Genomic DNA, 70380 nt, shown 5'->3' on the forward strand with positions numbered 1-70380 from the left:
TGTTCACAGAATAGAGGATTTAACGAAGATATGAATTACTGTTTGAGCTCAATATGGCGCTCTAATGAAGTTCTGATGAACAGAAAAACAAAATATGCATTAAAATATTCAATACAAGTATGGAGAATGCATGTGGAAATACTAAATGTGCGCAGCAGGGCTTTCCCTGTTAATCATGTTAAATGTAATTAATATAGCACTGTCAAAATATTAATTCATTATTTTTGTAATTGCAATTAATCAATAAATATGGATTATGCTTTGCAGTCGGCTCAAAGTGAAGAAATAGAAGAGAAAACAGAACTCAGACAGTTCTGAATCTCATGTCTAAAGAGTGCAGGTTTTTTTTTTTTGTTGTTGTTTTCACTTCATTTTACCCTCACAGGGGCGTTGTTTTTTCAGCCCTGTGCAGTTCAGGTGAATTATGAGGATTAGATTCTTCATTTGAAGCTTGAAAATATTGCAAATATCCCACTGCAGCTGTCTGTGTTTTGAATGTAAGCCAAGTACAAATTTCTCACCGGCGCTAAATCACTTGGTTGCTGTTATTTCAACTTAGGATTATTATGAGTGTTTATCTGATGGTGCTCTGGTTTCACGACCACACACCTTTTGTTCAAGCTGTACATTTTGAAAGTAGACAAGTGGGTCTATAAGGCACTTTTTTCAATCTGAAAATTGTACTTGACATTGTATTCAGTTGCTCTACGTGGCGTTTTTTGAAAGAAAACACTAAAGGTCAAAAATTAAATTCTGTCCTTGTGTTCATTTGACTGCTCATAAGGGCTAAAAACTGCCTTGAAATGCAAAATAGAATTTTAAACATGATATTCAAAACCCAATGAATCACCATTAACTATGAAAATGCTGACTGATCGTGATTTTGAAAAATAATCTTTTGACAGCCCTGGTACACAGAAATTATCTGATGCAGTATGATCCAATATGGTATGAGCGCACGTCAATTTTCAATAAAACACTTATCAAGGAAAAAAAAAAAGGGTGTCTCGACCACTTCAATTCAGAAACACTAAAATAACACTTTCATATTCATTTTGGTGTCTGTATAGAACTAATGGTACAGTGGTGTAGTGGTTAGCACTTATCGCACCTCATTAGGTTTCTGCAAAATGAAAAAAAAATAAATAAAAAAAAAACAGTGAGCAGAAGCCACCCACAACAGAGACATCTAATTCAAACTTCTTGATGCTGCACAGACTTTTGAGTCACATTAATCCTGGTGATTTGGAAACAGACCATCCCAGGTCAACTATCTCAAAAACATCAGCACAGGGAAAACCTCATTAAATCTGTCTGTTTATTCACCAGCTGCTCACGTCGTTCCCTTTTTGTTCATTCTCAGCAGTGCGAGCACAAGAGAACCGGAATCCAGTCCAGGAGGTTATTGTAAAACCCCTGACAGTTTTATTACCCAAATCTTTGTTTTCCTTACCATCCACTCTCAGGGTTATCTAATAATAGACAAAACTCAATTGGGACGTTGCCAATGTGATCTCTGCAGGACTAAGTATGGTATTATGGTGAAAAGATTATGTCACTGCCGAGAATAGAAGACAAAATGTTTGTGAAGCCATGAATCACACGATTGTTTTCCCCGAGAAGCACGCTCCTGAAAGATAGCCGGTTATTGTAATGCGGCAGTCGGTGTTGTGATGCAGCGAAGAAATTATAAAAATAAATCTCTGCACATCGAGGGACGGTCTGCGGGAATTTTCTCTCCCTCAGCGACTGATGGAGTGGAGAGAAAAGCCAGATTGGAAAACAGGCTGCTGCGCAGTGGATGCCAATACAGAGGCTGCATTTTCACATGCTCGCACATCACCCGTGTTGGAAAATTATTTACAGGGTGTGATTTGAACAATGCCACTCGAAGACTTTTAATCATCCCCCGACCCCACTCACTCAAAGCGAACTGATCCTCTGGTACTTTCACATACATTCAACCATAAACCCTCTCAAAGCCATCTTTGACCTTTTAAATGTAACATGAGGATGCTCAGCCTCCCTCCTCCCTCCTCCTTATTTGACTGTATAGTAGTAGTGTGTGGGCGTTTGACTTGGCTTGACCAGCCGTGTCTCTCCAGGGTGCCAGCGGGCCGAGGAGCCGGCTCAAAATAAACATGTGCCCCTTTTCCACCGAGGAATTATGAGGACCTTTGGCTCTTTTGGCAGACATCTGCCGAGCGGTCCAGACGAAGCTTCCAGCAACAGTTTATCAGCAACTGAGGTCGTGCTCTAATTAGTTTTATTTGGACATTTCGGTTCCCCAGAGGCTTCATGCGGCCAGAATCCACAATGATCGCCCCGATTCAGCCCTTTGATAATCCGGAAGCTAAAAATATCTTCGGCTGTGTGTATTTCGAAGTTCAAAGAGAGGGATCCAAACTTAAGTCCTTCAGCAAAATAGAGCAGAAGTCAGGAATAAACTTTACTTTTGGCTGGTTTTAAGTGCAGAAATCCAATTTCTTCAGTCAAGCTCGTCACTGTGAGAAAATGGGGATCCGGTGTGAAGTTTAAACTGATTTTGTCTTTTAGTGCAAGAAACTACTTTCTTTCTTCACTGGGAATCAATGGCAAAAAAGAGGAAATCAGCCACACGAGGCACACCAATCAGAACTGTACAAAAGCTCCCCAGGAGGCACACAGTCAGAAAAAAACTGCCTGCGGAAAAGGAAACAATCTATGAAAATTGCATGTATGAGCTGCTGGTTGCAGGATATATTTGTCCATCATGTATCTCTGGCTGCTCGGGCAGTGCGAACCTTTCAGTTTGTGACTATAGATCTGACTTGAACAAAATAACCGTACTTTTATCTTGTTAATGCGGATTAACCTGGAGGTGTTCTTTCATCAAACATGTTTATAGTGACTCATCATTATTCTTTGCTCTTTTAAACACGCCGTGGTTCTGGAGCCGGTTGATACTTACGAAACAACACCTCTGCATTTGGCAGCAACTGATAACGACGATGAGGTTATCAATCACTGCCATCAGGGGGGTTCCTGTCATTAGACTGACCCACACACTGCAGAAAGCTCAGATATTGTGTCACGGCGGCACCGCGATGAGACAACGCAAACACCTTTATCTGTCCATCTTTGATGCTCACCTCTTCTTAAGTCGCCGTCGTGAGGGATTCACTCTGACGGACTGGCGACCTGATTGGGGTGTATTCCACCTTCGACCAGCGTCGGCTTGGATCAGCCGTCGCGGCCCTGAACAGGGCGAAGCAGGGGAGACGGATGGATTGAGACTGACGGCACAGTGAAAAGCAGGATACATGCCGCAGACAGAAACATCCACAGAGAGGTCCATCCCTTTCACTAAGGCCGATGTCAAAAGGTGACGAGCCAAAAGGTTATCCCCTCACCACTGGGCAGCTGTTACAGGTGACACATTAAAAAGTTTTGCTCTCTGTGCAAAGGATTGAACTGCGCACATACAAACACACGCCACAGTGAAGTCAAGTTGGCCGACACACTGAAGCATTTTTCAGCAAACAAGATATTCCCGGAGGAGGAACGTTGGATTTTCACCCATCAGGTGTGAGGAAACAGAACTGCAAAGTTGGAAAGCGTCTGTTTGGGAAAACGTTGAGGCAGACCGCCGTGACTGGTATGAGCGCCGCGAGTGGCTGAAAGTCGCGTGTAGGAGGTTGAGTTTACTCAACAGTCTGACGCGAACCAGCTGGACAGATGAGGACGGCCGACGCTCCAGCCATGAGCGAGACTACTTAAAAAAGAAAACAAAGCCTAGAATGAGCAAATGGAGGAAATGACTCTTATGTACAGGAGTGCACGAATATAAATAGGACCACCACACACACACTCACACACACACACACACTCTTCAGAGTCCTGGAGTTCATCATCCTGCTCGGATTCAACTCAATGTGTCCATCTGCTGGCCGCTGGCGTCTCTGCCATGACGTCAGCCCGTCTCTCGAGAGAAAAAACTCAGTCAAGTGAGTTATAATAAAAGGTTTTATTCAAAAACATCCCAAGAATCCGTTATCATATCTTACAAACATCTGGTTTACAGAACCAAGAAGGGGACAAAAAGAGGTGGGACGTTTACAGAGACGTACAAGAAAACAAACTCCCGTGTCTTCAGAGACGCACGCACACATACACACACACACACACGCACAAAAAAAAAAAAGGACAACTTGATTGGCAAACTAAAATATAATTAATCCAACTTCATCCTTATCAAAGCCTTCCTACAATAGGACCACACATCATTTCGATTTGAAATATGGCAATGTGCGGCGATCCTGCTGTGCTTTGAAAACTGAGAAACTGTTCTCCGTGAAAGTGAAACGATTGGACGATGCCACAGGAAGGAAGGCCAGCTCAGTGCTGTAATCTGAACCCCCGATGTTAAGACTCTGGAAAGTTATTAGCTTAATAATTATGAGAAAACATTCATATTGCTTCCTTCCTTTGAAAAATTTGGAACTGGTACAATTATATGATTAGTGCAGGTTCATTACAGTTTGAGCTCAGTCTTTCCCTCTGCGTGGACTCCTTTAATACTTATTCTTTAAAGTTCAGTCACAGTAACATATAAAAAAATAAAGACAAGAAAAAAAACAATTCAACATATACTTGATTAGGATCGATATGGACGCATTTTCACATTCATGGAAATCAACGTTTGCACACTTATGGCCAAATATATCGCAGCCCTGTCTGTGCTTTGTGGTTCAGCTTGTTCCTCACAAACAAGTCCAACATCTGCAACGCTGGAGAAGATTGTTTTGGCGTTCCACTCAAGACAATGCAGGAGACGCTTCCGTCTTTGAAATAAAGGTTAGAAGCGGTAAGATAAAGAGGTTTAACGCACATGTGCGGCTTCTGTTCATCTCCTCCTCACATGATTGTTACGTTGATCGTTTCTCATTACGAGAGGGAAATGAAGCGGACTGATTTTCAAATCTGGATGTGGAGGAGAAATGCAAATCGAATCAGACAGGAGAAAAACGTGGAGGGAGGTTTAGCCACACTCCGGTGATGAGGCTTTGAACACGGCTGGTGTTGGCTGAAAACTGGTACGAATGAAATGACATACAAAACACAATTAACAGTCTTTTTCTTTTTTTCTTCCTGTGTGAAGGGCGCTAACCAGCTATGCTCACAGAGTGACGTCGCAGAGCGCCGAGAAACAAACGGGACATTTCACTCACCCGCGCTGCATTTTGGGAAGACCAATCTCCTGGTAAGGCTGGCGAAGTCGTTTTGATACATTCATGGGAACGAGACTGTGAGCGCGCCACAGCACGAGCCGGTACCGCGGCGGAACCACCAGACGTACAGTATAGTACTGGAACCGCTTTACAATCAAGCTAAGAAAGGCACTGGAATAATGTTGTACCACATTAGATTCTGATGCTCTCATTTATCCATCTTGAAAAAGATAAAAATCTAAAAATCTTTTGTTGGACATCATTAGCTTTTGAAAAATAAAATTTGACATATTTAGAAAATGTTTATTTCTTTTCTTTTTTTTTTTTTTCTTTTTGCACCTTTGACTCATATAGCAAGGACAGCTTACAAAAAGTAAGTTGCTATTTAAAAAAAAAAAAAAAAAAAAAAAGGAAAATGCTTATGGCCTTTTGGTTCTGAAATGAGTCTGATTGACCGTATGTGCACTAAAAAAAAATGTAAGAACATTTACTGTGGTTTTTGTGCTGCAAAAGCAAATGCTTTTGGGTCCTTCTGACCAAAAACCTTTTGAGTTTTGAAATTCTTCATAGTTTTACTGCAGAAGCAGAAACTTATGTGGCTTAAGAAGAGGAAATAAAACAAATAAATTAGTGCTTCGTTTAGACAAAAACTACCAGAACAGAAAAAAACGAAAGAAGGAAGAGTAGAAGAGGGGAAAAAAGAAGAACTGGGTGAGTCACAGTGCTACCCATTTGGACAGGGATGTGTCTGCTGCTAGAGGTGAGAGGACAGCGCTACATTGAACAGTGCCATCTTCCAGCACTTGTGAGAGTCAGTCCTGCCCCGCCGTGCCTCGATGGGACAGGTCAGGGGTCACTGGATGTCCAGTCTGCTGTACTTGACGCTGCGGCTCCACTGCAGCGATCTCCACGAGAACGGCACCTGATAGTTCCGGGGCACGGTGCCGTTCACGTTCTCCTCCAGGTACTGGAACAGTCTGTACCACCACACCCGCGAGAAAGGGTTACTCTGGGACGTCGCCTTCAGAGACTGAAACAACAAGACACGCGACACGTTTTAGGAAACCGATGAGTAAGCACGGCCACAAAAACGAACGCATGTGACGTCCGTTATCAACCAGCTTTTAAAGCTTGTAAAAAGTAAAACAAATGGTTTACTGGAGACGTCGGAGTGGTGTGACTCACCTGCTGGTTCGCCAAGGTGTGGTACCACCAGAAGAGACGTGTGGTGATAAAATAAGCCACGACCACGTCCACAGTGTAGTGGTCATGGGCCAGGAGGATGCAGAAAAGTCCCACTGCGCTCAAGGTCCAGCAAATCCAGTGGTACCACCAGAACCGCCTGGGAGAATCTGTGCAAAAAAGATCAGAGCGGACGTTTCCTCTGGTGAGAAGAGCTCAAACTCTCTTCCAAACAGATGCCTTCATAGAAAATCTCTTTATCATTTGTTATTATTTGGACAGGAAGAGAAACCAGAAGGAGTGAAAACACAGCGACCTTGAAGCACTTCCTTCTTGCCACCACAAGATGTCGCTACAGTACCAAACAGGCTTGTCACCACAAATGAAGCCTTGAATGTGAAGTGATGAAGCATGAAGGAACTTTTCAAGGCACGGTGGTCATAACAAATGTAACGGTCACCACGTCTGATCAAAGTGTTAAAAGCACTAGAATTTCCCTCCCACACTCTGCCTTAGCGATGAACCAAGCGGGGGGGGCAAATCACACACGTTAGATAACGGATACGCCTGCTGAGGAAGAGAAGACGTGGTTGCATAACCGAGCAGTGTCTCAACACATTGAATCTAGCATGTTAGCAGACGTGTGACAAGTGCAACACTTCCGCTATTACCTTTTGTTTTTTTCCCCATTTTCAAACGAGTCTGAAAAGTGTTTCAAAAGCCAGGCCGCCTGATATCGCTCTGACACTGAGGCTTGAACAGTGAGGACAAGACTGTGTATTTTACACTTTTAACGCAATATATCAAGCAACTACCACTGCTCCCTTGATCTTTAAATACTCCTTTCTCATGGGTGAAATAAACAGAGGCCTTCAAAATTACGGATATATCTCATTTTGATTTGTGATTTACGATTAAAAACTTACTTTAAACTGTACTTTTACGGAGTTACATGAAATAAATGTTAAAGGTATCCTTAAACTAACACCGTTACTCTATTGCATTTGTTTTGCATTCGAAGATTTGGAAAATAAAGAAATCTCTGACTTTTCATATTCAGTGTTTCTATGGTTTTCTGTATACAAAATCATTACTTCTTTTTATACCGATATCAGCAAATATTGGCCATAACTGCAACATTAATACCAGATACTGGTCAACATCGGTGCATCTCTAATCTACCATTTTATGTATGATGGTGGCGTGCTAATACCAAAGAAATACAAAAATAAAAAAAGGAACTTACACTCTTTGATGAAGAGGTATGTTAGTGTCAACATGACTGTGTGGCCACTGTAAAGGTAATCTCCACACATGGTGTGGGAACCTGTGATGGAGAGGCCTCCGCCAGCAATCATTTTCATGATTCTCCTCGTTTGTGCCTCCCAGTTTCCGTGAAGCTGAAAGGAGCACGGCAGAGCGTTACACATCATCACATTTAGAGGACAAACACAAGAGTAAAACCGATACGTCACAGGCGACTGCTAAAGAAAATATTAAAAAGTGGGACATAAAAAGGGAGAGATGAAAGACAGCAGTGGAGCATAAAGTGATCCTGTCAGGTGATGCTTTATGGCAAAGGGTGAACGCAGCTCTTTTTTTTTTTTTTTTTTTTTTTTCTTAAATCAAATCTGGATTCATGTGCATCTCACCTCAAAATTACTTTTCCATTCCATTTGAGATAAAAGCGCGGCTCTTTGTTTCTGATTATTAGAGCAACCTTTTATTCTAACTTTAAGAGAAAAAAAAAGCTGCGGGGTGAGCTCACATAACTAAAAGGCAACAGTCAGTTGCTTTTAATCCAATGCTGTGGAGCAACTGTGGTGTGGAAAGTTGCCGTCCTGCACGTTTTCACTACGCGTGCAAGGTTTTCTCAGAGTACCCCGTTCAGACCGCGAGGCTGACTCGAGTGACTGTAGGCGTGTGTCGTCGTCTGATGTGGTGTAACCTGCTTGTGTTTATTGTCAGCCACATAGAGCAGTAAAGAGGATGCTTGAATGAATGCTTGCATGCAGGTTTCACTGCGTTGCATAACAGCGCTTGCCATTAGTGTGCGAGTATAGGTGAATGATTAAACATGACTTGCAAAGCAAGTTGTGGCCACTGAAATGGTTAAAAAAAAAGTGCCATGAAAATAAAATTAATTTGCCAATAAATATTTTTAGTAGCTACAAGCATCACATTGCTTTAGGGCAAACTATACAGCCTTCTATTAGTAAAATCCATATGTCATATCCTGAAATCTAAATGTTTTTTTTAATTTGGAGGACTAGCCAGAGAGTTCTTTTTTAACTGCATGACAACAATGTCACACTTAACGTCATCTCTAAAAGCGCCTTTCCGGGATGTCATTTTTCTGTTAACCGTTACAATTTGTCGCTACAAGAAAACAAAACAAAGAAGAAGTGGTCCAACAGCCTTGTGCAGCTACTGAGAGAGAGCCAACGAGGGGGAGTGTGGCGATATGACGTTGAACATGTCACATCTGTCACCGACACACAGAGTGTGTATCCATAGAAGCCACTTCAACCCTCCCATTAGCCCCAACGTTAAGTTTCAGTATTATGAACTAAACCTTTGTAGCTTATCTGGTAAGATGTTCTCCCTCCCTCCATTTCTGACACCATAAAAAGCTTTTTATGACTGGTTGCGCTTCGGGCAGCTTTATGAGTATGAGCTTTATGACTTTTCACTCATATTAGTGTTTAGTGTTCCAGTAGCACGCACGGACACACACGTGTGTGAATGGAAAGCCAAATGTAAAAAAAAAAAAAAAAAAGAAAAAGGCTTTTGTTTTTATACCCTCCACAAACATGTAAATATGTCTAAATATTTGAACAATGCTTTTTGCTCAATAAAAATCCTGCACTTCGAGGTTTCAGACCGAAGGATGTGAAACTGCTTCTCTGGCAGAGCGTGAGCAACATTACACAACGGACAAAAAAGATTGAAGCAACCACTCTGAAGCTCCTCTCTCTCACATGAAAAAAAATGGGGTAGGAATATTGTAGTCAGATTACATGTTTGAATAAGTCCATTGACTAACTCTGAATCTGAAATACATGCTTCTTTTTTAAAACTGCCTACAACAGCAACAAAAATAGCGGTGTGTGTGTGTGTGTGTGTGTGTGTGTGTGTGTGTGTGTGTGTGTGTGTGCGTGTGTGTGTGTTGTACCTTTGGAGAGCATTTAAAGTGCATCCCGGGAACAGGAAGAGTAGTGATGTACATTGTAATACACCGGTACAGATAGAGTGTGCCCACAATGAAAAAGAACCGCCTGCCCACAATTGACCTGCAGCGGGGAGAAAAAAAATACAATGAATAAATAACAGAGTAATGCAGGGTCATTTGGAGAGGGAGGAGTAATACACTGAACTGTACCTGTATTTGAGCAGCATCCACTGGATGAGCCAGAGTCCCACGAGCAGCATGCCGTTGATCTCGCATATGGAGAAGGCCCACTCCACCCTGTCGAACAGGTCGAAGAACTTATCGGGCAGCGGCGGAGTGTGCTCCTTTGACGGTACTCGTTCGTGAACCACCGAAATGACGACGGTGGTGATGACGAAGCACACCACCGCGTAGACGAACGCGATGCCCGTCTTCCCCCACTCGGCGGGGAAAGAGGAGCGCGGGGCTTCCATCGTAGGCATGGGGATGTGGACCATCTCCATCCCAAAGTCCTTCATCCCCAGCGTGCCGTTCCTCTGGGGCTTGCTGGTTCCGTTGGGCTGGCCCACGACGTGCCCGTTGGCGTGGCCGTTTTTGTGGGCCTCGATGTGGGTCTCTATTCGGAGCGTCTCCAGTCGCTCCAACAGCTGCTGCCCGCCATCGGAGGACACCAGCGACAGGGGAGGCTTTTGGAAATCGACCTTGCTGAGCCTAAGGAGAGAGGGGCCATCCGTCTGTCTGAGGGCGTCTACGTACTCCGGCATTCCCTCTTTGCTCAGCCAGGTAGAGACATCCTCTGCCGACCATGCCGCCACCTTCTTCATCTTGTCCAGAGGGCAGTGTGGAGGGCGAGAGCGTGTCCTCAACCAGAGGGCAGGGTTCAAAGGAACTTTGGCTGTCTACGGGTCAGAGGTAGGAACTCTCCGGTTTTGGCACATAGTGAGTATTGCACAGAGAGGGAGCCCAGCCTCCCCTTGAGGAAATGATGAGAACGAAGGCAGCGAGTTGAATGGGCGCAGGGTCGATTTACTGTGGCTTCCTTCACTTCATTGGCTTATTCCGCTCTGCATCCCTGTGAGAGAAAACATGAAATGCTGTGATTCAGAAGGCAGGGGTGACAAACATTTCCACGTCCTCCTCTTGTACTGACAGCAAATTAAAGAAATTATTCATATCAGTGATGGAGGCTTCAGAGTCAAATGCCACAGTTTCACAGGGTGGAGTCTCCAATCGGACATCTGGTCAGACCAGAAAGCCTGTATGAAATGCATGACTGAATAATAGAGTAGAGCAAGAACAGGTTGCATGACAAACTCAAAACTACTAAAAATCACAGATGGAAGTGCAGCTTCAAATGCAAAACGTTGAATGAATAATTCAAGTCATCGTAAAGCTTTTATATTAATAACAGCAACAGTACGAGGACCCAATCGATCAGAAGCTCTCTCTTCTTTGATCCTCGCTGCAGGGGAGACCTTTCAGACGTCAGAGTAACATCCTAAGTGGATGAGCTCTTTTAAATGTGATGTACTTCACAGAGAAACTGTCTAAGTAGACAAGTACGACACTTCTTAACCTCACACATGAAAGGCTTTCTGGTTCTATTAAATGACAGATCACACACATTTGAGGTGAAACAGAGAGAGTAACAGGTTGGAAGGGACAAGAAAACAGTTTGGGACTACAGGAAAAATAAAAATTCCAGGTAAAAGTAATAGAAATCAGAAATTCAACCACCCAAGTAATGGCAAGACTTCATCTCTTTACCCAGAAAAATGTATGAGAATATCTTCAAACTGCAACTAAGACAGTCTTGCAAAATAAAACTAACCTCATCCCAAGATTACATCAAGAAATCTGGGTCCACGCTTCTTAGGTTTAGTATTCAGGTTTTGTATTTTGACAGGTGAGATGACTTCTGACCGAAGGGTCAGTGTTTCAGGAACATCTTTTATTGATTCAGTGAACCATGCTTCGTCTGTGGAGCTGGAATTGTGTGATCTGTGTTTCTTATCCATATTTAATGGGCTGCATCTGGATTTGCTTGCTGTCTGATGTCCACTCATTTGTTTATTGTTCTCCATCTCTGTTGTTTCCCCCAACATCTACCGGTGTAAGCAGAGGGCCACCACCTTTCCTGGTTTAATCCATGGGAACTTTATTCCTGGTAAAAGGGAGTATTTCCTGTTCAATAATGAATAATGTGAGAATTTATTAACTTGACTTCATCTGAATGTCCCATCAGATGTTGTAACTGGCACTTTATAGATAAAAAACTGAACAGAAAAGCAACCTGGAGTCCATATATTAAAACTTTGAGTTGCTCAAAGCTAGCTTTTCATTTTTCCCATTAAATTTGTCAGTAGAAAAAAAAACAGCTGTCGTTTGGAAATTTATGCCTCATGCAGAACAGATTTCCTCTTATTTTTCAATAACTTGTAAATCTTTTTTCTTTTTTTTTGCAAGCCTTTTTCAGCAAAGAGCTCTTTGGATTTTGGCAGAGTGACACTTCAACAACAGAAAGAGCAACAGGGCCTAAATATCAGAGGTCTAAATAAGACAGGATCCAAAGGATATCACTTTCTAAATAAGTCTGAATCAACTGAACTTGATGTATAAAAGGCTGGGATGCACTTACTTTCCAAGTAATCAGTCTGTGTTTCCACTATGTAAATAGGGAATTATATTTGTATGTCATTTGTTTGAAAGTGGCATCTTTAATAATAGGCAAGAAGGGATCAAAGAGAGCTAAAGTTTCCATGCTGTGAACTCCTGTACATGATGGAACTCTTGCACCAGTTTGTTAGATCTTTTTTTCCCCCCCCTTTTTAATGACTTCAGGCAACATGCAAGCATTAACACTGAGATGAACCCGCACATCTGTTCCATATCACTGGTTTGTTTATAGAGCGCGGTGTCAGTGGTGGACGCAGCGTGGCCCTGGTTGTGTTTGGGGGAGTGCGATGTACAGCTGGAGAGGACGAAACAGGGTCGACGGGAGGGGAAACGGACTGCAAGGAGGAACTCATAAATCAGAGTGAAGGTCAGAGCTTGAGCACTACATCAGCCCCACCCCTGTCAAGAGGGCAGTCATCCAGCGAGTCATGCCCCGGCAGAGCCGGCCAGCTCAGGCCAGCAGAGACTGAAAACACCGGCCGACTGGCTGGTTGGCAGGACAACAAAATGCACATCAGTACCTCATCTCACCTCAGCGCTTGGCAGCACAGAGGCCTGTTCATCAGGACAAAAAAAAAACAAGGCCACATAAACAGCCTGAAAGCTGGACCGGCAGAATTAGTTTATTTCATTTCTTTCACTGACGTGAATAGTTTGACCCAATCGCATAAATCCAGTGTGACTTCACAACACTGAAGAAGAAGTGTACAAACAGCTGCATGAAAAGCATGCATACAGTGGATGGTGAGATTCCTCACTGCACTCGCTATGTGACAGCCAGTTCGTCCACACTGCCAGGAGGGGGCAAAGGAGAATATTTAGTGGAGATAAAAGCCAAACACAGTGGGAAACAGCGCTCACATCAATCTGCTAACAGTTTACAACAGAGAGAGATCAGAGATTAGCTGCAACTGAGTCAGCTGTGCGCCTGGGACCTTTGGTCTATGAATCAGCTTAGAGCTTGCACAGAAATAATCTCACTCTGCGCAACAATGAGGGCCAACAAAACTAATAAACCAACTTGTATTTGCATAAATACACCAGATATTTAGATGTGAAAGAGTGATTTGTTCAAGAGGTTTGTATAAGACACTCTGAAGTGAATTAAGATAAGCATAATATTATAGGGGACAACTGAAAATAAGGTTAAAAAATTACCTGAAGCATAACAATCACAAACGTTTTATGGCTGTCTGTAACAATATCCAGCCAGAACACAAATCCAGCAATAACACAAATATATGGGTGGAAAATAAAAATAAAAGCTTTGTATGTTGCGACTGATGGCCAGGCAGAAGGTTTTGATAACTCTTTCTAACAGAAGCATAACAGAAATTAGACTTCAACAGGGTGCAATGACAATGTTGTTTTTTGGCAAAAAACTACAGAAACAGGAGAGTCTTGAAGTTCTTCCACATTCTGATGTGAATTTTGAAGCAGGATTAAAGAGACTGCTGAAGTTCCCTCCTAAACAAACAATGACAATCGTTGAAGCGGTTCATTTGCCATTTCCCTTCGGTAAATATGATACCACCAGGAGGAGACAGGACTAATGGGTGCAGCTCTGTCGAACCACAAAGAGCCTTTTTAGTTCCCAGACTGAAGGTGTGACTTTAAAGAGGAGGCGTTCCATTGTTAAACATTTACCTAATAGGAACTAAATGATTCTCGAACCATTATCATCATGTACCGAGCAGCAGATGTTCGGTCTAAAAAGGATATGACCTTTATTTACCTGCTCACAAATGACGCAAGGTCCAGAGACAGGCATGCACAATCACTCTGGACGCATGAAAGTTTTCAGTATTACATAAGCCTAACCGGCTGAACCCTGGATCATAATGCTGCCTATAAACCAGTACAGAGTCCAACGCAGATGGAAGTATCGAAAGTACAGGTGGCGACTATCAATGAAGGAGCAGTGCGCTGATGCACAGATCACTCAGCAGAACTTCATTTAACAAGGTTTTCTTTGTGCCAGTGCTACACTCTCTTCTTTATTTATTCATGCCTTTTTAACTGCCATCAAAGACACAAGACTGCAAATACCTGTCCATCATATTCATACAGTTCAACGTGTGCTCCTGACATATTCAAATCACACTGTCTTCGTTGAAATTAATATTTACCTATAGTTTAGTCAGCTGAGCAGTCGGCATCACATATGTGGTTAAAACCTTTGTAGAAAACTTCATTCCAAACATTTATCTGTCTGTACAATTACAATGCATCAAATTAATAAACATGATCTAAATATAACTAATATATGTAATGTATATCACCTTGCTATATGGCATAGGAAATGGAGAAAAGCACGACAAGAAAATATTATATCATATTCATCACTTCCCCTAATGGCATCTTACTCCGTTCTCTGACAGATGTGTTGATGAATCAGCAACCTTAATGTTTAAAAATAAATCTGAAAATTAAAGTATTTAAATAACGTATGACTACACAAGAAACAACAGACCATGTACTCCCTGGAAACGGATAAATGAAGTTAGACTGGATTAAAGCCAAGATTAAAGTACTAAAATGAATAGTTCATGAAAAGACAGTGCAGATATGTCAAACTAACAAAACCGTTAACACACCTGTCATAATCCATATCTGGGAGTAAAAAGATGCAAAATGACTCGTTCACCATAGAATTGAACATTTTTTCCAAGAAACGGTGAGTCAGTTCAGATCAGATGTAATGATGAGCAAACGACTGAAACCTCTCAAAGGGACTGCGCAACAATTGTCATCCAGACATGTATTAATTAAACATTTACTAGTGTAAATAGCAGCCTGGATGCACTCCTGATACCGCTGTACTCAGCTGTTTGTTTTCCTTTGAGCTACAGCCTCTAAACTTTTTAAAGTGCCTGACCTGAATTTGAGCTTCAAGTGGCATCTGTGTTGTGCAGTTTATCGCTCGCTGCCGCATGCTCCTAAATTCCCTCCGCTCGTTCCGTCAGCTCAGCCACTCTGGCATCGGAGGGGAGGAAAATTGTTTCCCTGACCTGTTGCCGCTTGCTTGTCTTTCAGTTTCCACGTCTCCCTTTGTTCTCCTCCAAGTCTGCACAATCAGGAGCCAACACCTATTGATCATACGTTATCTCACTGTTTCACTGCACATTTATTTCCTTCCATTTGTTTTCCTCACTTGGCCCTCAGGTTTCTTTTGATGCATTTTTTTGGCTCTTGAAAATAAACAGTTGGCTTCTATGAGAACTGAAATCTTTCTATGAAATAAATGGATTTTTTGCTTGTTTGTCTTCAGTCGAGATTTGAGATTTAGATACAGATGTTCACATGCGACGCACGCAGACAGATACGGGACCTAGACAAAGCCGAGAGGGTCTTGTTGATCTTTTCAAATCCAGTGTGACTCTTGCACAACAACAGTACAACTCACAAAACACCCGGGTACAGAAGACGTCAAATGAGGGGCTTCGGCTCAACAACATGCCTCTGCTTGAATTTATTGCTAAACCAAATCCTAAACTGTTCCAGTCTACCGAGGAGTGATTTCATGACCAGAGCAGGGTAACGCCATCAAAATACTGAGTTCAAGTACTTTGAAACTTAAAAACTTGGTCTATTCAAGTACAGAGGTTTTATTATGGTTTTTTTTTTTTTTTTTAATAGTTGTGACACAGTAAACCGGACATATTGTGGAATAACTTTATATAGGTGCAATATTCAACATCATCATTTTTAATCAAAGACTAAACCTAAAGACTAACCAATAGAGTGAAAGATAATCTGCTGTTTAAATATCCTGACCTTATAAACAAATCCTCTCAACCCAAATGATAATGGTTACAATGGAAGTCACAATTCAGTAAAAAATTTAAAAAAGATTTTAAGATTATGTTTTCAAAAGTGATACTGCAAAAACAAAAAAAAAGATGATCATAAAATGAAAATATCTCGTTTCATGAAAAAAAACAAACAAATCTACTGACTTTGTCAACCACTGTTTGCCTTTTTCAGGCATATCAGATCCGATAAGAGTTATCATGAAAAAAAAACAAGTCATTACTTCAAATTAGAACAGCATGAGAGGAAATAAAGTGGAGTTGCAAAAATACGCCAATTGATCAATCATCACAGTCTTCAAAACTTTGAGAACTGATTAACCTACACTATCAGTTTTCCAGTTAAATTGGTCAACAGTTCTCCAGTTCATATTGCTTAAGCCTAGCGTTGCAACTTTTTTTTCTTTTAATAAACCCCTCAGTATTTAAAATACATACATTACCTAAAACATTAAATGAAAACCTGGAGAAAATCTTTTTGGAAGAGTCAAGGACAAAACTATGTCCTCGTAATCATAAACCGGTTGGTAAAATTATTAGTTGTAGTCTAAAGATAGATGCATTATTTGCCCATCCTACAGTTTAATGGAGTCAATGAATCTCTAAGTTTAGAGCCTGTGCTGACTCATGGGTTGGTCATGAACCCTTCAACCACCCTTTACACCTATCCTGCACAGCACTTCACCAACTGTTCTCATATCTGACAGCTAATACTGTGGTGAACCTTCAAGTCTGCATCTCAAAAATGGTCGGAACATTGCACAACACACAATGAATGTCAGGCTCATGGAAATCCAACAAAAACATCTTCCCACAATTAACACTTCTTAAAAAGCAGCATTGTTTGCCTTCCTCTTGGCCTGTGTAGTGAGGGTGTTGTCCTTCTCTTTGTTCACAATTTCTGAAAGAGTTGTCTCAGTTTACAAGGTTTTTTTTATCTCATAATAAAAACGGACAATAGTTGAACAATATACTCCCACCTGTATCCTTTTACAAGTGGCATACAAACCCCCCCCCCCCCCCCCCCCCCCCCCCTTAGGCAGACAAAGAAAGGCCAATATTTGTATAGCTCGGCAAGCATGCTTGAGCTGAAATGAAAGATATTACGGTTACAAATTAACTCTGAATGTTCCTGTGGACTATGAGGTAGTACGGCCATGTAGTGCATTCCACATGCAGGTGTGCACAGAGCTGTAGACTGTGACTTAAAAGGTTTCCATGGATGTTCGCAGATGACATTCTTGTTTACAAGAAATACAGTCATCCGTACGGGCTCTTATGCAATGCCTGGGGGACTGCAGGGAGGTCTCAGGGTTACGGTTAATGAGGGGAAATCAGAAGCAATGATGATAACAGGATGCTGGTCTGTGTGCTTTAACAGGCAGGTGAAATTCAGGTGGTTAAAAAAGTGGCTTTAGATATACTTAAGAGTCATACTGAAAGATGAATCAAATCAGTTATAGAAAGCAAATTATGATGAACTTTTTCCTCAAATCAAAAATGACTTGGAAAGACGAGAAATGCTTCCTTTGTCCTTAGGTGGGAGGGTAGAAGTTATCAGGATGAATGATCTGCCAAGATTGTTTTTTCTTTATAATTCATTACCTATCAGTGTCCCTGGATCTGCTTTTACATTTCTGAATAAGCTTTTTTCTTAATTCATATGGCAGAACAAAAGGCCTAGAGTGAGACTCAAAGTCCCCTCTGCATGCAAGGGTAAGGATGGATTAGCCTTGCCTCATTTCAGAAGTTACTGCTGGGCAGCACAGCTTGGAAAATTGGTTTTATGGATGAGATTAGATATGGACACAAAATGGGTACATATAGAGCAAGGTTCAGTAAAAAAAAAAAAAAAAGTATCACTCTCAACCCTTCCCTTTGTAAACTCAAAAGTATGGAGTAAAGTTATGATGCAAAACAAATGAGTTAATTATTTATATATTAAATATTTGGGAGAAGAAAAGACCAATATTGAATCTAACTATCTCTATCAAGGGCACAACAGTAACGAATGCCTGTGACTTCCTGCCAGCAAAAATGGATAGTGGCTTCATTAGATGGGCAGAGAAGGGCCTCATCACAATAGATACATTATTTGAAAGAACAACTCTCAGGACTTTCTTAAAACCTCAGGCAAAATATGGCATTGATTCCAAAGATGTATTTACATATTGTCAAATTTAAAATAAAAAAAATGGGGCAAAATTAAAGAAGCTCCAACTAATGTTGAACAATACTGGATTGAGACAGACGAGAATAAAAGCAGCACTAAAAACACAAAATCTTGTATATATGATAGAGTCTGTATGGACACATCAGTGGACATGCTTGATGTGAAAGGTGAAGGGGGAATTGGAAACTAATACCATAACTGCTGATGAGCAGTGGGAGAATTCCTGCTGTGGCAAAAATCAGTGTTTTTGTAAGTTGTATAACAATTTTGGTATTTTTACATGCGTGAGACTGTGTGAGACTTTGGTCAAGGAACCTGTTCTCATAAATCCCCCCCCCCAAAAAAAAAAAAGACTTCCACAGGAATGACTCAATTGATTAGATTTATGACAAATGTGTCTGTAAAAGTGACGCACAAGTTCAGCAAATATTCTGTAAAGTTGACCAGCTCCCTTCACCTTGGCTGTTTGATGAGTAACTCACATGGAATGTGCAGCACTGAGAATACTTTGTAATAAAGAGGGAGGCTTTGACACTGACCAAAAACTATCGAGTAGACCTGGAACAAGCTGCATGTCTCATGCTTTAGTTTCCCTTAACAGCAGTGATACCATTAAAGCTGCGACAAATGATTGTTTTCATTATCAAGTCATTCATGCAGCAGTTGTTTACTGCACAAAATGTCAGAAAATGGTGAGCAAAGTAAAGACCTTTGAATTTTCAAATACACATGCAGTCTAAAGTACATCTTATTGTGCTTATCAACCATTCACAAAGAAGAAATCCTGTTTAAAATCACCATAGACTCAAAAAAAAACCCTAGCTAGTATCTGTCAATGACAGTGGGGAAAAAAACTCAAAATTGCTAAATTTTAAATCGAAGTGATTTAAATATCATTATGTTAATTTACAAATCAATTGATCATTGTACTTCAGATACACCTCCTCTTATGTTCTCTTTTGAACTTTTAATTTTGTTTTGCAGTTCATAAGTACATTAAGTTCAAAAACCAAAGAACTTGACAAATGAGGGTTTAAAAAAAAAATCAAAGAAATGAAGACCATGAAAATAATAATAATAAAAAAAAAAAAACTAAACATAAACAGACGAAAACAACCAAATAAATACCAAAAACAAAAGCATTGAATCAACAAACGGGGGACATTAGTTAAGTTTTCTTAAGTTTGAATATTAATTGAGTCTTCTTTCTTTGTTGCAGTTTTCTCCCTGTAAATGAATCAAAAGTCTTATTTCAAAATTTTCTTGTATTTTCAGTTTGTATGTGAATTTCTCCAGGTATCCCCTCTTCTTCCGAATAAAAATGAGGTAGCATGTAGGCTGGTGACAGGAAAGAAGAAAAAGAAGAAAAAAATTTCACATAATCCATCCACTAGACCAATGAGCGACCACATGTAACTCAACCATTTGGACATTGACCTGCACCCAACAACAGTTGCTGCTGCCAGCAGAGCTACAGACAGTCGGGCCAATTTGGCATCTATTACCGAGAGACGCCGTGATTCCTGGGTCTGAGGAAACAATGAGGCTCATCACAAGAATGAACGAGCAACAGATGCTTGAACTACAATGAAGTGAACTGGCTTCATGAAGGTTTTTGAGTCTGAAGAAAAAAGCTTTTTTCTTTAAACTGGTTTGATAAATTTGACTGCTTTCCCAACTAGTTGGGAAAGTGAAATAATTCATATTTTAACTTTTGAGGTACGGTGAAATGGGCCTCTAAAAATACCTCCAGTGAAAACACTGGAGCTCTCTGTAGTCATAGCAATATTTACGTTGACAACATTTCCTTGGAGACGGCTGCTTGGGTGAGTTTTACCAAGCAACACTGGCTGATGAGTAACACACGCCGATGACAAATCATAGTAATCATAGTATTTCAGTGACAGAGAAGTGCTTTGGGCTCCTAAAGCTGCACTGTTGTATTAGGTCTTAGAAGTACTAAAAGTGGCAGTATGGAAAACTTGTTCCAGAAACATAAGTCAACAGGAGCCGTGTGAGGATATTTGAGGCTCAGGTCATAGAAAACAGGGACCAACATTAGCTGTCTTCTTAACTCAGACTATCCATCACATTACAATGTGATTTTCTTCACAAAATGTTAAAGAATATCACTTCATGAGACCTTGATCACACTGAGGAAGCTCATATCACCTCGGGATAAAGTCAAGGCAGCTGGACTTTTATTTTCACCGTTTAAGTGACACGTTTCCATGAGCAATATAGTGGCTGTGTCTGCAGTAATTGACTGTAAATGACTCACTTTTGGATCATTTTTAGGGTGTGTATTGCAGTGACTCAGGCAATGGGAATTGATGCAGCGGTGGAGTCTTTAGCACCGCAGCTGCTTCAGACCAAACAAACTGGCTTTGAATTTCATGTTGTTATAACGGATCTTCACTTTGCATTTTCAAACCACACCTACAATAGAGGTTCTGCTCTTCTATTGTCAGGATGTTATGTTTGATAAGCTGCTTGCAGAGTGTTTATTCATCAACTTCCTTTGGAAACACACCCGTCACAGCCAACATCACATGCATTTTCGTTCAAAGTCCTTCTGTTTTTTTGTAGGCTACAACTTCAGATGGAGAAAACATTCTAACATATTGAAAAGTAAATGATCACCCTGCTGTCGTTTTATCGGCTGGATCCCAAAAGGTATGACTGAACTGAGATCAGGAATCCAAAATGTCAAATAAACATTTCTATGGTCAAACTTTTCCTTGACAAATGTCTGGAAAAAAAAAAATCATCCATGTGCACTCGTAATGTCACATCCAAATTTCAAATGGAACAACAAATGTCTGAAACTTGCAATTATTCACACCACAAGGAATTAAACAGAAGCTGCTGTCAGACTCAGGATTTTCCCCTTCCAAAATAATGTTCCTGCTGTCATTGCATTGTTATGAACGCCGGAGTGAAGTCCATCATGACACGTGGCACCACAACAAAGTGTACGACAGTGAATCCCGTTATCATCACAGAGTAATATCATGTCCCAAGTCCAATTCGGCCAAGGGTGACGATGAGACAGGCCATAAAAACGCGGATCGCTCTTGCACGGGCCTCCGGGGGGCTGAATGACACATCAGACACTGGTAGGTAGGTGCCATCTGCTAATGAGAAAACCACCTGTGGCTTTATGAGTCACTGATGAGCGTGTCAGGCCCGTACAGTCCCGGAGGACCGGCACACAAATTGCCTCACCTTTCAGTTCAGCTGATGCGTTGTAGACACATCAGAAATGATAGCTGGGAAAGCACACAGGGGACCCGCTGTCAACAGGGAGCAATTAGTGAGCAGCACAGCGTTTAGCCCATCTCCTCAAACAACAACAACGTGAACAACAAGGGGTTGTGGATCTAGGAAGAGTAGCTTAACACTGCAATGACATTTCAGCAGTAAATAAATAACCTTCTGACGGTGTTTTCATAAAGCTAATAACATTGGTTACACTGGAAAATATAGTTAGCAACTTTCAAATGAATTACTTCAAGTAAAGAGACCAATGAATCGATGTTGTGGTTTGCTGAGCTCACAAAACGCATGTTTGTCTTTGGTGTAAACTTGAAGTGAGTCAAACGAGTCATCTCCAATTCAAAGCACCACAAGGAAGCTCGATGTTTCTCTGCTGGTGTGGAGGCTGCTATGTTGTTCTTTTTAGCAACATTAGTTCTCACAGTACACAGAGCCTTGGCTGTTCCTGTCTGGATTTCTTTGACCTGCATGAGGATCCAATTAGTGCATCTTGTTGATTACCCCAAAAAATTCCAAGGCGCCAGTAAAAAAAAAGAACACTCATTTGCCAACAAGCAATAGAAAGAACAAATAATTGCTTCATAATTAGCTGGTGGTGGTTCATCCTCATTAACGTCCTCGGCAATTATTTTTTTTAGCTTCACAGACTGCGCAACCTTGCAAATGTGACTTCCAGACTCTTGCAAAGTTTCCAGTCGTTTTTGTCTCCATTGCATTATCTAAATGGCGTACACTCGTTCATTCTTAATCCCCGGAGCACAAACCAAGCTTGGAGCAGGCTTTGCAACTGGAGCCAGGCCAACAATCGGGAAGGCTGAGAAAGTTTTCATTGTTGTTATTATCAAGTACAGACATGCCATAAAGCCTATTTCATATAGGCGGGAAATAATATACGAATATGATTTCTGCCAAGTGTCTCTCCAAACAAAAATTTCAAAGTCATTAGATTGGGGGAAAAAAGATGGAAAAAAGTTCTTTAATCAACTACAAAGGCAGCTTGACAAATGAGTAAATCAGAAGCTTTCAAGGTAGAAAGTAAGAATTAAAATCAACAGTTCTGAACTACTGGCTTCTCTTCAGCTGTGACATCAACAGAAATGGGACAAAGTTAGAATAAACTGGAGTGGATTTAGAAAGAAAACACTGTATCATTAAAACTATTGAAATTTCAATTAGCTGTGTAACAAATAAAATCAAACATATTGAAGACATTATCTTATATGGGCATTAGTGTTTCTCTCACTAGTACACTTAACATGACCTGTTTTAATTCCATCACAAAATTTCATTCTGGTTCACTACAGGCTAAAGACACACCCTCTGACCTTAAAAGAGTTGGTCTTCACTTTGAAAATGGGACAAATTAGGCAGAAATTGGGTCTGCAGCAATTTGTCTGCATGGGTGTTGAGTTTACAGCCAATATATCGTCATGCTTGTTTTAGGTTTAGTCGCGTGAGCCTCCTCCATCAAGGCACTTGAAGTGGAATGCAGGGAAAAGTCAGACAGTTACTCAAAAACAAGCCAGAACAGGGAGACACCAAGCTCAGGTGGGAGCAGACAACAGTATAAAACAGACAAGAAACTGGTTTTCGCAGGGGTAGCTTATACTACTCAAAATTCGTCACGCAAACTGTCTGATTTCAACTGTCTCCATGACACAAATGTCATGCACCTACATGACTTGGTCTAACATTTGGTCCATTTAGATTGAAATCAGTAGGAGTTTTCATGAAACTGGATCTCATGTTTGAACTTAAACTCATATGGAATACACAAAATAGGCTACATCAAAGCAGTACTAGCCCAGATCATCACAAGCTGTTGTAGGCCACAGGAAACTGGGGCGTCATGTGAGTTGCGGTAAAACTTCATGTGTTTCTAATTATGGCGAAAAACTGCACTGAAGTCACTGCTTATTGTTCCTCTAGAGGAAACAATGCAAGGATCAACAGGGATTGATACAAGATCAAAGCTGCTGTGGAGTATTAGAAAGACAGATATTATTGCACTGCTGTTTGCACTGGACTGAATTAGGAAAGCATGATATTGGACTTATTTCCCCCCAAACTCCCTTTGGCCCACGCTGATATATTCACACATGTTTTACAGCTAATAAGAGTGCTCTGCAAGACTTGTTTTTTTTCTCATTCCCTTCTACTGTCTGCTTTTATAAGGTACTTTTAAAACCTTTACCAGCCCTCCACCAAATAAAACACTAGTCAACTTAGGTTGTGGAAACAGTCAATATTCACCACTAATTCAAACTTGAACCATTATTTTATGGCCCACCAGTTAGTGAAAAATTTCATTTTCATCTCATGTAGAACAATACTATATAAGAAGTCCAAACTCTGTACATCTTTATATTGTACAGGAAAACATGCATGCATCTTAAAGAACTAAATCTTTATTATTATTATTATTATCTAAACAAGAGCCAACTAGAGGTTTGTGGGGGTTTTTTTGGCTGAAGGAATTTTATTGCAGTTTCCCAGAGTTCAGCAGTAGAGAAGTGATTAGTCGATGGTTAAGGTTTATAGATGCAACCATCAAATCAATTTGCCCTGAGGTTTTCACACTGGACAGAGACAATCAGCAAACCCAGAGTGGCTTTACAGGGGAAGACGAGACAAAGAATCCGAAGCATCTTGGACGTGTTTCCTCAATACTTGGAATTTGTCCTTCCTTATCCTCTTTTACATCAAGATCAAAAATGGCCAGAGTCAAAGGAAAATGGGTTAAACTACTAAAAAGGATTTGAATATATGATGAATATTGTTTTACGTATGAAATTGAATTGATTAGTCATAATTCATGAAAATGTCCCCATGCAGTAATTTGCAGTCAGAGGAAGTTGCTGAGCTCAGGTATGGCTGGTGAATGCGCTGGTTGTCAGCTGAGACAGTTTTCCATGGCCGAATCGTAGCTGTGCCTACAGAACAGCTCATTGTTTCCACTAAAGGACACAACAGGCTGCTGTGCCTTGCTTGCTTGTCAAATGCACCCGTTTGCCCGCTGAGAGTCTGACATGCTTTACTTTGGCAATAAGGCTTTCACTGCAGCGGGCCTGGATACAGTGACAACAATGAACCCCATTTAACATTTTGCCCTCTTGACACTGGCTGCAGTCATACTGTTTATGGTTATAAAGAGCTGCTTTCACACAGATATCTCACTGTTTGTTTCCATCAATGTCTTCTTTGGCTGAACAGTTTTCTTTGTGGTCGAAGTAGAAGATGACAGATTACACATATTGGCACAAGTGCAACAATTCTATCAAATAATATCAAAGATTGTTTCAAGAATTATTAATTTCAAATCATATGCTTAAATGTGTAGTTCTGTTATTGATTTGACTCAATTTAAATTTTGATCTGTTGAAAGACACAAAACAGGGCCATGTAGGCTGCATCTGAGGCTTCGGGAAACTTTTAAAATGTTTTTTTGTTTACAATTCCTGACCATTTAAAGGCCAAACTACAGTTCAATTATTGGGGAAAAATTGGGAAGAACGGGGCACTATGATTCCGTTTTTACATGTGATGTTTCAACTGCAAAATATTATTTCCCAATCCTCTGGAAGGAGGACTGAGAAATGCCAAATCACGAGTCATTCAAATGCTTATATATTAGGAAATAACTGCTTCAGTCTGTCTCATACTAAGATCATTCATCTGATTCACACTGCTAGCTCACTTGTGGTGGCAGCAACATTTCTTCCCATTAAAAGGTTATTAGTGCCGTTTGCCAATGAAGTAATCTCTGAGTCTGACAGATTGCGGTCCTCCTCTCAAGCACCTATTACAACTACAATCCAAACAAAATACGGGATAGTTTTATACTATAGCAGTTAGTACTGTCAGCTCACAGAAGGAAAATCCATGTTACATTTCTGGGCCTGGGCCTGCGAGATGTTTGCCTGTTCCCAATGAGCAATGATGAGTTTTCTCAAGGTAATCTGCCTTTCACTCATAATCTGAATGCCCAACTTGAATAAAGTTGGATCGATGAATCCGTGAATTATCATAGCTTGAAATTGTATCCCAAAGTAATTTTATAAAGTGTTCCTTTTACTTGACCAATACATGTTCAAATCAAAAAGACCTGAACAAGTCCAAAAATGTACCGTTTTGTTCAGGATACTGGACTTGATAGCTTTAACTGCATTGAGGCTTGTGTGGCTGACCTGTTTCCTTACTGTCACAGTGCTTCAGACCAAAATAGATTGAATACTTCCTCATATTTTAGCCACATGATTTCTTTTGTTTGGAACTAGACGAATCTTGATTAGTTCCACAAGTGAGAATTTGCTGGTCATTTTAACAGTGCACGCGGTGGACCATCCTTTTGATCACCCTCCTTCTTAGTCATGGCAGCAGGGGTTGGTAGCGGCTCTATTAATAAGGCTGGGACACGTGTTTAAACACATCTGTAATGAAGTCTGTTCTTGAGTAGCAGGGACGTGTCCATGAGTGTTCGTGGGAAGAAGTGGGGCTACCTCAGGTCATGCGCACCGCCCCTGACCGTCAGAGACACAAAACTGAGCCAAATCGGAGCTCTGCCAAGAAGCGAAACGAAACAAAGGTTCATGCGTGTTTTCACTACTCGGCGGCTCGTGTTTACAGAAGAGGCCGAGCAGCGAGGCATGTCTCCACCGGATTCACGTTGGTGGGAACACCTGGGAATTTAGCCTTACATTCAAAAATCACGGTTGACACGAGTAGCGTAAGCGTGATGAAAAAGAAATAATAATAATAAAATAAAATATAAAACACCGGCTGACATTCCCACGGAGGCCCTGACAGCCGCTTTATGCTGTGTGGCTTAAGAGCTTATAGACTGACCACCTAAAAATAGATAAGCAAGCTGGCGTCTTCAGTGTTTCAGCTAGCTAACATGCTAGCTAAAAGAAAACAGTCCAGCCTCTTGTTTGCAGAGCGGGGATTGGGGAGAAAACTGTTACAACTGCTACGTGTTGGCTGCCCGACGATGTTCATCGTTATCATTTTACGTGCGCGATTTAACGTGAACACACGACGGACCGAGGGCAGCGTCTCCGTCCATCCCCGGGATTAAAGATAACGGGAGTCGTTTGGTCGACAGCTGATTTAAAAAAAAAGAAATGGATTCAACACAAGGCCAGCACTGGCTGACGCTACCCGAGCCCTGTAATGCAATGTGGAGAAGAGGCGGCAGAGCTGTAGGAGAAAGCAGATTGGCGTGTGATCCAACACCTGGCTGTTTATCTCTAGAAGTTTGTAGATCACCCATTAACTAAGCAGGCAGCTACCTCCGGTTAACCAACCAACGCCACTCTCTGAGCTCGGAGGGGGCTCAGTCGATTGCTGAGTCCGCCGTTCACAAAAGGGTGGCAAATATATATATATGAAGGGTACTCACCTGGTCGTGAAAATGTTGAGGGCATTAAATTGTGCTGGTTATCGCCGCAATGTGGTGTGCAAGCCTCCTCTGTACGTCCGGTGTTTTCATGGAGTAGGCGGTTTGTGACTGGAGAACCGGGGAGTTCCCTCCACTCCGTCACCGTGCTGCGTTCAGGTGCAATAAAAAAATCTGAAAAATGGATTCGCTCACCAATTCCGTCACGAATACATATAGAGTCGCGCAAAAGTGGGGCAAAAAATAACATATAAAAGTCATCTAATGCTATAAATAAATACTTATTCACAAGATGCAACATGTAGTAGTGCTAATTTATTTAGTGAGGGATAAGTTAAGATGTCATAGCCTGACGTCTGAGTCAAGAAAGAGTCTTTGAATGCAGCACCAATGACAACTCCTGTGGTGAAAATGCAGCGTTGGAAGAAATCGGAGCAGGCCCACTCTCTCATCTGAGGCCATCTATTGGTGAAGGACTGACCACAAGACACAGCTCAAACACTCACACAGGTCATGCTCTGAAAAAGAAACAACTTTCAACAAATCAATAAAACTTTTATTTTTACTTTTTAGGACATTAAACATGTGCTTGTTGGTGTATATTTTGCTGTGAGGTTTCAAAAAAGAATTCAAGAGAGTGAATGATAATATTTAAACAAATCCTTCTAATACAAAGTATTTATTTTTTCATAGCCATTTCTTTTCACGGTTCTTGAAGAATGAATAGACATTACCTATCTTTGGTTATAGTTCAAGACATAGAAATTACAAACACCAACAAATATTGCTGATTTTAAATGAATATGACAAAAGTGCAAAAAAAAAAAAAAAAAATCTGAAGAACATAACAGTACCATATGGAATCACATTCCATTTCTCTAACTATCAGTCTGGACTGTAATTATAACAATTACTCTGTATTTTACAGTTTTTTTTAAAGCTAACGGTGAGTTACAACACAATTTAACTCCCAGAACAGAAACACATTATATAGCATATTAGTGCTCACTGTGCGTGATTCAAAAATAAACGTCCTCTTAAATTATATTTGCCTTCTCACAACTGCTGAATACAGACAGGAAGATGTTTCTTTTCTGAATCCAAAATAATGTTTGTAACATTTTTAAATCCGCAATGTCTGAATATTTTAAAGTGCAGAACCGTATGAATCATGGATTTGTAGAATCAGAACATTTATTAATGTTAAAGCACTTTTGCTTACTTTGATTATTGACTCTACATTGCTTTTCTTCACATTTCCCATAATCTCAGCAGTGTAAGACGTATAAGTGAAAAATAGAGCTTTTAAATGTAACGTTTTCAGTAAGAGTGCACAGTTGTGTAAGATAGATTACACTTCAAGAGTTTGGAAAATATATTTCTCCTTATTTGACATCTTTACACATGTGGAAACTGTTAAGCAGTTGATGCTTTGCTTTTTATATTAATTTATTGTTTGGAATAGATTGCTGTAAAAAAAAAAAGGAAAGAAAAAAAACATGTAAAAGTTTGTACACTTTAATAATAAAAAAGTTAGAACAGACTGAATTCCTGTAAAAACGGATCATAGATCCCCCAATAAATGCAGGGAAACACTTATTTTGAAGTGACAGATTAACCTTTGTGATTATAATTTCAAGAAAAACCACCCTTGAAATTTCCGTGTATTATCGTGCTCATTCTCTAAAACATGTTACATCTGTGACCATTTATAAACTCATTTTCTCTGATGAGACGAGGTGATTGCATTATCTTGAATACCCAGTGAATACCTCCCCTTCTGTGTAGTCTGAGAGAGCATTCACTCGTTCGGTAAACAGCCTTAACTGACATACGCCTCTTTCATGCATCGACAATAAATTTATCTTTTAAGATGTAATATGCTTTATGCTTGATTTGTGTCAGCCTCTTTGCTTGTATGAGGCATGACTGTGTCATCAGAAATTCTCTGTAACGAATGAGAAACACAGAACTTGTTGTGAAACTGTTCACAGCTGAGCCTTGGGTTTGACTTTCTCTGATAATCTCCATGTTGTTCTCAATTTTGACCTTTCTGAATCAAAATAAATTCAACTATGTCATTGTAGGCTCCCTTCAACATTTCCTATAACTTTCAGACCATAAATATCAGACTTTGCTGAAGAGAAAATGACTTGTAAAGAATGGTAAGCAGTAGAAACAAATGACGAACTGGCGAAACAACCAGATAACACAAAAATAATGGTAAGTGAAAAAGCTAATCATTGACTCATCCCTGTCATCTCAAGTGTGCTGACATCTAGTCCTGTTTGATATGTCATATATTGTAGGTTTCCACTTGTGGGTTGTGGAAAATGCAACTAACAAGCAAGGAGGGTAACAGTAAGAGTAACCTCAATGACACGAAAATAATGTCTACTAAACTGAGAAGTGAATGACCTGTGCAAGGCCTATAGAGTTGCACAACATCGATTTGCATGCAGTTGTGGTGTCAGTGGATAAGGCTTTGCATACAGATGCTACCTGATGATAAATCATGCCCGACTGTGCAGAGTTCTTGTCAATGTTTCAATGAGCCACGCCGAAGTGGAGAAAGCTGGAGCTGTTTCCAATGTGTTTGAATACATACGCGGGTTTAGGCAAAACACAGTAGTGTTGTGGTCAGAGCGACTGAAACGGTTGCATAGCAACACCATCCCGCGACGGAGTAACTTCAGAGAGAAAACAACATATCAAAAGGTCCTTGCCCACACATTTTGTTCAGTGTGTGTGTTTCATTACACAAAGCATGTTTGCTTTACAACAGATAAACTGAACTGGACTCTGCTCACTCACACAGATGTTTTTGACATTCTCACTTGCCGCTTTCAAGATCGTTCAGGGTTGCATCATGCTTAACGTTCCTGTTTTTCGTTTGTTTATCTACTCATGTTGTTTAGTTAGTTATGTTGCACTTGAGAGAGACTTTAATATACCAGCAATTGCCAAGTACTTCAACACAAAAGGGAGATATGAAGAAGTGAATCCTTACCTGAGAGAGGACATATTTGCAGTAAACACATCCAGTGTGTTGTCTCCATCTGATCAGTGTGAAGCACGCTATCTGACCGCCATCGTGAGGCATGGCACAAGGTACCCGACGACCAGAGACATCCAGGAGATGCAGAAGCTTTACGGCATCATCCTACACAACGCCACAGGTGAGGAGAGCTGGCTGCAGGAGATCCAGACCCAGTGGAGGATGTGGTACTCGGAGGACATGGACGGCCGGCTGGTTCAGAAAGGAGTGGACGACCTGAAACATCTGGCAGTCCGGCTGTCAAAGACGTTCCCCGGACTGGTTTCCGAGGAGAAGCTCCGAGGGGGTTTCATCGAGTTCATCACCAGCTCAAAGCACAGATGTGTCAACAGCACGCTGGCCTTCAAAGCGGGGCTGACGGGGCTGTGGGGCATTAAAGGTGAGACGATGAGAAAGACAGCTGAAGTTTATTCATTCCATTGACAATTCCTGTGAAACTTTCTGTTTTTATCCACCCAGATATGGATTTTGCCCTTGAAGTGAATGACAGTCTCATGAGGTTTTTTGCCGAGTGCCCCAGGCTGGTGCAGGACGTTGACAAGAGCCCTTCAGCTGTGCAAGAAGTGAACAAGTTCAAGGAAGGGCCAGAGATGAGGAAGGTCCAGCAGAAGATTGCAGATCGTCTTGGTGTCTCGAATAACCTCATCACATACAGTGAGCCATATTAGAGAGAAAAAAAACACACCTCTCAGTGTGTTCTGTTCTCACTATTTTACAAAAACCTTCCCACTTCTCTGACTTGAAATGCTTAGCTATTATTCCTTTTCTTATTTAGAAATATTCAAGCTTGAGCATCATGTTGTTATTAACAGTTATGCAAGAAATACCTTCATATTTCTGATTTTATGCACTAATGTCTGATCAGCAGTTTTGTTTACAGTAAGAAATGATGTGGTTACTGGAAACGCTGTGCACTATCAAAGTGGTTTCTATTGTATTTATGAAGGTTCTGTAAGATTTACCGTCTGCGAGGTCGGTCAGATTGACCCCTTTAGTATTTCTGTTGCAGATAAGGCTGAAGCTGCATTTTACTTCTGTGCATATGAGTTTGCAATCAAGGCGGTGAACTCCCCCTGGTGTCAGCTCTTTGATGAGGACGACGCTAAGGTGAGCGTGTCACTCGTGAGATGCATGTGCATTTAGATTTTTCCTTTAATCAGAACAGATCTCATGGCTAGGATGCATGAGATGCTTTCATGGGCGCCTGTTTATAAAAAGTGCAGCTGCAGTAACTTTCACCAAGAACAACTTAATTCCATTCAAGGGGAATGGCGCATAGCTGTATTAAAGGTTTTCATCCTAGCCATGCTTTTCTCCTAAAAAAAGAAAATAATGCTACTCCTATCTCATGGAAGAGAATGTTGTTTTGCATTTATGTGAACTTGACCACTATTGATCACAGAAATGTAACAAAAAAAACCTAAATTTGTGACAAATGCTGAATATCAATGACAAACTGGATGATGTAAAATTTTTGCATTTAATTTGAAGGTCAAGTTTCCTTCAGGATTATAACAATGCGGTACTTAATCACACTGCAAATGTACTTCAGCTGATCTGACGAGCACTTTCTGCCAACCAGTGGCGTGTTTGGGTCAACTCGGGGCATAGGAAAGTACAGAAACTGTGCCAACTATTGAATTGAATCCACAAACAGAACAAAGTAAATAATCCACCCAAATGTAGCTCAAGGGTATTATGTTGCATGTTTCTAAGGAAGGAAGAGAAGCACAGCATGTATCAGCACTAACTGCTTTGCGTTTTCACACCACTCATTATTTGAAAAACCCCTCAGGCATTATTCACATAAAAAGGGGATTTTTTTTTTTCCTTGCAGTAGAAGCGGACCTCAAACTCTGGTGTAGTTTAAAAACTTGTCTTGCATAATGGAAAACTAAAAGATTGCTATCTTGGGGCATGCATGCTTTAATTGTACAGGGTAGCTCTGAATTATCTGGTTCAACAGGTAATGGAGTATGCCAGCGACCTCAGGGAATTCTGGAAAAGAGGCCACGGCCACGATATTAACAGTAAAGCCAGCTGTGGCCTCTTTCAGCATGTATTTAGCCAACTGGATCAGGCAGCCATGACGAACAGGTAAGCGATCACTGAATAATGTGCATCCAAATAATAAGAGATCAAAAGTCATGAGGAATATAGTTAATTTATTAGAGTCATTTAATTCAATCTTGGTTGTTAATATACCTTCAAAGATGAACTGTATAGGGTTGGTGTTGGCAATAAGCACAATTTATCAAGAGGGGGTCACAAATAAATTCAAGGGAGCACATATTGATCCTAGAAAAGAATGCAAACCTAATTTTGTTCCCCCATTATTTCTGCCTTTCATCATCATTAAAACTGAAAAAATAACAGTGACATAAAGATTATCAATCAGACGTGAACATTACTTGTTTAAGTTTGAGAATTCATTTTGTCCTATTGTACAAATTCTAAGCGATCCAGTGTTTCCATAGTTACAGGAATGAGTGGAAGCAGGGGACCTTCAACCTGCTTCTACTTGGTAAAATAGATCATTGTCTCCCTGATAACATCATTGCTCCCGACATATTATTTTGTTAATTCAGATCTTTGACCTTGATAAAATGGGCATTATTTTCACACACTTGGGTAAATTAAATTGTGACCCTTCTGCAATGTTGATGCAACAGACAGGCCGATGCGTCGACCCCACTGGCTGCTACAGTCCAGGTTGGCCATGCGGACACACTGCTGCCGCTGCTCACCCTGCTGGGCTTCTTCAAAGACAGAGAGCCTCTGACATCAGCCAACTACGCCCAACATTCCCGCCGCTCCTTCCGCACCAGCCACATGATGCCCTACGCTGCGAACTTACTCTTTGTGCTATACGACTGTGGAATAGGTGACCCCAAACTGCAGCTCCTGCTCAATGAGAAGCCCGTCACTTTCCCCGGTCTGACTCAACAGCGGGCCTCCATGCCACGCTACCAGGACGTCAAAGATCACTACAACAGTTTGCTCCAAGATTGCGATTTTACAGCTGAGTGTCAGTTGAAGGCTCCCACTGATGCTTAGTCTCAAAATCACCATGATTTTATTCTCAGTAAGCACCTAAAATGGAAAAGTGACAGGGTGAACAAGCTAATATGTTGCAGATTTTTACACTGACGAGTCTTCTGTGGAAAAAATATATAGGAATAAATAAAAGATGTTTGTTTCTTGTTTTCTTTCCTCGGTTTTTCAAGAGTTAAAGTCCTCATTAATTAATCCATTATATTTATGTATGAGTTATTTCTTTCCCATTTCATGTTGTTCTAACTATATGTTGACAAGAAAACAGAATAACTTGTCTGTAAACAAAAAGAAGTTTCATGAAATAAAATCCATTCAGTTTTTTGCTAAATCACAAGTCAGTCATTCACACCGTGACTGCTCCCTTTACTTGACTCCTAAACTGCACTTACCGGTAAAATTATCACATTGAAAGTTTGCATATAATATACTTTCAGAAAAAAAGAAGCCATTGTTGGCTTGTATCTCCCTCTTGGCCCACTTCAGATATCTTCAAGTGTACACTTGCTCTGAAGAGACTGGTCCCCTCTGAAGTGATTTACCTCACACCGTCCCACTCTGGACACTGACACTGGCCTCTCAGCTAAAAGTTTTGCTCTTGTCCCTCTGCACTCCAACATGTCGACTCCAATATAAGCTCTCTGTCCTTCCATTACAAACACAGCTTTAAGACAAGGCAGTAAATATTCTCATCCTCCTGTAGTTTAGCTCAATAACACCATATTTATGAAGCGAATATTGACCCACAGCAGCTGTGGATGTGGTCTGATAACATGTGAAGGATCAACACTGAAAGAAACTACTCCACTTCCAACAACAGCAAAAGTGAAATATTCAGATGAACAGGCCACTTTTCATTTTTACATTTACATTTAACTGATAACGCATGGATTATGGATCTATTTGGGAGAGTTACAGCTCAATTGATATAGTGAGTAGTCTTTCAATCCCAATGGCCAGTGCTGCATCCCTCATTTCACACTGTTAATGAGTTAAAGTGTCCTGAGGCAAGACAAAAATGTGCTACAGCAGTAAAGTACATTTATATAGTGAAGCAAATGTATGCATTTTTATGCAGATAAAAAGAACAGTGCTATTGAACTTTGGATGCACTCCAAGTCCAAAAGCTCTCCTAGCACATGCACTTTGACACCAATAATTGCAAACACTGCCTGCAACGATTAAATCCTCTTCAGAGGCTTCTTTTTGTATGCAACACTGTGGTAAACTCTGCAGTTGTCTGAAATCCACTACTGGACATTTACCATCGGTTTTCCACCTTGAAACATTTTCTGTCCCACGTCTGTTTTTTCAACAGTTTCTCATTGTTGTGTCTGTCTTTATCCGTGGCCAAAAGCATTTTAGTGGGGTGGCCAGGATGAGACATGTTATTCTCTTGGGGTGGCACTTAAATTACTATTATAAGAACACAAAAATGTGTGTCACTGAAAAAGAAACATAAAATGTTTTCTTTTTTGTGGCTGCCACAAATACACAACAATCATGACACATCTGTAATCCAAAATACCTGCATGTATAGCAGCATGCTGAGTCCTGAATCTGTGAGTCTTCCATCCACAGCTAAATATTGTACCAGGACGATCCAGGTTTTCTCTGCCTGTCATCCTCATCTGTATTGGGGCAAAGTTTCCGTCTCAGTCTCAGCTAGATGATTCACCATTGTATTGATTTTGTCTGTTTGAAAAAACACGAAAAAAATACATTAAGCACTCATATCCGTCAGAGACACTCAGTTTTAGTTTGACTGAAGAACAATCAATAAAGCTTTTATCTATCAAAGATCTCAGATTGTTTTTTTCCAGATCAACCAATCCCAGCTAACTGTGGACCAGGGCTGCCATGGACAGGCCAGCAGTCCATCACACACTCAGTGACTCAGTCATAGGGCCACAAAATGTGCCTGAAGTGTGGGAACTCAAACATGCCCAGAATATGAAAATATGCAAACTCCGATCAGTAAGGTCCTGCCTATGTATTAACCTGTTAAAATCCTGCAATGATTTTTTTTTTTTTTTTTTGTTTTTTGCTTTTATTGTGATCCATACGGGGTAAAATAGGTTTTGTACCTTTGCTGTAGCACACTCATCTATGTATGAATGAGCCTTTTGGCTACTTGTAGTGGTCTGCTCTGAATAGACAGGTACCTTGCAAATGGACGTGAGAAATGGACAGTATCGGCCTTGTCCACTTCCGGGTAGTCCTCCGTCGCGCATTATGATTGGTTAAACCCACGCACAGGCGATGACGTCACATGTTCCGGCTCCGCCGCACAGAGGCAGTTGTACAAGCAGAGATCATGCCGACCACTTTATGGACTATCGTATTTATTGTTTTTACTGCCTTCACGTGTTCGTGCGGTTGTTTTAATAAATATGGAGTGTATGAGGATATACCAGCGATCGCCGGATATTTCAGCACGAAAGGGAGGTATGAGGAAGTGAACCCGTATCTGCGGGAGGACATACTGGCTGTAAACACATCTGTCCTCCAGCCTCCGTCTGCACAATGTCGCCAGATCCATCTGACCGCCATCATAAGACACGGCACGAGATACCCGACCACCAAGAACGTGAAGAAGATGCAGAAGCTGTACGACATCGTGCGACTCAAAGCCTCGAGCGAGGAGAGCTGGCTGCAGGAGATCCTGACCCAGTGGAGGATGTGGTACACGGAGGACATGGACGGCCGGCTGGTTCAGAAAGGAGTGGACGACCACAGACATCTGGCAGTCCGGCTGGCAAAGCTGTTCCCCGGACTGGTTTCCGAGGAGAAGCTCCGAGGGGGGTTCGTCAAGTTCATCACCAGCTCCAAGCACCGATGTGTCAACAGCACGCTGTCCTTCAAAGCGGGGCTGACGGGGCTGTGGGGCATTAAAGGTGAGACCTCCAGGGACCACCAGCACATGAGGGTCATCCGAGTATCCCCGCTCTGCAAACACACACATTTCAAAGTTCAACAGAATCACGAAGTCACACAAACTCAAATATTTGAATAAGAATGACCAGCAAGGAGTATGTGCACACCCCAAATAAATGGAGTCTTGTGTCATTCAGTGAAAAATCAAGCTTGTTCGATCACTTATGGAAAATAAACACAACAGGGTACTCAAGAAAGCATGTCATCTTTTAATGTTCTTAATGCTTTGGCCTGTATCGTCCAGTGATTGACTCATTCAGTGTGTTTGAGGTGAGGATGCTCTGTTTGGGCACACAAACAGCAGCGTGGCCCTCCAGGGCCCCGTGCTTTATCAACATACTCGATTGGAAGAAGTTTCTAGTTCTCAGCCTTTCTGCAGGGTTCCATGGTGGCACATAGATAAGATTGTGGTGTCCTTGAGTAAAGGAATGCTGAAAACATAGAGGACTGTGCCTCTCTAGGACAGATGACCTGCCTGTGCTCTAAAATATCTGTGGCTCATGAATGAAACTGATTATAAATGAATGACTGAAGTACAATAATTGTATTACTATTTTTTCTTCCTCTCTTTATTTTGATGCAGATATGGAGTTTGACCACGCAGTGAACGACGCTCTCATGAGGTTTTTTGACCAGTGCACCAGGTTCATAGAGGAAGTGGACAACAACCCGACAGCAATGAGCGAGCTGGATAAGTTCAAGGAGGGGCCGGAGATGAAGAGGGTCCAGCAGAAGATCGCTGATCGTCTTGGAGTCCCATACAGCCTCATCACAGATGGTGAGAAATATGTGGACAATTATTCAGACAATTTCAGATTTAAATAAGAATATGATTTAAAATTGGATGATAAATTGGCTGGGAAAGAAAGCAGTTTCACACTCCGATAGAATCTGCCTCCAGAACCTGGAATGTTACAAACTGCAGGCTCCTTGACCTTTATCACCATCAGCTTCAGCAGATATAACGATAATGATATGTACATGACAATGTCATGAATCAGATTATGTATCTGAAGCAAAAATTGTTTATTCACAGCCCACAAAAAATGGATAAAAAGACCTAAGTATTACTGCCAGTCATCCATGTTTGGTGTGAGTATATTCTAGTAATATTATTGCATCTGATAGTATATATAAATGTATAATATCTAGATAATAAAGAGAAACAATATTCTACAAGAAGATATAAATAGTTCCTTTTTTATGTAGTAATGCTGAACTGTAAAGCAACAAAAAGGTAGAAATACATTATCCTTGTTTATTAGGAAAGTGGGAATGAATAAATCTCATGGATTTTCATTACTTCAGTAGAAGTTTACAACATTTGCTTGGCTGTTAAAAACACTGGTACAGAATAGCCACAAAGTTGCTTGAGCGTTTCAGCTATTTTGTGTTCAATAATTCTTAAAAGTTAATTTTCTGTAAATGCTGATAAGAGCTATATTCCATCATTTTGTGATGATCATCCAACCCGATGGTTGGTCACTTGCACTCAACTGGAAATCATTCACTGAAAATTGGACAAATGACCTGCATTTAAACAGTAATCACCACCACATTGCAGGTGAACTGCAAAGGCCCACATATACGATATATCTTGAGGTCAAACTATGTATGAAACCATCAGTAGGTGGAGCTGTTTTCTAACCTTAAAGACAAGGAGCTGTTCACTCCTCAAGTCAATCAACTTCTTGTAGCTTTCAGTTTGTGTCTTGATGAAATAGCCTCAGTTTATTCAATGAATGTTTCTGTATGTATTCTATTTGTTTTCCATATGAATGCATGTCCACTAAAAGCAGCGTTTGTTTCAGATCAAACCATCTGCTGTCAGTTGTTTTGGCCTTTGATGTGAGATTAGAGTTTAACTTTTGTTCGTAGCTGATTACCCGCCGCTGTGTTTTTGTTGGTTTTGTTACGTTATAGGTCAAATTCCAATTAGCACAAAAGCAACAACAACAAAATGAAAAGGAGGAAAAATATTTTTCTAAGAACATATGATGTCTTCAATTCTTAAATTTCAAGTCTAAGATACAGTTTTATAACTTCCATCCATACTTTAACGACATTTTGCTGGAAACTGTTTATTTTGCAAATGATGTTTACCCTTGTAACATGGAAACAAAAAACTGTTTCCGGCATTTTTAAATATGAATTGTGATCATTATCGCCTTCAGTTAAAAAAAAACAACAGTGTCAACAGAGCTTATGAAATATTCAAATATTTTGGAACTTGGAAGCCAAAATTTGAAAGAATGAAACAAAAAATACATGAAATGCCAGGTTCATGTCTAATAGCTTTAAAATATATGAAAGTCTGACAGTTTGAAAGAAATTCTAGAACATATTTTTCCAAGTTATTGAAACTTTGACACCCTCTTGTAATATTTGCGCACCTTCACTTGAATATATTTGTATTTGTAGGCCAAACAAGCTTTGTGTTCTCTTGTCTGTTTGTGAACATTTCATTTCAATATCTGTCCTGCAGATATGGCTGAAGCTGCCTTTTACCTGTGTGCGTACGAGTTTGCCATCAAGACGGTGAATTCCCCGTGGTGTCGGCTGTTCGATGAGGTCGACGCTCAGGTACAACACTCCGTCATGTTTGAGTCAAGGTGCAATGATCACCCATTTGACTTTAAACTATGAACTTGAACTTGAACTTCCTACTTAAGCGTTTCTGAAGAAGCAGTACTTTCTGCTCTGATTTACTGATTCTAAATGCTGCAGCACTAATTTTTGCGGCAGTTCATGGGTATATTATGGATTTTATGGCTGTAAAATTGAGAAAAATGTGCAGCGAACGATTGCTTCTGCCCTGTATGGTTGAAAAGTTCAATTTCAGGCCAATCTTTAATATTAATGTGTTTTCAAGCGGAGATGGTGCGTGTGAGAAGCTTATGAGTCTTGTCTGGAACTGGACTGTCCTTGAGGCCACGATGATGATTAACATATGAACTCAAAGCTCTTGCATTTTGTTGATGGCATTAAAAGGTTTAGAAGTTATGGATACTAGCAGAAGCAACAGAAGAGGAGGAAATGGATTAAACTACATGATTCACTAAAAGACAGCAAAGACAGTTGTCAGTCTATCTCTGTGAAAAAGAATATTTCAGCAATGTCCTTGTCACTTTTCAAAACAGTAATTAAAAAATATCTAATTGATAGTCCCTAATAGAGTTCTGTAAGCTTCTCACTGCAAGGTTTCTCTGAACAGACTTACTACTCATGATGGCGCTGCGGATCTCTGTTATCGTGAGGCTCGTGGCGTTATCTCCACCACGGGGCATTTCTGCAGCGCACATCCCATCTAGTAAAAAATAAAATAAAAACATCGAGGAAACTTTACCTTGACTGTCATATTATGTATTTGTAGAGAGGTTTCACGTTAGTTGAATATCTGCTGTCTGTGTCAGATTTAAAACACTCTGTTAAACTATTTGTGTCATTTATTTAATTAACATCAAAATGGAAGAAATGCTTCAGGGTCATTTGATGGAAAGATGCTTTCCAATGCTTTTCTCCTAATTATTCTCTGACAGCCTGCTTGCTCTTGTACAAAAAAAGGCTTTTATGTGTCTTTTGTTAGATGCTGACCTAATACTTCAGCAACCTGAACCTCGTTCCTTGTACTCTCAATCTGAACAATAGTAATCAGATCAAACCTGATCCTGACCCGGCCAGCATTTGTACGAAACCTCGGGGGAAAACATTAACCTGAGTAGAGGTGTTCCACACACACCAAATATCAGGTATCAACTGTCTTTATACTTGGTGACACCGATTCAACACAGCGCTTAACTCAACTCATCTTTATTTAGCATATATAGCATTTTAAAGACAGCTGCAGCTGAACCAAAGTGCTGTACATAAATTGAGATCAATCGCAAAAATCTAATCACTTGTTCCTGGAACTATTTCGGACGTGTCTTGAAAACTTCAACGTAATCCGTACTTAACTTTCTGGGTTATGTTGCTAACAGACAGACAAACAAACCCGACAGAAAACATAACCTCCTGGCCTTTGGCCCTGGCAGAGGTAATATAACAATAAAAAGACAATGATAAACAAAAAAAAGAACAGGAGCAGAGGCTCAGACTGGGTTAAAAGTCAAGGAATAAAAATGGATTTTATGATTACTTTTAAAAATGGAAAGAGAGCGGGCCTGTCTGATGTGTAGTGGGAGCTTATTCATGTCTCCAGGGCAGCAACAGTAAAGGCTCTGTCCCCTCTGAGCCCCCATCTGGACCTAGGCACCTCCAGGATCAGCTGATCAGCTGACCTGAAGCACCGAGCAGGAGTGAAGAAGTGGAGCAGCTCAGACAGATGAGGCTGGGCGAGACCATTTAGAGTCTCGCAAAGAAATGAAAGAACCTTCAAATGAATTTTAAAATGCACGTTCCGCCAGTAGAGAGAAGTCAGAATGTTCTGTCCTACATGCTCCAGTTAGTCGTGGTGTTGCAGTGTGTTGGAGGGACGACTGGCTGACTCATTAAATGCTTCGCCGTAATCCAGCCAAGATGTAATAAAAGCATGGATTACCGTTTCAAACTACTGACGTGCAGGAATTGGCTTCACTTTTGGCTACTTTTTAAGATGAATAAAGCTGGACTCCACTACGGTACTTATCTGTGAGTCAAATTCAAGATCACTGTCAAAACCGGTGGCTTCAGTCATCTGGTTTTATATTGTTGCTCATGATTGTCATCTGCTATGTTTCCGTCTTGCACATCAGACTATACTATTCGTGATCTGTGGTATCTGGTTCAACAGGTTATGGAATATGCAAATGATCTGAAGCAGTTCTGGAAGCGAGGGTATGGCTATGACATCAACAGCAAGTCGAGCTGCGTTCTTTTCCACGACGTCTTCACCCGCCTGGAGAAAGCAGTCAACGAGAACAAGTGAGTGATACTGTGGTCCAAGTGTTATCCATCAAACCAGTGTAGAAAAATAAGGGTCATGCGCACTACTCTCACCAAGAACCAGTGGTTTATTGAGTATTTCACTTAATTCTATTGCTTGATGCACCAGTGTGCACACAAGGAGGGTGGGGCATTAGTTTTCAGTCACTAAGTACAGCATGTGTTGCTCTGAAGAGTGGTATGTGAGACCTGTTTTTGTGAACAATGAAGATGTTTTGTCGTCATTATGTGTCAGTCTCTCGCATCGTTGGCAGAAACTGATCAACTGCTACTCAGTGTCTCAATACGCTCAAGTCTCACATCGCTGTTTTTGACTCTCAGCCTGTTCAAGTTTGCCACAAAAAAAACTCTGAACACTATTTTCTCAGCTTTGAACTGAGACATTTTTTTGTGACAGTATTTATATTAGCAGCAGCAGGACAGCATGAAGTTAATTACAGAGCTCAGCAGAGATGATCGATAGGTATGCAAAAGGACCCACTTGTCAAAGTTAGATGTTCAAGAAAGCTAGAATTAAACTAGAGCACACCTGGGAAAGGCAGTTGAAAGGTGTTGTGGACCGCTGATAAACAGTAATTGTATAAATATGTATAGATTATATGCACAGACAAATGTGTAAAAAAACAAAAACAAAAAAAGGCATGGATACTGCAGCTTATTTATTAATGTTACAGGCCATGATTCACTTTGTGTCATAATTTTGAGTAAGAATCTTAATTTAACCTCTAAATCAAAGACGAATGCAGCGACCTTACTTGACTTTGTGCAAAAATACTAAGATTTCCCATTAAAACGATAACTGTGCAAGGACATGAATCAACCTTTATTGATGGAACTTCTTCAGTCTTAAAAGCGCAAACTCTCAGCTATTTCTTTAACACGGTCTCACATTTCGCAGGTGAAGCACATCTCCTGATAGTAGCTGCTTGCTTGGTAATAATTACCTACTTTTATACTGCTGGGCTGAACTTAATAATACTGTGTTACTTCACAGTGTTTATACAACACAAATACTGGTGAATTATATAATAAAAATGTCTGTTGTGCTATTACAGTAATTACATGCTGATCTACAGCACTAACAGTGCCAGTTAACTTATGGCGCGGCTCTCTGTTACCCACTGAACACTGCTGGATTTCATCATATTCACTCTCACCAGCAGCCAAATTTGGATGTACAATATTAAGATTGCTGTTTTGTCGTAAATACTGTTCAATTCAATTCAATTCAATTCAATTATTAGAACAAACTCAACACAATGGATGACAATATTATTAAAGAATTATATGAATTTAAAGCTTTCTATTTTGTCATCTTTGTCCCGTCCCATCCTTGAATTGACGCAAGACTGCATCTTTTTAGCTTCATATCATGTGACATTTTCCAAACGCGGTGTTGTTCCTGCTTCTCCTACCAGGTCAGGCCAGCAGGTGACTGAAGCTGTGACGGTCCAGATCGGCCACGCTGAGACCCTCCTGCCACTGATTACCCTGCTGAGCTTCTTCAAGGACGCCGACACACTGATGTCGACCAACTTCGCCACGCAAACACAGCGCTCCTTCCGGACCAGCCGCATGTTGCCCTACGCCGCCAACTTGCTATTTGTGCTGTACGACTGCGGGGCGGGGGACGTCCGGCTGCAGCCACTGCTCAATGAGCAGCCTGTGACTTTCCCCGGACTGAGCGATCCGCAGGCCTCCATGCCTCGCTACCAGGACGTCCTAGAGCGCTACAGGGATCTGCTCCAAGGCTGCGACTTTGAGGCTGAGTGTCAGCTGTTTAAGCATCCGGTCGAACTATAAGCTGCTGCTATGTGAGCTTTTTATTGTCTTTATAAACCTTAATTGGTGCAAACAGGGTTTTTCCCATCAGCAGTTTTCAATGCTCCACCCATGTAAACTGTGAGCACATCACTGTTTGAATTTCTACTTGAATAGACCAACCGGAGAGCTTTCCTACTCACTTTATCTGATGCTTTAAAACAGCTGATCCAAGCAGGGGAAAATACTGTCAGGTTTTTTTTTTAACTATATTGTCCTTTTTTTTTTCAAACATAATTTTTTGGCTGAACAATGTCAAGGCATTGAATAAAGACTTTATTTTTGCAGTGCACACATGTGACGTTCCTTACTTTCTAAACAAGTCTGGCCTCATTTCTGACTGCAGCTGTTAGAACCAGACAATTCAATTGTCTTTCAGGCTTTTCATTCAATGCATAGATTATAGCCATTTTCAGCAGTGGACCGGTGACTTTATATGTGCACAGTACCTCCAGAGTCAGTGGCACTGTCAGGAACAGTTCAAGACCAATTACAACCACAATTTCATAAAAAAAGAGATCAATAAAAAAAGTCAAAAATCAGAGAAACTTACAATCCATTTTTTGTAATCTGATCATTTTCTCTTAAAAGACAGCAGCACATTTGCTGCCAAAAGTTGTGATGCAGCTAGAAATGTAGGATTTGTTGAATTAGCAAATTTAAATATGGCCAGATGGAGGCATTTTGTTTCGATTTCCATTTTACACACGTCCTCAACTCTTTAATGAGAGTACTGTTGTACTAGTGTCATGAATTAGATTCTCACAGGGCATGGTCTATTTGCTGTTTGGCTGCATGTTTCAGTTGATAAGACAACTGAAGAAGAAACTGGCAACAGCTGATAAACCGACCATTACTGGGGATCATTTATTGGCTGAACAGCAAAAGATACAACTAACTGGTGTCATGGATGAATTTGCTCTCCAAGTGCAAGAAACCAAACAACCCAAATCGTATGGGAAAAATTCCAATGTGATGAGATGATTAAATATAATGAAAACATTTAATACCTTGATACATAAAAGTGTATGTGTTCTGCTCATTTTGACAAATGGGTTCCTGTACAGCAGCCAGGCAGTCGCGACCATCATGTCAATAAGGTGGAACACAAGCTGAATATTCCACCTCTTTGATCTGATTTTGATGCAGTCCAGTGCAATGAGGAAATCCAGCACATCCACCCCACCCAAGTTTTAGTTGTACTGTCTCAGTTCCAACAGATGCTGAAGTTGCCGATAAACTTGGTCCAACTGGAGAAGCATGCTGAACTCTACCACCTGCTCAAGACTAAAAGACGAGAGAAAGATTCAATGAAAACATGTTGTGATTGACAAGTCTTTCCGTTTCTATATCAGCAGTAAAGAGTCCCTTTTCAGGACCCCAGACCACAGTCTTGCACCACAATATGTCAAAGGAGACTGTGTGAATGACAACATTCATTTTGCTGGGATGTTTCATTGGGAAGCATCACTGTTAGCACCTGTTTTTTACACTATAGGTACAGCTAAGTTTTCAGCCCTTCCCAGTCTGACTTGCTGGTGATGAAGTCCCCAATCAAAAGAGTCCATATTGTCCTCAAAAGGAGTTTATTGCATTTTCTATTTTTCTCCTGACCCTCAGTTTAGTTGTAATTTTGGAGCTCCTTCTGTTGTTTCTGCCAGTGGTGTGTTCGCCTCTCTGTGATTTGAGCGGTCCGTGTTATCACACATGATGTTGCACACACTATTGCAGCCAGAATATGATTATTGGGATTACATGTTCTGTAATCACATGCAATACATTCTGTCTTTCCATTCGGGCATCTATTCTCTGTTTCTTTTAAACTTATACTTTTACACTGATGTCAATCATGAGGAATTAAATCGTTCTGCTGAATCTTGAGATAGGGGCTGCTGCTTGTTTTGCTATCTTTGCTCTTCTTAAACAACACTTCCTTCCTGACAGCTCATGTAATCAAAAACATCAAAAAATGTGCTTGAGCTGTGCTTTAAGTTTGTGCCATATTTTTATGAACAACACACAGTGGGACAGTTGTACTCAAAATGTGGAGCCAGTCATATAACAAAGGGGCCAAAATCAGCAAGTGAGACGGTCAAATCCAGCCCATGAGATGATCCTTCACAGTGTAATAATTACACTATGTATCATTAGTTGTTTGAATTTTCCACTGAAAGCAACCTAGGTTTTGATAAATGTCTTGTAATAGATTAGAGGTTTCAAAAAGTTGCGTTTTGAGTGGCTCCAAGCACCACTGTCATGTAAATGCAAAACACCAGGAAGGTTTTCTGTTTTCATGTCAGAATGTTGCTGTGTGAACTGTGCCTCAACTGATTAAAATAGAAGAAAAATCTAAAAAAAACAAACAAAAAAAAATATTAAAAAGGGAAACGTGAAAAATAGCCAAGACAGTTAAAATATGTACATTGGGTGAAACTAAAATGAGTGCCTTTGCAAAAGAAAGCATGACCAGATATAAAAAAAAACCCTTTTAAAATGTCTAAAGGTGTAGTGAAATAGTTAAAACTGCCAAAAATAAAAAAATGTTAAAAATGGCTATATTAAAAAAAGCTTAAGTCACTACAAAATGTAACAACATAAAATAAGCAAAATAGTAAAAGGTCAAAGACCTTAGTAAACTGTAGTTACACAATGTCATAAATGCAATGCATAGCACTAAAGCAAAACTATACAACTTCATGTTTCCCTCGTTTTCAAGGTTAAATAAGTTTCTATAAGAAGTTTCATTTGGTGGAAAGTGGCAAAAAGTTTTAAAGCTTGGGTTGGCTTTTAATTTTAACTCCTGTAATCCACCATTAGCCTGGTGAATTGTCTCCTGAAACCCGTTTAATGTAGCGTGAAAGAACTTGCATGGACCGGGAACAATAATCCAAACTTCGCTTTATTCGAGTGTTTTGAAAGGAGTTCAGGCGGTGTTTGCAAACCCGAGCTGCAGGTTACTGTAATTACTCTAAAAACACAACAGCTAAAAACAACTTGAGTGTTAAAGGAAAGAAAAAGTTGATATTAATCTGCTGTAACCAGCTCGTGAAGAATGTGCGGGCGCGCGGTGCCCAGCGCTGCCCTACCTCTCACCCAGTCCTGCCAGTTCCCCGGCGGCCGCTCGGCTCCTCCCGCTCCGCGCGCCTCTCCTCCTCCCTCCGCCTCGCGCTGCGAAATTATGCAGATCAGTTTGGGACGTCGGTGGAGGAAGAGGAGGAGGAGGAGGAGGGCCGGAGGCAGGGCCAGCGGAATGCTACGTGTCTTGAGTCCCCCTTTTAAAACTCCCAGCCGTCCTCCTTCCCCCTGCCTCACCGCAGCCCGAAGTTTTAGGTAGTTGCGGCCCGAGCGAGCGGCGGACTCCCGGAGACCTCCAGGCCCTCAGCGAGCGTCAAGCCTTCCCCGAAGCCGGTGTTCCAGTGCTGCTCAAGCGGCGTGACGAGAGCGAAATGTCCGGGGTGAAGAAGCTTCGTACGGTGAGGAAAACTCGGGGATAACGGGTGTTGGTGGGCTGGAGGAAGGCAGAGAGAGAGCGAGAGGAGGAGGAGGGGGGCAAGTGAAATCCAAGATGTCATCAGATTAGGTTTACGACAAGTCAAGCCAAGTGTGTGAGATGTCGAACTCCTCCCAGAGTGTGGAAAACGTCAGAGTTACAGTACAGAATCGTATTCAGTAAAAGTCTCCAGTTTGTGAAGAAAACTGCGCCCCCCCCCCCCCCCCCCCCCCCCCCCGAATCCGTACTGTACTGCCAGGTGTGATGGCCACCGTGGGCCTGGGCCCTGAATGGACCAGTTGTTGCAGACATGTATCCCCGTCAATCTGGCCCATTCATAACCCAGGCTGTCTTCAGAGGGCTGAGAAAGGAGCCACTATGTGGAAAGAGGCACGCTGATGCTGCACAGGAATGCAGCTCCACTCAGGCAGCATATGAGGAAGGGGCAGAGAAAACCAGGCGAACGCCGAAAACCCTCAGCGACACTGGAGCAGCATCCACAGAACCTGCCACCCACTGTGCTTATTCAGCAGGAAATCCACTGGTGACGAACAGCCATGTCAGCAACTATCTTGACGCATTTGATAGAAAATTGTGAAATAATTCCTCCTGTGGTGTGCAAAGATAACTAACCGGTTCTATTTTTTTGTTGAGAATTTTTTTGAAGGGGCTTATTGGGAAGTTTTCCCTCAGGTGTGCACTGTAATAAGCAAGTCAATTCATTTTGACGTATCTGAGTCACTGTGGATAGAGAATGGTGGCACATTAAAGTTTTTTGACTGTTATTTTTCACATTTAAAGGCAGTAAGTGGAATCATGTCTGTTCACTTGTTGCTCTCTGTCTGTTCTGTCATTTTCCTCCCTTCTATCCTCTAACATCAGCCAGAAAATCTCCACCTCTGAGCTCATTCTGCTAAAGTTTCTTCCTGTTAAGAGGGAGTTTTTCCTTTCCACCATCTCCTGTGCTTGCTCATGTCGAATTTGGGGTTGACTTGGGTGTTGTACTGTATTTGGCACTATAGAAATAAACTGAATTGAATCAGGGAATAGGCGACTGTTGTTAATATTGTGAATAAGTTTTTGACTTACTGATATGATTAGAACTTTCAATCAAATACATTCTTCAATATTTTTGCTTCCACCAGGCTCAGTAGAGCTGTGCATCATTGTGAAAGTTGATTTAGCAACTATACAGAGCTTTTTACAACAGCTGTTGTTTTTAGATGTTTTAGTCATGCTTGATAGGGTTGTGTGAAATCTCTTAATGCGGGACTGTGAAAACAACAGTTTTACCTTTTGTTCTGTGAAGCAAGTTCAGGTGTGCATCACCCCAGACACTTTGTCACACTGGCTTCACCACAAAAACTCATAATCAGACACTTGTTTGCATCAGTTTTTGGTACTTATGACTATTAATTGGACAAAACAGTCTTCATGCCCCATGAGCGACTCGTTGAAGGAATTGTTTTACTGAATAAATTAAAGTAGTATTGACTCATCAATTGTTTTGACATGTTGAGTTGTTAATTGTGCTGTTAGTTTTGCTGTAACTGTGTGTACATGTGATTTCCCTCGAGAGATTACTCCAGGCTTGATATCAGCATTGTATCTGTTGTGATTTCTTGACCAAAAATAACAGGAGTTAAACTCCAAGCAAGCAGAAAAGAGTTATGCAAGGTTTCCAAGTCGACGTTGATAAGAGTTTTAAGAATGTTCTTTGAGAGGAAAACGATCTTGAACATGTTTCAAGAAACGGGGAAGGCATTGAAGCAATTGTAAGAATTGAAATAAATGACTAAAACAAGCATGGGAAAATTTAACTAAATTTCTGAGTGCTGATGTTAACGTGACATGATGTTACTGACTAACTTGAAATGCGTGTTGAGCTGAAGGAAAGGTTAACTGGTTAAAGACAGGATGGTGACATTGTGTTGTCAATGATGGGATCTCAAGGAACGAGAGGTATTTAAAATGTATGGAAGAGTAAGTCCACGCCTTTCATTATGTTTTTGTCATCCATTGTTCACAGCACCGTGTCAGTAAAGAGGACGTGTCTCAGACGGTCTCAGTGCGCTGACTGCAGTCCCGTGGACGGAATATCTGAACGGTTTGGTGTAGGAAGCTCCTTGCACCATGGGCGGACAGGTCCGAGGCATAAGGATGTGGGGAAGAGGGGAGATTGGGCGCAGAGGGCGAACGTGTGGGCACGAGCACTGCCACATCATCGCTGGGCTGCAGGCAGCACACTGGCCACATTGTCCAGCCAGTCCTCTCCCTCCCTCCACGGCCGCCTTCACCACCCCTCCCCTCCACAAGTCAATGCAGTCCCATTTATCCACAGCCCGGCTGCTTGGAGTCATTTAAAACATGATATCTACACATAAAACTCCAGTAAAGTGAATCCAACCTTTCAAATCGGCCCCAGTTGAACACGAATGGGTGCTTTATATTATATCTGCTAATTTTAGACACTTTGAAACATCTTGTTTGAATTCATTCAATATAGAATATATGAATTAGTTGGTGTCTCTCCAGAAAGCAGAGCCTGAGAAGCAGCTTTTCTGTACATGTGTCGCTTCGTATCAACCAAAGCGTCGACTGCTGTGTTTCTGTATCACCCCATCATGACTTGACTCTGGTTTGCACTTTGCGTCGACCATTTAACTGAGCGGGCGAAGCTCGCTTCACACGCCTCGTTCCTTTTACGTCATTAAATCTTAAATTTTCTTGTCATCTTGTTGCCGTGCCGGTGCGGCAAGTTTCCGCTCATGAGTTCATTAACCTCATTCATTCATCTCCCACACCTAAAACTAAATAGCTGGTTTATTTTTAGCTGTCTTGAGAGTCAAAACGTTTCTTTATCATTTTTTTTTTATTATTTTTATTTTTTTAGTTAATTTCCTTTACTTGTTATTTTGGTATACTGTTTTCCCAACCTTGTAATTTCACACTGTGTGCATACATTTGTATGTTTTTGTGTGTATGGGTTGGGGGGGGGGGGGGTCGGGTGAAATGCTTATATGGTGGAAACAATGCTTAACATCCTGATCAACAGGTTTGATATTTCAAATGAAGAACCCTATTGTTGTTGTTATCACGACATTATTATATCAGCATGACAAGTTCTACAACTACTTCACCTTGGTATGGCATCATTCAATTCTAAACATTAACACAAAGAATATTCTCCATATTTCTCTCTGTCTTTTGAATGATTGTGCAGGTGAGACACAGTATTGAGGGAATGAAAACACATCAAATCCTCTGACATGAAGGATTAATAATGAAGCAAATGAAAATTGGTTCCTTTAGAACTACCTCGCACAGCTTCTGAATTTTGTTCTTTCCTAATTTTTTTTTTTTTTTTTAGGATGTAAACAGGTCGACCAACGTGGTGTACCAGGATCATCATGTCAGTCGGACTAAGAGAGGGCAGGTGGTGGGCACCAGGGGCGGCTTCAGGGGCTGCACCATCTGGCTCACTGGTAAGTTCTCCTCCTCCTCTGCAGCACAGAAAGCATACAGCGAGATCCAGGGTGTGTTCATTGTGCAGCGCAGTTCCGTGCTAGTGTGATCAGGCTGCCATCTGAACCTGTGTTCATCAGAACAACACACAGACAGCACTCTTAATCCAGATCCCAAAGCCGCACCTCCAGTGAGCACACATCCTAAACTGAGTGTAAACGCCGCTGTTGACCGAACTTTTCTGACCAGGATTGTCTGGTGCCGGGAAGACGACCATCAGCTTCGCCCTGGAGGAGTGCCTCGTGTCCCACGGTATTCCTTGCTACTCCCTGGACGGGGACAACATTCGACACGGCCTGAACAAGAACCTGGGCTTCTCGTCTGAAGACCGTGAGGAGAACATCCGGCGCGTGGCCGAGGTGGCCCGGCTGTTCGCAGACGCCGGCCTTGTGTGTGTCACCAGTTTCATTTCTCCTTTCACCAAGGTGAGAAGGCGTTATCAGGAGCTTTTGAAAAATGATGTATAATGCAAATAGTTATTAATTAAGCATCCATACTGAAGTTTACTCCAAAGCAGATATTATTATTAACTTTATGTTTGCAATGATTTTTTTTCTTTCAGGATCGTGCCGAGGCAAGAAAGATCCACGTCGATGCTGGCCTCCCGTTTTTTGAAGTTTTTGTGCACGCTCCTCTCGAGGTGTGCGAGAGCAGGGATGTAAAGGGACTCTACAAGAAAGCCCGTGCCGGAGAGATCAAAGGTTTGTGTGACAATGGCCACTAAACCAAAGTGTCTTCCTGTGTTTTCTGTGCCGCTGCTGTTATTGACACAAGAATATTGAGCCTCATGTAATTTGATTATACCTAACCATACCTCATGCAGGTAAACATGCTTATCGTCCTGATGTGGTTTCACAGTCGTTCATTTATTTATTTTTCCTGTCAGGTTTCACTGGGATTGATTCAGATTATGAGCGCCCCGAGGCACCAGAGCTCGTTCTGAAAACTGGTGAGCTCTCTGTGAATGAATGTCTGAACCAAGTGTTGGATCTACTCATTGACCAGGTACGTGCAACAATGACTAATTGGGTTTTGATACAACGATCACCACAGACTCTTTCTCATTTGTGCCGCACTGTTCATGCTGTGTTTTTTCCCCCCTGCACGCAAAGTACTCAATGTCATTTCTGTTCCTGCTCAGCTCTGTGGCCTGACCAAACAGTCTGAGTGTAAGCCATGTAAATATGAAATGCTAATACCAATAGGTGGGTCAGCACAAAGATTAATAAATCCAAACAGCTTCAGAGACTGAACAAGTCCTGTGTAATCAAGGAGGACATGTAAAAGACATCTTCAATCCAAACAATGATTCAGTGTATAGCACGTCTTCAAAAACTTGTGAAGGTATTACCAGAGAATTAACTCTAAACATTCATGTGTGGATTGGTTTCTTTCGAGGGGGAAAAAAAATACTGCAGCATTTGGTTGCAGCATTGCATGCTAGTTAAGTACTGTGCAAAAGTTACAGGCCAATCGAATGTAATACTGCTTATCCGTCACGTAAGGCTATCAGGAAGGCACCTGATTGGCTCAAAATGCATGCAGCAGTGCAGGAATACAACCCCCAAATATACAGCCATGGTTTGAGTTTTTTTTTTTTTTTTTTTTTTTTAATAAATGAGAGGAAAAAAAACTTCTGGAAGTGATGTTGTGGCCCCAAAGGGTCCTGATCAAGCCTGTGTGGTTCCATCAAGAGACGAAAGACCTGAAACCACTCTTCTGAGAAGACGCAATGACTCTTTGGTGGCTGTTTCAGTTCTCCTTCATCGTGGGCAGTGTAGATTGTTAACCCATTAACCAGCTTGTTTTTAGACTGAAGAAGTCACAGTGCCCAGAACATGCAAACCTCAAAGAGAAACAAGCTAAAGTGAGCTGAGAGTGCTAACCACTATACCATTATGCAATATTCAGGAAGACGTAGAGGAAAAACACACTTAACACACATTTTTAGCTTCTGCAGAGTTTCAAACTATTGGAAACGTTCGTTAAGTCACTGAAGGGCTATTGACACTGTAAACACAGTATGTTCAACACTAACAGATCCTTAGGGAGAAAGAAAATACACATGAGGATGTTTTACTGTACACACACTTTACATGCATTGTAGAACTGGTATTTGTTTTAATATTGTTTTGCATAAAACTGAATTTAAGGCAAGACAAAAGGCTGTGCATGTGTTTCTACAGCAATATAGATAATACTTTCAAAATGCAAATGCAATTGGGCTAAAACTTTTGAACTTCTCCACTTGTAACGTCCTCTCTCTCTCTCTCTCTCTCTCTCTCTCTCTCTCACTCTCTCTCCCTCTGTCTCTCTCTCTCTCTCTCTCTCTCTCTCTCTCTCTCTCTCTCTCTCTCTCTGCGTTCACACAGAATATCGTTCCAAGCGAGATCGTCGAGGAGGTGAACGAGCTCTTCGTTCCCGACAACAAGCTGAATCTGGCTGTGGCCGACGCAAAGACGCTGCCCACCATCAGCATCACCAAGGTAATGTCCCAGCTTTTGCATTCACATCTCTTAAAAGTTACATTTTTATAAAATCAGGTGGCTGTTTTCTGTCTGTATTTGATTTCTTAGTTTTGAAAATTCTGTGGTGTGTAAGCTTTTGTACGTTTCACACACATCCCAAATTCTGGGTTTTTGTTGGCACAAGGATTATTAGAGTCCGGTCTGTCGACGCAGAGACACAAGTAAAACCTCAGAACAGTGGCACCACTGGTTTCCTGTTAATGGAAAAGCATGTTGAGACAGTCTCATTCCTTCTCACTGTAATTACAGGCTTGTTGCTCAATATCAAGATTTCAAATGTACAGTGCACGTTTGCGTCAAACTATATACCGTCAGAGTTCTGAAACTGAAGAACAAGTTCTCACTCTGCTGATTGTTGCTCGTCCGCAGCTGGATCTGCAGTGGGTGCAGGTTTTGGCAGAAGGCTGGGCGAGTCCCCTGAAGGGCTTCATGAGGGAGAAAGAGTTCCTCCAAGTCCTCCACTTTGGGAACCTGTTGGACGGTGAGAGACAGCCGCGCTGTTCCCTGTTCGTTACTGGGAAAACTGGGCCGAAGTGCACACTTGCCTGTTATTTGTACCCGTTACTGTAACGTTTATCTCAACACTGACGCAGGTGGTGCCATCAACATGTCGGTCCCCATCGTCCTGCCGGTCAGCACCGAGGTCAAGGAGGCGCTGGATGGCAGCACGGCAGTAGCGCTGGAGTACCAAGGGTCGCGCGTGGCTATTCTCAGGAACCCTGAGTTCTACGAGCACCGCAAGGAGGAACGGTGCGCCAGACAGTGGGGCACCACCTGCCCAAAGCACCCCTACATCAAGGTAGCCAGACTCTTTGGTTGTTGTAGAAAGCTAAATATTAAACCCAAGACTCTAATGATGACATTAAGGGATTTTAGTGAGCGAAACACACGTGTCTTGCGTTGACCATCAGATGGTCATGGAAGGAGGCGACTGGCTGGTCGGCGGCGACCTGGAGGTGCTGGAGCGGATCAAGTGGAACGACAATCTCGACGACTACCGCCTCACCCCGAGGGAGCTCAAGCAGAAGTTCAAAGAAATGGAAGCAGGTGAGGTAAAAAAAAAAAAAAAAAAGGTATTCCACCGCTGTGAAGACAAAGATCACAAAGTAACACTTCCTGCTCGAGAAAAAGTTCATGACGGAATCTTTTCAGCTGCTGAAAACTGCGCTTCCAACATGAAGGCAATGCACCCTTTGTCTTTCAGACGAGCTTGACAAAGGAGCAGATGAAAACAGTAGAAGGGTAAATGCCTAGCTGCATGGGTTTTGTGATGTGTTTTGTCACCAGTGGAGAAACTACAGTTTGAGTTCAGAATGTCATCACCTCCCTCACTGTGAATGACGCCGTGTCAACATATTGTTTGTACTTTGCTCGTTTTTGTGTTGCGTTTCTCTTCCCGGCGTGAGCATGTTGGCATCAGAAAGGTTTTAAACTCCATAAACTAGCAGTTTGGACACTTTCCAACTGTAACAACCCTCAAGATCCATTGAATATGTTTATTTCTGTAAAAAGCATAAAGTTAATCAGTCAAAGGAAGTCGTGCCAGAGTGGCACTGTGTGTGACAGCGTATGAAAGACTTACACAAAGCAAACAATAATGATCATGTTTGCCTTGTGCGAGTATGGCTCATGAACTCTTCTGAGAATGAAAAGAATAAGGATTACCTATATTTACATAGCACCCTCTATAAACAAAGTGCAGCCAAAAATGCGTCACACGAAGTAATAAATGATTAATATTAACAGGAGATAAGACACTAAAAACAGAATTAAATGATAAAAAAGATAAGCATTAAAAATTAAGATTAAGACGGAAGATTGCGTTATAAAAAAATGAAAAATAATATCTGTTGGAGCTATTTGTTAATTCTGTGTAAAGAAGAAAGTCACTGGAGGACAAAAACAAAATACTGCTTCATCACACATCTTCAGAACACGTGAGCACAGTGTGGAACATATTCAGATGAACAGGCATGAAGATACAAGGCTGTGTTTTAAAAGCCTTTAAAAACCAATTAAAGACTTGGTCCTAAAAGATACATGCAGCCCTTTAAGGGATGCTTCAACTGGTGTCATGTGATTTCTCATTTTAGATATCGGCACTTAAACTTATTCAGTGTTGTTGGACGCATAATAACTCCCAGCAGCTTGAAATGATTGATGGAGTATGGGAAATATATGATTTTGATGCCAAGTTTATTCTTAGTCTATTTGAGTTCATTAGAAGGCATGTGAGCATGTTTGTGGCTGAAGTGCACCATAGTCTTTCCTTTTTGTATTGTACAGAATGATTTGAGTGCATGTTATTTCATCTTCTTTATTCTAATTGTTATTTTTCTTTCCCTCTCTTCGTTTTCGCCCTCCACAGATGCGATTTTCGCCTTCCAGCTGCGTAACCCGGTCCACAATGGACACGCCCTGCTCATGCAAGACACTAAGCGGCGTCTGCTGGAGCGCGGATACAAAAAGCCGGTTCTCCTGCTCCACCCCCTGGGCGGCTGGACCAAAGACGACGACGTACCTCTGGAGTGGAGGATGAAGCAGCACGCCGCGGTCTTGGAGGAGGGCGTCCTGGACCCGGCCAACACCATCGTCGCGATCTTCCCGTCACCGATGATGTACGCCGGGCCCACAGAGGTGAGGACGGAATGAGGATGGTTCAGGTTTTTTGTCCGTGCGGCTCTCTGACCGAATGCCAAACCGCTCATCCCCCAGGTCCAGTGGCACTGTAGAGCCAGAATGGTCGCCGGAGCAAACTTTTACATCGTCGGCCGGGACCCCGCAGGCATGCCGCACCCGGACACAAAGAAAGACTTGTACGAACCCACCCACGGATCCAAGGTGCTCACCATGGCTCCCGGCCTCACCTCCGTGGAGATCATCCCCTTCAGGGTAGCAGCTTACAACAAGACAAAGAAAGCCATGGACTTTTTCTGCCCGGAGCGGTGAGTAAACACGGAGCTTTTTCAACACAATCAGGTTATAAGTATAAGATCGTTTTTTTTTTTTTGTTTGTTTGTTTGTTTGTTTGTGTGTTCGCAGAAAAGATGTCACATGAATGTACAAAACGTTAACAATTGAAAGAGAAGGAAGAATACAATACAATAGAAATACTTTATTAATCTGTGCTCTCTTTCCTTCTATCTCACAGTAAGGCTGAGTTCGAGTTCATATCGGGAACCAAGATGAGGAACCTGGCTCGGAGCGGGGAGAACCCTCCTGACGGCTTCATGGCACCCAAGGCCTGGAAAGTGCTGGTGGAGTACTACTCCACAGCTCAGAAGAAGGAGTAACCAGCGCCGAGCTCTCGGGCCGTGGAGCGAGGAAGCTGGTTGTTGGAGCAGGGAAACAGTGTGTGTTTTCCTCTTTTGTGGGATGGGTTCAAATGATGTGTTTTCATGGCTGGGGCGGCTGTTTTGTCTTCACCAAATCAAAATGAACTGTCTTTGAAGAAACCCCAGCTATACAAAGACTTGTGGGCTTTAATATGCTGTCATCAATCTCCTCTATTAATTTGGATAGGAATACCCAAATTAATTTTTTTTCCATGATATTTTATTTTTTAAAAGAATCCTGTTATTTTAATATATTTTTTAACTTAAGGGCATTGCAATAACTTTTCTATGCAGACGATGTGCAAGCTTCGAAATATAGTGCAGAGACATTTTACTTCCTTTCGACATGTTGGAGAAAATCTAAAGAGGCTTCGACACCACATTGACCCATGAGATATTAAATTTAAAGAGGAGATAAAGTAAATATATTACAAATGCACTCATGAAGTTCTGACCTCACACCTAATACGTATGTTCAGTTGACGACTGGAAGGAACTCGCCAAAGAGCTCTCGTCTTAAACTGGTAAGGTTTACAAGTTGTCATAGTTTGGGTTTCTTTTCAGAAGCATTGCATTTTTTTTTTACATTCCTATGAAACCACGTGATTTATGCAGTACATGTTTAAAAGCATATTAACTTAAGATATGTATTTTAATAAATTAATAACTTGAAAATCTTTTTTTATATCTATTTTATAAGTTTAGGAGCACAAACAGGAAAAATCATTTTATGTAGTTACTTGTAATATCTGAAGGATCCAGAAAAAAAAAACAATAAGTGCACGTTTCACCTTTGGTGTCTTTTTAACATGGAATTATATCACTGTCTGTCCAGTCTTATGTGACCTGAATGGAAGTTACAATGTAGGTTTTTGTCACTACACACAACTTGTGCCTTTTTTTAGATTCTGGTTGCTAAATAAGTAATCTTTTTACATGTTATTGTGAAACACTATATAATGTGAAATTGGCTTTCATCTCTTTAGCCATCAATATGGAAGTGATTGTTGTTTCTTTCTGATATTTATGCAAAAAAAAAAAGTCTGAGATTTGTGGAACTTTAAGAAGTGGGCATGCATGAATGCAGTTATAGGACGGTGCAGAAAAATGCAGTAATATAATAAATGACGTTACTTTGAACTGTGCTCGACTGGTTTGTACTTTCACCTGAATAAAATGAATTTTCATCCATCCGTTTTATTGCACGGAGGGCTTACGGTTTTGCAATCTGCATCTTTGTGCAAGGAGTAGTGAGGCTGAAGTTCAGGTGAGTGTCGTGTGGCTGTGTTTGGCTGTGAAGACTGAAGTGCAGTGGCGCCACCTGCCTGCAGTAACCGGCATGCAAACAAAAATAGTCCTGGCAGTGCGCTGAAAAGCACACTGGCACTTCAGGTTGCTGTGATTGTTGAACTCTGATCCACTTGACTGTCTGAAAAAGACCCAAATGCAGTCATACCCCCTTTCATCGTTGTCCAAACACATGATTTATGTTAAACAAAGCGATTCTGGACCAGCAGCAATTATCTGTGAAAATATTAATCAAAATTCTGTAATAAATTGTGGCACACTTGCAGCCCAAAACAATGGGTTCCTCTCAGGGTTGGCTTTGACTGCTTGATCTTTTCGATCAGATTACAGACACCCTGAGTCGCTTTTAAATTACACTTAAGAGATGGTCGCGTGAACTTGGAGGTCTGATTAATGTTGCTAGTCATTAAGCTGTAAGAGCTTATGAGCATTCTTCTATGAGGAGAACCAGTCCCCGCTTTAAGAAGCAGATTCCCAATTAGCCTTACATAGGATCAGATCATTTAATCTGCGATGTTCCAGGTAACCCCATTTAAATCTGCTGAACTGCACCCTCAGTGCTTTATGAAATCTCCAACCACTGTACATCCAACATGTCATGTCAGTGCCGAATGACCAGGCAGCTGCTCGTCCTACATATTTCTGAATACAGACAAAAACTGTTTCAGCATCTGACAATGTAAGAAATACAAGCCACATTTCCTCTCAGGTGTTCAGTTCACTTCGGATATTAGAAAGGTTCTATATGTGAGGTGAAATATGATCTGAGATGGTTTATGAATCAACAATTATGCAACTTAAACAATTCATGATGATTTGGGATGTGAGCACTGATGCCTGTAGGGCTTTTATCCTGTGGGCCAATTCGTCAATGAAAAAAGTCCACCTCTTGCTCAGCTCACTTTTTAATTCATTCATGTCCAATCCTACAGTAAGATGAAATATTAAATCAAAGCACGTGCGCAGGCCAGAGGTGCATCTACAGAAAGCCACACCTGCACACATAAAGGGAGAATGTAACTATCAACTTGCTTAAAGAAAATTTGCTTGTAAAGAAAAAAAAAAAACAGTTTCACTGAGGGGAGAGTGTGGCGTTACTTTGCTGAAACTGATATTCGGTGCATAGAGTGTAACAGAGGAATCCTGAAATCAGAATATTATCAGGACATTTTAGGGAGAAAGGTTTCACCAAATGTCAGAAAAATGTTTTGAAAGTGTGGACTTTTACATCTTTCATCGGGACAACAACATAAAGAGCAGCCCAAACGAAATTTTGAATAAAAAGGTGTGTCTTGAATCTGCCAGCATTGAGTACTGTCTAAAATAAAGTTTAATGAACTGAAAGTTGCTACTGCAAACGGGACTCTGATGGACATAAACCTATTATGATTCAACGGCAACAAACAAACAAATATAATTCTAAAAACAAGATTTTCTTTTTATTAAGATGTAACACATTACTAAAATTTATCTCTCTCTTTTTTTTTTGGTCGTCAAAATCTGCAGTTATTATCTTTGTGACAGTATTTATCAGAGGTGATGTGAGATGTTTCTTAAGATGCACAATTTCTGCAGCAAAACATACAGATTGGTCACTCATTTCACTTTACCAGCAGTAAGGAACATGTCAAACTTTTGATTATAAATGTCTGATGGTCTTACTGAGTGCCATCTCCAATTAACAAACCAAAAAGTTGCTTTTGTGAATGTCTGAGGTTAACCTTTATTTGTACTTTTTACATTCTTGGAGGTGATCCATGGGAGGAGACCCTCTGGTGCACCCAGGGGCCATATGTGGCCCTCTAGCTCTGTTTGACTGGCCATCAGGGTGTCACTAGAACATCCTGACTGAAATTAAAAACACTGTTGTTATTATTATGTTATTATTAACTTTAATACATCTGCAATGATTTCTCTTTTCTTTTTCACTTTTTTTGGGCTTTACTAAATTATTGGTTGTGTGTTCCCCCTAGGCTAGGAGAGCAAACAATTGTTACCTTACATTTTTTGGTGTTTCACTGTGGAAAGAAAAAAAGGTTAATGAAAAAATATAGTTTTTATTTTGCAGTGTTCTGAACCTGAAACTTAAAAAAACTGTAATAACTTCAAAACAGAGACTGGGAAAGACTGAAAAAAGTGACGTGAAACAACAGTTGAGCACAAGACTTGTGCAAAAATCTGCTTTTCATCAGGAGATAATTCTGATTTAGCAAATCTTGACTCATTGTAAATCTTGGCACCAATAATAGTGTTAATTCTTCATGTGGCCCTTTGGGATACAAGGAATGCAAACTTTGTTACACCCCTGTTCTATATGGATGAAAAGATTTTTAATTGCTGTTATAATTTTGCAGTCAGATTTTGACTATTGTGCAAAACTTCTTCTTATATCATAATCTGGAAAATATATGTATTTTTAATTGAAAACTGTTGTTTAGTATTATGCAAAATCAACAAATTTCAAATCTTATTAGTTGATTCAGCAATATTCAAAATCACCTACCATGGAGTTAAATTGTTATCACAGTGTTTTATCCATTGCATGCTATGATCATGTTTAATAACCTTAAATAATGAGTGTGTCATAAAATACCCCAAAATGAATAATGTTGCAATGATTTAGATTTGATTTGTGGAGATATGGAAACTAAAACAAGCTGTGATTATATAAAAAGTCAAAATCTCCTTTCACGAGGAATTAAATGTGGTATAATCGATAGGCACAGTTAGTCTGTGGGGCTGAAATGACAGTTTAAACCGCGAATAGTGACATTATGTTGGAAACTTCCCTAATTACAGCCACACGTGATCACTTTGACAGAAGGGAGCGTCGCATGCGGACATGCTTTATCCTTCCGCCAGATGCACGAAATAACTCCGCTTTAGCGCTCTTACCGGCTAAAAACGCGTGCTTGGGTTAGCAGGTGGTTCCCGGCGCTTGGTGTTAATTGCTGAGTTGATATGATATAATTCTGCATTTGCGTGCTTTATTTGGAGCTGCGGGACTATGTGCTGAGGGCGGCGGGATACGTGTTGTAAAATCCCAGCCTGCGCTACCTTCTTTTTTTCCTTCGGTGGAGGCCATGATGGGAGCCTGAGAGTTCAGCTGGAGCGGCAGCGGAGAGAAAAGAAGATGATTCCCCGGGACCGAGCTGTCAAACCTGCCTCTGCGCGCTTTTAATCCGCGTATAGTCCGTATACATTCAAGGTGGAGCCTGTCACTCTTTTTCAGATGTGTTCTCGGCGGTCGGTTGATGACAATGTTGAATCGTTAGGAGGCTTTTGGATCGAAAAAGGAGGTAGCGTTAGCTGCGCTAGCTAGCTAGTTAGCTAGCGAGCTAGCTACGTCTTTACGGGTTTCGAGAACCGGTGAGTTCCCCGCTCTTCTGCTGTCGATCCCGGCAGCTGCCGCTGAGCCGTCAGCTTGGACCGTGTTCGGGATCGAAGGGTGTTTCCGAGGACAACTGCATGTATTTTATTCGGAGGGTGTTTGCAAGACTAATTGCAGGATTTGGGGAAAGTCGGGCCTGCGCGGAGGAGCACAGCAAGGCCCGTCTTTATGATCCAGAGGAAGCCCATATAATCCCACCGACAGCTACTGCCAGCCCCGCTGGCTCTCTACGAGGACCTGCAGAAATCCAGCCACCGAGAGCGGGGCCACACTGACTGCGACATACACGCCACCAGACGGCCGAGACTCGATAAACCTGTTTTTATCATTTACCACATATAGACTCCTGTCACCTGCCACAATGGCTGGGATTTTAAAAGAAATGGTCAGCCGGAACAAAAGGAGATACCAAGAGGATGGTTTCGACTTGGACTTAACATGTATCCTTCCACCTTCCTCTTTTTTCCCCCCCCTCACAGCTTGCATTGATCAGTAAGGTGAAACGGTTGCTTTGCTGAGTGGATGTGGAGCCAGCCAGCGGAGTAACGTGAGGTTAGTTAGCTCCGCGGCTACTCGAGTTAGCTCGCTGGCTAGTTTGCTGTCACCCAGCGTGTTTGAAAGATGGTGGATCTGTCAAAGCGGCACGCATAAATGTCACAGTCATGTTATAGCTGGAAAGCCCCGGTCAGCCGGACAGTGGTTTGTGTGTGTATGTGGCTGTGTTATAACATTCGTGGGCCTGATGGATTGCATACCAGTCTGCCAGCGATGGGCTGTGTTGAGATGATTTTTTTTTTTTTTTTTTTTTTTTTTTTTTGGGGGGGGGGGGGGGGGGGGGGGTTCGTTTCACTGACTATAGCTTGTCTTAAGAAACCACGATTAATTGATGGATTTTGTTTTGCAAATATTGACCGAAAATTAATCAGTGCATGGATGCAACGCTTTAAATCTGTAATGTCACGATTGTCGTGATCAAAACGATCACAGTAACATGGCAGTGCTGATGAAATGTGTTGAAAATGTCCAGTTGTACGCACAGAAATTATCTTCCCAAATGTGTGTTAACACTAAATTTCTTTTGCATTTATTGGGACTGTATTTGACACAAATTCAAATATTTAGTCCTCTCATATGCTTTATTTATTGCTATCACGTAGCCCATATGTGCTTTTATGTAAAAAAAAAAAAAATACATTCAAGAATGATCAACTAACTTATTTAAGATGCAAGATGGATTTATCCTAATAAGTACAAAAAATGAAAGGCCAGCTTAAAATGAAAGTATTTGCTTGATCAGGCCTTGTTAGTGATTTCGATAGGAAAGATTGGGGTTGGATTTAAAAGGGTATAGACAGATTTGAACAAAAGAAAGAGAAGTGTACTTTCCCAGATATGTTTGGAGGCTTTTCTCACCAGGTGTGTGGAAATTGAGAATGACCAAAATTCAGCCCAAGATAAAAATCTGTGGAGCCATATGTATATATATTTTTGAACTAGTTGTGGAAAAAAGAAATAGTTTCTCCTGTATCTGGAGGACTGAGGCTAGCCCAGTCTGATGCTGGACACAATAGAAATCACTTTTTCAATCCACCGAGTTTCACGAACCTTTCGCAAACAAGAGAAATGGTACTGCAGCTATCCACGATTTTGTTCTATATCTGGTTTATCAGTACAGACTTCTGCAATCAGCTGGGAGTGTATCTCCTGCTTGATCTCACCTTTGACCTGAGCCCACACACTGTGTCCTCTTTGGGTGCTGATGTTATTTTATGAAAATTTGGAGAAATGACAAAATATCATCAGCCATCATTTCAACTTTGAAGACAAACCATGTGTGTGTCCTCAGTCATGTGTTTCCACCGTTAATAGCTGACCTGGTTCACTGCTGAGGTATCACCCGACACTAAAGTTAGTGCGCTTGCTTATTTGCTTTGCAGTATAATAGATTAGTGGTTGACCGTGACCAGCCAAATGCAAAGTGTGATGTGTGACAGTGCTGAGTGAGTCACGGTTAAAGGTAGGGTGGAGGTTTGGTGCACTTGACCTTGTGTGTGGATGTCAAGCTGCATGGTTGGCTCTTTTTGAGTCCTGAGAGTGGTACTTAGGACTTAGGAGGTGACGCCAGAGGCTACATAAATGATGAATGAGTTGGCACAATATTAATCTGCTACAAATTAGATAATTTGTCTGGCTTTACATTTTTCACCTAATCCAGCTTCATAAAGTAGAAACTTTTTCGTTTGCTCAGACTGCAGTGAGAACAATTGGCAAGTATATTTTGAATGGTTTGACTTGTGGTTGTGCAAAAGACATATGGAGAGGTCATTTTAGACCTTTGGATGTAGTTTTCATAACTCATAGATGCTATTAATCTGTTCCAGAAAGATTTGCACAAACTGTAGGGTCTCCCTGGTTCCTTTGTATTAACCTCTGTATTAACATGAGAACTCTTTCTTAGTAGCTTTTCTTCAGACAGAAAGGAAATGTATAGCTCAATTCAGCGCTGCCACTAAATATAGCAACAGAATGAACTGATTTCAGGAAGAGCTGACAGCTGTGATGTATGTGTGATTGCAGATGCTGAAATGTGTGTTTCTCAGCCATTTGATCAGATGTTTGTCACCTGGTTTTGTAATGTGGTATATCTAGTGTCATGTCTGACTGTGCAGTGCCTGCACAGCTTTGTGCAAGTGTGAAGGGAGGGCACGTCGATCAAAGGTAGCATCTTTCATCTTCTTGAAGTCCTCTCTTGTTCAGATGTGGGCCCTTTCGAACTCTCCCTTTTATCATTTTTGGCATGGAGTCTAAAAACAATATGGGCTCACTGCAGTTATGTAATGCAGTATCACAGTTCTGGGAATTGCCCTTAAAATAGAGTTGCCAGTGATCTTGTATCAGCATTGCCGTCTGAGTGCTCTCTCCCTCTCTTACCCTCTCAACCCACCATCTCTCCTCTGCTCTTTTCCTTTACTACTCCCACTGTAATTCACCCTCCCTCTGCTTGCCCCCCTTTTTTTTTTTCTCTGCTCTCCTCCTTTCCTGTCCCCCCCTCCTCCTCACTTATGCTCACTGGTCCCCCCCCTCTTCTTGTGCTCAGTTGTGGATTTGGTGTATGCATAGAGCCAGGGCAGGGCTGGCTTTAAAGAAAAGGCGTGCCTAAAGCAGCCGATTTTCCTTTTTTTTCCCCCCCTCTCTCTCTCCCCCCTCCCTTTTTCCCTCCTACTTGGAGCTTCCGTCAGGGGTCCCGCATATGCACTTCCTCCCAGCTGCAGAGACCAAGCCCCCCATGCCCTGAGCTCAGGCTCTCCTGGGAGTTAGGAGCTTTTCAAAAACACTTAGAATAGTCTGACTAGGATCATTTGGCTCATTACATAGCAAGGAACACATATATTTGGCTCCAAATTAAATCTTGGATACATTGCTGAGCATGACAATAGGACAATAGTTTAGCTTGGTAATTTTCAAATAATGATAGATTTATTGATAGGCTTGGTTGAAAACTGCTGTGTAAAGCTGCACCAGGTCGCTCTCCTTTAAAGAATATATTCGGAGTAAATCTGTGCAAAATTGCATTCTTCTTTGTTCTGTCTTGTACAGTTGCGATAAGTACATGATGAAAAGGGTCCCCTCCTTGCCTGTGCAGGTACTCGAGGCAGAGTTGTGGTTTTTTTGCATAGAGGCTTGCCAGCTGGAGCTTTTTCACCAAAGTTGTCAGACACGTGTGTCCAATTTTTCTGACCAGTTAAAAAGTGATTTGTCTGAGGGAAAAAAATATAAAGTCGCAACGCATCCAATTAGAAAAAATTCAGCTTTTCTATTTTTGACACCGTGGCACAGGAAGTGTAAGAAAAGGTTGCCCTTTAGTCAGTGGTTAGTGTGAAATCTCACAGCTTATGGTGACGTGCAGACTTCAGTTACAGGTAGGCGTTGCAGCCGAGCCTCAAAGACATGCATGCCAACTGAATTATTCTTTTCGCTGCAATGTGATGCTGATGTGTGCCTTTAAGATTGTATGTGTGTCACCATGTAATCGGCCGTGACATTTTCCATCAGAGTCTTGTGCTGAAATATGGAGTCCCATCCAGCGATGCCGGGCAACTGTGCAGGCAGGCGTGTGTGTGGCACGCGAAAAGTGCCGCCACCGCCGCCCAAAGTTCAGTCTTTGTGGTTCTGTCTCTGTGTATGTTACACACATGCAGGATTTAACTTCTGCAACAGCTTGCAGGTCGTTACACACAGCTTTTTCTTTTTTTCTTCCTTTTCTCCCCCCATCGTACTCCTGTGACTTGATGTGGCCTGCATTCAACCTCACTGATATTCAAATTAGTCCGACTGAGCTCAAACGAGAGATAAGCCGAACATTTGCGATCGTCCCAATATAACTTTGGGCTCTAAAAATACATGCAGGTCAGGGAGCGGAGGCTCTCCTCGTGCAGCCACATGTGGGCCTGGCTGAAGCAGGAGCACTGTTACTCCCGTCCTCCATGCCTGCTCCTCACTGTCAAGGCCATCTGTCACAACATGCAACCACACACGCTCACACTGATCGGCGCCCCTCGTTTACGATGCTGCCCATCCATAGCTTACAGCAACACTCTCATAATCTCACAGAGCAAAACTTTTTTTTCCTTTTTTTTTTTTTTTGACCGTTTTCCTTTTGATGAAATTCAAGACCACTAACTCTGCAGCGTAATGGATGACAGTTGATCCTTGATTTATGAATATTACAGCAGGTTGTTTTGCATGTATGTTAGCTGCAGATTATTAGCTGAGCTTCTTTCAAATGGCAAATGGATCCATCCATCTTCTATGCTGCTTTATCCTGCTTAGGATTGTGGGGCACCAGAGCTGATCCCAGCTGACTGTGGGTTAAGACCGGGTACAACCTGGAACCATCAGTAGTTCATCAAGGGGCAAACAGAAAGCACTGGTAAATTAAGTCACCATTTGACGTTAAAAACACCTTTTTTTTTTCTTTTTCTTTTTTTTTTTTTTTTGGGGGGGGGGGGGGGTAGGAAACTGAAGCGCCAGAAACAAAAATCTGTCATGCACAGGGAGAAGGTGAAATCTCCAATCCAGACAGTAACAGGAGACATCGTTAAAATACAGGAATCATGGCATATTGAAGCGAAAATTGGAAAAAAAAACAAAAAAAAAAACAGCAGAAATGCAGCATAACGGTCTTCACTAATAAGCAGGAAACAAGACTTCATATGTATTACATAATTATGCATCTAGATACATATGAAATTTGATGTTTGAATGTTGAATATATTTTCAATATGTGAAAAAAGAAAATATATTAAAAAAAAAGTAAGAACTTACAGTGAAAATGAATGCTTGAAATTTAGTTTGACAGCAAAAATGGCAACGCAGGTTTGCAGCTAAAAGATCAGCGTTGTGCTTGTTTAGAAGTGGTTGACAGTGACGGTCAACGCTGCTGAGAGCAAAAGATGAAAATTACATCAGCTGAATGACTTCCTGTGCTAGAACTTCAGCAATGTTCAGTTGAAATTTGACCTTTATTTTTTTATTTTACTTTGCTGATCAAGAAATAGATTAAGCTAATCAAATAAAACCATTTGAACTCTTGACTTTTTATCTCTTAACTCTTAAAAAGTACTCAAATTTTGTTATGTAACTGTTCAGTCAGTTGTCTGCTGCTGGATGACTTGATGGCATCGACTAAGTTTTTGGTTTAAAACAAAAAAAGAAGAAGTCTGATTTGAATTCACGTGCAAGGCACATGCTTCCTTAACTCCTGCTTGAACAGATATCTACCCAAACATCATTGCTATGGGCTTCCCTGCAGAGAGACTTGAAGGCGTGTACAGAAACAATATAGACGATGTAGTACGGTGAGTAACGCTTCTGTTGGGCTCTCATGGGGGAAAAAAAATGCACATTTTTATGAATTGATTTGTTTCCTCCCCACTAATCATGCTGCCTGAATATGTTTCCCCTTGCAAACAGGTTTTTGGATTCGAAGCATAAAAACCATTACAAAATCTACAACCTGTAAGTGTCCCACACACTGTTTGTATCCAAGCTGATCTGTTTACTTCCCAACTTCCTCTGTGATCTCTAACTGGATTCTCCTCTTCCCATTTCAGCTGCGCAGAAAGACACTACGATGCTGCCAAATTTAACTGCAGAGGTAGGCTGCTTCACGTCTTTCTCCAGGCTGATCCGAGAACCAAATGACACAAATCCACTCAAAATGTTCACTGTCTTCTGTGTCGCCTTTGCTGACCTGTTCTTCGGTGGTCTTGTCCCCCCCCCCTCCCCTCCCCTCACGTTTTTGTCGCGCATCAGTTGCACAGTACCCCTTCGAAGACCACAACCCTCCTCAGCTGGAGCTAATTAAGCCGTTTTGTGAAGACCTGGACCAGTGGCTCAGCGAGGATGACAATCACGTGGCGGCCATCCACTGTAAAGCCGGGAAGGGCCGCACCGGAGTCATGATCTGCGCTTATCTCCTCCATCGTGGCAAATTCCTGGAGGCCCACGAAGCACTTGACTTTTACGGGGAAGTCAGAACAAGAGACAAGAAGGTAAAGAGACGCTGCAGCACAACGAGCTCATGTAGAGTGTGGTACATCTTCTTAAAAGAAATAAAAACAACTAAAAACTGGTTTATCCCTTCAGGACTCACAGTGAATTCATTCACCTAGTGTCCCTCATGAGCTCACTCTCTTCTGACTGTTGCTGACAAGTTTCTCAGTCTTTAAGCATTGTTGCATGTTTTATTGTTGCAGGGAGTAACGATCCCGAGCCAGCGCCGTTACGTCTACTACTACAGCTACCTACTGAAGAACCAGCTAGAGTACAAGCCGGTGGCGCTCCTCTTCCACAAAATGGTGTTCGAGACTCTCCCCATGTTCAGCGGGGGCACCTGCAGTGAGTCATGTTCAACTTCAGCTTCTCAAACCCGGGCGTAGGCAAGGCTGTTCAAGCGGAGTTAGAGCCGTGGGGTTCACCCACGATCCGGTCCGGCACCGGAGCAGGGTCGTCTGAGGTGAAGCCGGGCCGCTCTGTGTCCGGCTTCTGAAGCTGAATTGTGCAGGTTTACTTTCAACTGACTTTCGAGGGCAGTTTCTCATGAAGCCCTCTTGTTTCCACTTACCAACAAGACCAACTAATTGTCTGTCATAAAAAATAAAGGAGACAAGTTCAGTCCGATCCTGAGCTGTAATTGAAACTTCAAATGTTTTAAGATCATAAGATGTCTTTCTTTACTTTTAATGGCTCAGAAAGTCGAGTTAAAGCTGAGAAAGGATGTAGTTGAGTCGTCGTTTAGCTCCTCGGGCTTCACTTTATATGACTCAGATTCTTTTAATTTGCGCTGTTTAAACTGAGTGGAGTTGCATCAGAGGAAGCGCCACTCGCGCACCGGACGCCGCTCCAGCAGTAGTTTTCATGAGCGTCACTAGAAGGAAGTAGCCTGAAAGTCAATTGAGGAATTAAACGCAATGCTCCGTGATTTAGTTTTGCATGTTAAAGCACAGAGCAGTGAGGTGACACGCCGTGTCTGCTGTGGGTTTCAACGGCTCATTCGTGGGTATTTATAATTTCGCTCAGCGCTGGAGTGGGTACTGAGGCGGGCTATGGAACAGCGTGTATGCAAACATTTTGCATTTGTCTCGTTGGCAGAGACGACACAGTCTGACTCTTGCAGCAGGCCCTCACGATACTTTTTCAGCAGTTTTGAAGTTACTGAGCCGATTCTGACCCCATTTACACCTGTCGTTAAAGTGTGTCTTTATCCAGCATGATAGCATATGTGTTGATGTAAGCACAAAAAAAAAAAGTAATCCACAATCGAGAGAAGTTGTTTTTTCAGATGGTAAATTTGACGCTTCTGTAAGCCAGCTTTCACTGCTGCCTCTGTATTGTTGTCTGCCACACTTCGTGCAACTGGCTATACAAAGGAGAAGATTTTTAACCGCAAGCATTTGTTTTCTTTGTGATTTCTACACTTTTGAAATGCCACTCTGTTAGACGCATCAGATTTCCAAGCATATCTGCAATCAGATCTGTGTTTTTGAACAAAGTAAAAATCAGTCACCTGTGGTCACCCTGTTCTTAAACGCATTCTGTGTAAACGCCAAGCACAGTAGTAGGAGCTGCTACTGCTGGTTTTCTATTGATGCTTGCAGCAAGCAAAAGATGAAAGAACTCATGCCATTACAGTTTTTTAAATTTAAAAACTCAGTCAAGTTTAACGTAGTAGCTGATTTTGTACAGGCCCTCATCCAACACACTTGTAAAGACGGGTATTAATGGGGTCGCCCTGATTCTTTTTGCAGAAATTCATTGGTGTTTTCAGGTATCATGTTGCCACTGTTTGCTGAAAACAGTTTTTACGAGTTTAATAGTGTTAATACTCTGTTACGGCCAGAGGAAAGTGGAATAATTCTGCTGCAATGTGTGTGTGAGTCACGCAGTGTTGTGCTCTCTATCTGAATTTGTCCGTTTTTAGTAGTCAGTCAGAAAAAGCACTTTTTCTCCCTTCATGTCTGTGGCTTTTCCACCTTAACACCCGACTGCTGCACAGCTCTCAGCGTATTCATGCTCCTCTTTCTTGCTAACACTCCTTTTTAATAGGCCCTATTCTGAGTTTGACGTCTTCACGCATGTCCACACACACACACACACGGCTCAGGCACATCATTGAAAAGAGAAGACGCTAGTTAAATAGGTCAACATCACACGCATGTTTGTTAAAAGAAAACTCTGATGCTTTGTGGTTGTTTGATTTTCAGCAATCTCCAGTTCCCCCTTTTGTTTCTTCCTTTTTTCTTTTTTTTTTTTTTGTGTATCACACAGCACACACGAGGTTTCACGTCGCATGTCTCAATCGCACACCTCCCTATTAAAAGCCGAGTTCTGTATGTTGTGTTAGAAAAAAGGAAGGAGGAGGGTTGAAAAAAAAAAAAAAAGCTGTGTCCATGTACATATTTGTGTTTGTGCTGTGGAGCCCCTGGCAGGCTAGCCAGACCCCTCTTTTTGTGCTAATCACCTTCTTTCTCTCTAAGGGGACAGTACCGTTAAAAACAGGAGCGAGCCGACCCCTCAGGGCTTCAAGAAAGGGAATTGGCATTGGGGTAAATGAGCTTTTCATCCATTATTATTGTTATCGTTATTATTTCACTCATTTGCTTTGATACGGCCCCAGAGATCCACCAGGCAGGAGCAGACTGAGGTAGACATGTTGCCAAGCAGCATAGGAAAAGCTTATGAAGCCATCTCCAACTCCACCCCCCCCCCTCCCACTCTGGCAACAAGAAGAAAGAGTTAATATTGTATATGCAGTGTGCAGCGCGAGTCCAGCACCGAGCTGTGACTGTCTGTCAGAATAGGGCCCTGGGTCTCTTTGGGTGATGCATTTTGCTGTCTTACTTTCCGTTTTCCTCCTTAATTTTAATTAAATGTTTTTAATACAATGCTTTTGTTGCACTTATTCACTAAAGGGGGGGGGGGGGGCTGCTGTGCTGTTTCTTTTGTCAAACTCATGTAATAACACTGGTGTCCTCTCTCGCTGTCCTGATTCACTCCCCGCTCCCGTCTCACTCATTCCTCTTCCCGTGCTGTCTTGTCTCCTCCCTCCACCTCCTCAACACACCTCACGATCTCGCCCCTCATCCCCGTGCGACGTCGGCGCTTTTTTTGTTTCCCCCGCAGATCCCCAGTTCGTGGTGTACCAGCTGAAAGTGAAGATCCACACGTCGAACCCCGCTCACACGCGGCGCGAGGACAAGCACATGTTTTTCGAATTCCCCCAGCCGCTGCCAGTGTGCGGAGACATCAAAGTGGAGTTCTTCCATAAACAGAATAAGATGATGAAGAAGGTTCGTCGTGTTTATGTCAACTTCAAAAATCTGTGTAACGGAGAGCTTGTTTCAGCCGTGGCTTGCCAGGTCGGAGAACAATACGACGACATCTGACTGAGTCACTTTTTACTCAGCTAAGTGCCACGGATCCCAGCGAACCAACCAAAAATGTAGCTCTCATAGCCTGAAAGTGTCTCATTCCCACAGCAGTGACATGACCTGCAGTGGCGTGAGCCAAGGCTCCGTCCTGCTGCCATAAATACTAAGATGTGTAT

General features: G+C 41.6%; 5 protein-coding genes across 8 annotated transcripts in view; 4 read left to right on the forward strand and 1 right to left on the reverse strand.

Moving 5' to 3' along the window:
• Window positions 1-5111: 5111 nt before the first annotated feature.
• On the reverse strand, window positions 5112-27042 carry LOC115398989 (phosphatidylcholine:ceramide cholinephosphotransferase 1). 2 transcript variants are annotated; one of them, XM_030106079.1, is made up of 6 exons: window positions 26906-27042; window positions 9775-10636; window positions 9568-9685; window positions 7639-7792; window positions 6396-6562; window positions 5112-6240 (listed from the first exon to the last, which is right to left on the reverse strand). In XM_030106079.1, exons 2-6 carry the CDS (start codon window positions 10386-10388, stop codon window positions 6064-6066), a joined length of 1230 nt encoding a protein of 409 aa, XP_029961939.1. In that variant the 5' UTR covers window positions 10389-10636; window positions 26906-27042; the 3' UTR covers window positions 5112-6063. The 2 variants fall into 2 exon arrangements, with proteins under 2 accessions (XP_029961939.1, XP_029961940.1); XM_030106080.1 differs by lacking the exon at window positions 26906-27042 and adding an exon at window positions 15119-15512.
• A 2729-nt stretch (window positions 27043-29771) lies between these two features.
• LOC115399357 (multiple inositol polyphosphate phosphatase 1-like) lies at window positions 29772-33017 on the forward strand. Its single transcript, XM_030106680.1, has 5 exons — window positions 29772-30339; window positions 30420-30614; window positions 30970-31067; window positions 31927-32057; window positions 32633-33017. The coding sequence occupies exons 1-5, from the start codon at window positions 29772-29774 to the stop codon at window positions 33015-33017; spliced, it is 1377 nt and encodes a 458-aa protein (XP_029962540.1).
• Window positions 33018-35269: 2252 nt separating this feature from the next.
• On the forward strand, window positions 35270-43022 carry minpp1a (multiple inositol-polyphosphate phosphatase 1a). Its single transcript, XM_030105893.1, has 5 exons — window positions 35270-35911; window positions 36535-36729; window positions 38437-38534; window positions 40723-40853; window positions 42293-43022. Exons 1-5 carry the CDS (start codon window positions 35287-35289, stop codon window positions 42675-42677), a joined length of 1434 nt encoding a protein of 477 aa, XP_029961753.1. The 5' UTR covers window positions 35270-35286; the 3' UTR covers window positions 42678-43022.
• Window positions 43023-46036: 3014 nt separating this feature from the next.
• Window positions 46037-56640, forward strand: LOC115398890 (bifunctional 3'-phosphoadenosine 5'-phosphosulfate synthase 2-like). The gene is made up of 12 exons (XM_030105892.1): window positions 46037-46168; window positions 49556-49670; window positions 49900-50135; window positions 50273-50411; window positions 50597-50715; window positions 52083-52196; window positions 52608-52719; window positions 52832-53037; window positions 53150-53285; window positions 54607-54875; window positions 54954-55183; window positions 55390-56640. The coding sequence occupies exons 1-12, from the start codon at window positions 46142-46144 to the stop codon at window positions 55529-55531; spliced, it is 1845 nt and encodes a 614-aa protein (XP_029961752.1). The 5' UTR covers window positions 46037-46141; the 3' UTR covers window positions 55532-56640.
• A 3200-nt stretch (window positions 56641-59840) lies between these two features.
• Window positions 59841-70380, forward strand: part of LOC115398893 (phosphatidylinositol 3,4,5-trisphosphate 3-phosphatase and dual-specificity protein phosphatase PTEN) — a 12225-nt gene continuing 1685 nt past the window's right edge. Inside the window, exons 1-8 of one of the 3 annotated variants that reach the window (XM_030105895.1) lie at window positions 59841-60712; window positions 66046-66130; window positions 66246-66290; window positions 66386-66429; window positions 66588-66826; window positions 67031-67172; window positions 69311-69379; window positions 69957-70123. In XM_030105895.1, coding sequence (XP_029961755.1) covers window positions 60634-60712; window positions 66046-66130; window positions 66246-66290; window positions 66386-66429; window positions 66588-66826; window positions 67031-67172; window positions 69311-69379; window positions 69957-70123 — 870 coding nt within the window. In that variant the 5' untranslated portion in view covers window positions 59841-60633. The remainder of the gene's footprint in view (window positions 60713-66045; window positions 66131-66245; window positions 66291-66385; window positions 66430-66587; window positions 66827-67030; window positions 67173-69310; window positions 69380-69956; window positions 70124-70380) is intronic. The other 2 variants (XM_030105894.1, XM_030105896.1) reach the window with 2 other exon arrangements.

This window comes from Salarias fasciatus, chromosome 13 (assembly GCF_902148845.1).
Source record: "Salarias fasciatus chromosome 13, fSalaFa1.1, whole genome shotgun sequence".
Lineage (NCBI taxonomy): Eukaryota > Metazoa > Chordata > Actinopteri > Blenniiformes > Blenniidae > Salarias > Salarias fasciatus.

Coding starts and splice junctions, on each gene's coding strand:
- LOC115398989 (XM_030106079.1), bottom strand. CDS start 10,388: ATGAAGAAGGTGGCGGCATGGTCGGCAGAGGATGTCTCTACCTGGCTG. Junction 9,686..9,774: donor TGGATGCTGCTCAAATACAG/GTACAGTTCAGT, acceptor TCCCCGCTGCAG/GTCAATTGTGGGCAGGCGGT. Junction 6,563..7,638: donor ATACCTCTTCATCAAAGAGT/GTAAGTTCCTTT, acceptor TTTTTTGCACAG/ATTCTCCCAGGCGGTTCTGG.
- LOC115399357 (XM_030106680.1), top strand. CDS start 29,772: ATGCTTAACGTTCCTGTTTTTCGTTTGTTTATCTACTCATGTTGTTTA. Junction 30,615..30,969: donor GAATAACCTCATCACATACA/GTGAGCCATATT, acceptor TTTCTGTTGCAG/ATAAGGCTGAAGCTGCATTT. Junction 32,058..32,632: donor CAGGCAGCCATGACGAACAG/GTAAGCGATCAC, acceptor TTGATGCAACAG/ACAGGCCGATGCGTCGACCC.
- minpp1a (XM_030105893.1), top strand. CDS start 35,287: ATGTTCCGGCTCCGCCGCACAGAGGCAGTTGTACAAGCAGAGATCATG. Junction 35,912..36,534: donor GGGGCTGTGGGGCATTAAAG/GTGAGACCTCCA, acceptor ATTTTGATGCAG/ATATGGAGTTTGACCACGCA. Junction 40,854..42,292: donor AAAGCAGTCAACGAGAACAA/GTGAGTGATACT, acceptor TTCTCCTACCAG/GTCAGGCCAGCAGGTGACTG.
- LOC115398890 (XM_030105892.1), top strand. CDS start 46,142: ATGTCCGGGGTGAAGAAGCTTCGTACG. Junction 52,197..52,607: donor CCACCATCAGCATCACCAAG/GTAATGTCCCAG, acceptor GCTCGTCCGCAG/CTGGATCTGCAGTGGGTGCA. Junction 54,876..54,953: donor TGTACGCCGGGCCCACAGAG/GTGAGGACGGAA, acceptor CTCATCCCCCAG/GTCCAGTGGCACTGTAGAGC.